The sequence below is a fragment of the Apium graveolens genome, chromosome 1 (genome assembly GCF_009905375.1).
Source record: "Apium graveolens cultivar Ventura chromosome 1, ASM990537v1, whole genome shotgun sequence".
Lineage (NCBI taxonomy): Eukaryota > Viridiplantae > Streptophyta > Magnoliopsida > Apiales > Apiaceae > Apium > Apium graveolens.
In genome coordinates, this window is record NC_133647.1 from 175,184,014 (window position 1) to 175,256,102 (window position 72,089).

At 37.0% G+C, this 72,089-nt stretch overlaps 3 protein-coding genes across 7 annotated transcripts; 2 read left to right on the forward strand and 1 right to left on the reverse strand.

Annotated features, from left to right (window-relative positions):
• Positions 1-24,980: 24,980 nt before the first annotated feature.
• LOC141711698 (uncharacterized) lies at positions 24,981-26,345 on the forward strand. The gene has a single exon (XM_074514344.1). It carries the CDS (start codon positions 24,981-24,983, stop codon positions 26,343-26,345), a length of 1,365 nt encoding a protein of 454 aa, XP_074370445.1.
• A 3,129-nt stretch (positions 26,346-29,474) lies between these two features.
• LOC141711715 (uncharacterized) lies at positions 29,475-29,951 on the forward strand. Its single transcript, XM_074514367.1, has 2 exons — positions 29,475-29,669; positions 29,757-29,951. The coding sequence occupies exons 1-2, from the start codon at positions 29,475-29,477 to the stop codon at positions 29,949-29,951; spliced, it is 390 nt and encodes a 129-aa protein (XP_074370468.1).
• Positions 29,952-38,325: 8,374 nt separating this feature from the next.
• On the reverse strand, positions 38,326-42,901 carry LOC141671640 (uncharacterized). Of its 5 annotated transcripts, none has more exons than XR_012555195.1 (6): positions 42,778-42,901; positions 41,898-42,131; positions 41,740-41,824; positions 40,494-40,520; positions 39,451-39,714; positions 38,326-38,779 (listed from the first exon to the last, which is right to left on the reverse strand). XR_012555195.1 is itself a non-coding variant. In XM_074477931.1 (4 exons), exons 1-3 carry the CDS (start codon positions 42,582-42,584, stop codon positions 41,757-41,759), a joined length of 327 nt encoding a protein of 108 aa, XP_074334032.1. In that variant the 5' UTR covers positions 42,585-42,771; the 3' UTR covers positions 38,326-38,779; positions 41,740-41,756. The 5 variants fall into 5 exon arrangements, 1 of the variants encoding a protein (XP_074334032.1); XR_012555191.1 differs by lacking the exon at positions 42,778-42,901 and adding an exon at positions 42,552-42,771 and having other exon boundaries at positions 41,740-41,816; XR_012555193.1 differs by lacking the exon at positions 42,778-42,901 and adding an exon at positions 42,214-42,771.
• Positions 42,902-72,089: the final 29,188 nt, after the last annotated feature.

The following is a 72,089-nucleotide window of genomic DNA, read 5'->3' on the forward strand; positions in this document are numbered from 1 at the left end:
ACCTTTTGTTGTAGCAGTTATACCTCTTCAAGCTATTCTATGCTATTCCACCACCTCTTGATATGAGACTACCTATTTAAGAACCTCCATTCGTTTATTCTTATTTTACGAGACATTCGGTTGTGAGTGTATCTCTTCAGTTTACCCTACACCCTATTCTATACCGTCAGTTTAAAACTTGTCCTATGAAGCAATTGTACCTATGAGGATGGATGTGGGAGTCGCAGTAAATGGTGAGTACTTGAGATATAAATAAAGGTGAGAAGAAGTCTAGAAAGAAGATTCAGGTGTTCCGAAGGATAATTGTTATCGGATTACCAGAAGCCATTAGTAATTAGGTCACCCATGACTAGCTTGTGGAATGGATTAGATAAGCATTGAAAAGAGAGAGTTAGAGGAGATTATGGATCTGGAGTTTTCTTGAAATTAGATAGTGGTGTTATGACAATGTGATATATTTATAGTAACAAGGTAATGTGACATCAGCCGATTTGTTGGCTATTGGATAGCCTGTTCTACTTGATTACTGCAACGATAATGTCGGGAGTATTATCAGTATGAAAACTTTGATGTGAAGCTACGAATAAGATAACATGCAACGACAATTGAAGTTTTCGTCGATTAAGGAAGGCAAATGGACACGATAAAGAAGAAAAGGTAGATTGAAGTAAACGGACTTTTAGGTGATTGTTTCTTTAATCTGGTACCTTGTTATAGGTAGGAAGGACAACAACCAACTCATATAGTAAGGACAACCAGATTTGTGGTTTTAAAAATTTTTAAACAAGTTTTCAAAAAAGACTTTTCCTTACAAAATTTCTAAAAGCCTTTTTGAATAAAATAAGTTTTAAACATTGGTTGTCAAGTTACTACTTGAGTTCCTGTTTGTTAAAAGACCCGGATTACCTGGAAGGATATTTATTTTAGACTTGGTATTGATCCAGAGAACAAAGTAACCTGCGATTAGGAAATAGTTGATTATCTCTAACTGAAAGGTACAAATATTATTTGATAAGATTAACAACAGAATCCGCGTACGGAGTAATTGTTCATCCAGTGGCAGAGACCATTAAAGTTTAAAGAATTCATTGATGTAAAAGGAGCCTGGGTGTGATCGAAGAAGATTGGGAAGATTTCCAGACCTCTCTAAAATAAGAATATTATTAATAAAAGGGATCGTTATGTTGAATGGTTCGTGGTTATTTTAAATTAAAAAGAGGAAACCCGAAGTTATCTGATGAGAATGCCATTATGATCAAATTGTTAAAGTATTATACGTGTAGGTGTGATGTTAAAGACGCAAGACGTGACAAGTAAGAATTTACCATAACGCCTAATTTGCGAAGGCATTTCAGCGTACTTTCTAAAGTTGTTATATGGAACAATGGGAATATGATCGAGCAAGCTCGAAAGATGAATACAAGTAAAACATGGATGGTGACCAATGGTATCATTCTTGTCTCCAATATTACACCGTATATTCCTTTTTGATTCCTAAACAAGTATAAACTTCTTTTCTTAATAAACTCCTTATGATGATATCAAAAAGGAGGATATTGCATTCCTTTCAAATTTAATTGTTCCCCTCAAGTTTTGCTTTCTGATTGGGACGAACAGTGTTATGATGAGACACTTTGTCGGAATGACAAAGAGACGGGTGGGACGCCACCTAATCATGTACTGTATGCCATATGGTATGAAAGACTGGCCATCTTAAGTACCAATGTGGTTGTCTCATTCATATCCAAATCCTTGTTTCTTCTTTCTTTTCAACTCTAATTTTTGTTGAATTGTGAATCCTTCTGGTTGTTTTGTTGTACTGTTGTTCTTTGAAAGAGCTTCTCTTACAGAAATCAACGTATTATGGACCAAGCGGGCAAAGTTCCATCTACCTTTCATGCATGGAAAGCAAACAAGGGCATATGACGAGAATTGCAAATCACTAGTCCCAGTCAGGGATGCACTAAGAGTCAAGGGAATCCACTCTAATTAGGAATACGTCTTCGAGAGCGAGAAATTGCGATTTTCCTGTGAAATATGTTATTCAGAATCCGGACGTGGTGATATAAATAATTATCGTGGATACTTTATGCGTTAAAGAATTAAAAGATGTGAGAGCCACTTGATTGTTAGCTCCCAAGGTTTTGTTGATAAGATTGTGACTAAAGGACTAGCAATCAAGAACGTGTAGTTGTTAAACAAGTGGGTACCAATGGTGGAATTGAGATTTCTGGCAATAAGTTGTGAAGAATTGATATCATGAAAGATAAGATGATTTGATATTATTTTAACAAATGGATTAACTATTAAAACGTGATGTCCAGACAGACCGTCGTGATGAAAAGATAATTCTGAGGACGCCAAATGAGAAGGTGATGAGGTTCAGAAAATGAAAGAAAGTAACGAATTTGTTAATGATGATTACGGTGATCAAGATATGAGCATTATGATGATTATGGAATACAGAAAAGTCGGAAGCAAACAAAGTTTGAAGATTTTATAGCAATTAAGGAGTTTCAAGATATGTTTCTAGATGAGTTATCAACATTTCCTTCGGATATAGAAATTGAGTTCGTGATTGATTTAGCACCTAAAATGAAGCCAGTGTCCAAGGCCCCGCACAGAATGGCGCCGGTTAAAGTGAAGGAGTTAGCAAAGTAAATGCAAGAAATGCTAGAAGAAGAAGCGATTAGACCTAGTGTATCCTATAAGGTGCACCAGTACTAATTGTTAATAAGAAAATGGAAGTATGAGATTATGTGTCGACTAGCGAAAGCTCAATAAGTTTACTATCAAAAGCATGTATCTGTTACCTTGACCCAATGATTTGTTTGATCAAACGAAGGAAGCAAAGTACTTTTATAAGACTGATTTAAGACTTGGTATTTCACCAACTGAAGATTAAACCTATGGATGTATCAAAGATAATTTTCAGAACTAAGTACCGTTCTCGTATTATCATTTAGATTAACATATATACCAGTAATATTTGAACCCGATGGACAGAATCTTTAAGGAATATCTGGATAAGCTATAGTTGTGTTACTTAAAGTCAACGGAGGACCATGCAAGGCATTTAATCATAGCCAGGAAGTCGAAGAAGAAAGATGTTGTATGAAGGGTTTACAAGGTGAAAGTTTTGATGGTAGGAAGCATAAATAGTCAGTGAGGAGAAGGCAAAAGGGAATCTAACAGGGATTAAAGTTACTATAAATGAAGAGAAACCAAAAACACCAACAAAAGTAAGAAGTTTTACTATGGGTTGGTTATTATCGAAAATTGGTGCAAGATTTCTTGAAATTTGCAATACCTTTGGCGAAGCTAACCAGGAAAAGCAAGAAGTTTATATGAAATGGAGAAGGGTGAAGAAAGTTTGCGGAGTTAAATGAAATAATGGTTTCAGCACCTGTTTTATCAATTTAAGAGTATCAAGGAGGTTTGGTAGTTTATAGTGCTGCTTCTCATTGGGGAATAGGATGTGTGTTGATGCAGCACAATAAAGTTATTCTATATGCATCCAGACAATCGAAACCTTATAAGCAGAAGTATCCTACTCATAATTGGGATTAACAGTAATAATATTCGCTTTGAAAGATTGGGAAACATGATATGTATGGAGAAAGGTGTAAGACCTATACAGACCATAAGAGGTTGAAGTATGTATTCACGAGGAAAAGCAAAGATAGAGGAAAGTAATAAAGAACATGGAAACTGTACCGGAAGAATTTTCTATGGAATTTTAGAAGTTGGAACTGGGAGTCGGAGTTTATAATCCAAACAGGAGCAAGGATGGATAGTATGACCTTTCATTCGAAGTTGTTAAGAGAAAGATAAGGAGATGTCAAAAGAAGATAATGGATCACGATGTTAGCAGTAGTGAGAGGAAATTTATGTGCCCAGGATATCCCCAGGTTCTCTTCCAACACTTGGAAGTTACAAGTAGAAGAATTAAGAAATGAGATGCCACAGGGAATTCACAGTATAAAGTATATACTCTATTGAAGAGATGCCAAAATATATGGAAATAAAAGAAAAACAGTGATAACCAGGTATAAGAAGGATATTTCAAAATGGATTAGAAAGTGTTGGACACGTCAAAGAATTAAGGTGAACTATTGGAGGCCTAATGGATAAGGCAGACCCAGGGAATGATTTTACAAGAAGTGAATCGTGAAAGGTACCAGTAATGTTCATGGAGAAAAGGAATGAAATTATAAGAGTATGTACTGATTATCAGGAGTTTAACAAAACAATGAATAAGAAGAAGTGAGACCCTATAAAGAATTGATTACTTATGAGACCTAATTTAAGAAGTGTGTTATGTATTGAGAATTAACTTAAGATCCAACCTGAGAAAATATCAAAGATTACGATTAAAGTGAGTTCAAAGCATTGCAAGCTCTGATGATATTATATGAAATGATAAGTGTATCAGGTGGCTATAAGGAATTAAGGAATATGGTGTATAAGGAGTATTTGGATAAGTAAACTGTATTTATTGATAACATCCTCAACTACTCAAGGAATAAGAGAGTCTGCGTGGGATGCCCAAGGATTTTTCTCTAAAGGTCAGAAGGAAATTAACTATACGTTGAGTCTTCAAGAATGAAATTTTGACTAGGGTTAACAAAAGATTCTGAATTAATCCAATAACAACTACCTAAGTAAAGCTGTATGGTAACAGATGCATTATGCCGACAGATAAGATTGGATGTAATTAAGACCACCGAAGAATTAATAAACGAATTGGAAAGATTAGAATCTGAAGTTCAAATACTAAAAGGTAATAATACGTGAATATATGAGATTACTTTTTAACCCTAACTGATGAAAAAAGTAAGAGATGTTTAAATGTTTGGAAACCAAGTTGAAAACGAGCACTGCCTATCATCCTTAAATGAAAAGTCAAAGTACGGAAGTGATTCAGGAAATGTAAGATATGTTGAGAGGTTGAGTTTTAAGGAAACACTGGAATGATCATTTGTCAGCGATGTTAGCTTTGGAATGCCACTTTACCAAGCTTCATGTGAACGCAAGTGTAGGTCCCCATTTCTATTAAAATAAAGTGGGAGAAAGAAAGTTGTCAAATTCTAAATTAAATCGGCACACCAAGAGCATAGTAATATTGATTGAAGCAGCTCGGAGTAGACAAAGAAAGAAGGCGAAATTGTATTGAGAGAAGGTATGGGTATAGAAATAGGACCAGTAGAGTTAGTAAAAGTGTCGTCTTGAAAAAAAAAGATTGGATAAGTATGAGTAGAAGGGACAAGCTAAGTCCTAAAATTAGTGAACCATTCGAGGTATTGATAAATATAGACAAAGTTGTTCATGAGTTGATGTTACCGTCCTAACAGTGTGTGCATATAGTGTGTTTGACCTGTTAAAATTTAAAAAAAATGATAATTATCTGATTTGAATTAAGTGATTAATCAGGAGCCAATGGGACTCTTGTCCAAGTTTGTTTTGCATATAGTGATCAATCCAAACTCTTGATCGTTAAAAGCGAATCATTGGAAATGAGTGTATATCTATAGTAAGTATATTTGAAATCCTCGAGTAGAAGAGTCTACTTGGAAATTAAGGTCAGATTTGCTTGAAAAATATCCTCACTCGTTTAGTTAGACCAGATTCTGAGGACAGAATCTTGTTAAGGGGGGAAAGATATAACGACTCGTATATTTTCGAATTATTTAATTATGTAATTCTGGAAATTATTAAATAAGTAAAATATGTGTGTTGGTTTTGACCGTTATGTGTTGTTTGATTATTATCCATATGTGATTTATGGTATACTGGGTTGTCCGCGTAATTAATTAAGGAATTGTATTGAATTGTTTCACTTTTAAAGTGGATTTAATGCAAATTTATTTGTATAAATATTTGAAGTGTCTCTAAAATTGTATTTATGATTTTATAATTACAATAATTATTTTTAGGATTTTATAAAATTGATAAATCAATATTTTATTAATTATTTATCTTCAAATGATATTCTGGTTACTTCCATTTGTAAAATCCCTAGTTAATTCTAGAATTCTTCAAAAAATTATGAAACTCATATTTATTTATGTTTGGAATATTTCGAGAATTTTAAAATTATTTTGGAAATTTTCGGGATTAGTTTCACTCGCGCGTTGTTTCGTTTAATTGTTAAAAAGCTGGTATAATTTGAGTTTCAAAAATTATTTTAAACTTTCGAAACTTATGTTTTAATTAATTTCGGGATATTCATAATATTTTAAGACTATTTTGAGGTCATTTCGATCAATATGCGTTCGCAAGTGGTACCGTTAATAAAATTAAAGACGATACAAATCGGGCATTCATTATAAAAAGAGACACGTTACAGCACCTTGTTGATTCAGGGGCACGTGTAGACTGTTGATTGAGCCTAAGGAAGAATAGTAACACAAGGATAATCACAATTCATCATAATCCTTATTTCTAATATTCTCAATCTCTTATTATCTCCCTTAATCTCTCAGCAAATTCTCAATTTCTCCTTTATATCTCCGCCTCTCCAATCTGTTTGTTCCCGGTTTCTCCTGCTACTTCCTGTTCGGTGGAATTATTTCCGCCGCCCGCCGTTTCTGGTCAGGTTGCGGTGGTTGCTCCGAATTACTTTTGTTGTTGGTGCGTGTATATACGTATGCTTGTATGTATATATGTGCTAGGTCTATATGGGTCTATGTTTCTGGGCTTGCCGATTGTTTAGTTCCGGCCGCCACTGTGATTTTTCCGGCGAGGTGGCCGGCCTGTGCGTACTACCTGTGCGCGTTTCAGCTGCGTTCCTGTTATGCATTATGTGTTTGCAAGTATAACATGTATACTTTGTAAATTCTGATTCTCGGTGATTATGTCGGATTATTGATGTTGGTTTATTCGATTATTTCCTGGAATACCGAGTTAATATTTAATATAGTTACTCGGATTGGTTTGGTAAATATTTCGGATAAATTCGTATGATTATTCGGTTTATAAAAAATTATTAGTTAATCGGTGAAAATTTGTATGGAAACCCGAAATTAATCGGGCACCGACAAATTTTTACCGCCGTCCGCGATGAATTCCGACGAGCGGACGGTGGACGATGATGATATAATTCTGAGTCCTAATATTTTGAAAATAAATAAATAAAAACAAAATACGAGTAGTAATTAATAATTGTGATTGAGTTGGAATTTGAAAATATAGGGATTTTGATTGGATAATTGTTGTGATTGTGTGTTTGAGATTTGACGTCGATTGATGTTTCGACGGGTAGTCCGATAAACAAAGGAAATGTTGTCCAATTTTTGGAAAATTGAATTACGCAAACACGGAAACGTATTCGATGAATATCGGGACGTCGAGAGACTATATATATATATATATATGTGTGTGTGTGTTTTATACGAAACTTGATTGTACGATATGATGAAATATTTTGCTAAATCGATAACCCTGATTTCGTAAAATAAAGAGTATAGGTATTTTCCAAAAACGAACACCGAACCGATTTTTCAGAACGTGAACCCTAAGTGATACGTGTATTATTATATGAAGTATGTTACGAGTCGGATTTTGTTAACGTTCGGGTAGATTGTTAGCGAGGATATTTCAAGCATAATCGAATGTCTAAGTTAGAATGTTTCGACCTTGTAGGTTCTAGTCGGAATGCCCGAGAATTGAAATTGGACGAAAGATAGTTGGTGGTGAGTCGAAAAGCTCAGTAAGGTCCCAATCAAAGGACTTAAGTGTTAAGGTCGAATCCCGAGTGATCTAGTGGTTGGACGTTAAAGCCTAAGCGGCAGAGTTGGCCCAGAATTGATCAGTGATAGTTGTAAAACCCTGTAAGGCAAGTATTTCTAAACTTTTCTCCAAAATACATCGCAAATATTTTTGAACTGTTTCATAACATGTCGTTATTATGCAAGATAACTCTTGTTTTAAATTGCAAGTGCTTTAGACTATTTACCCTTGAACCCTGATTTTTCTTGATCTTGAGCCGTAAGCCTTATTCTTTGTAAACCACCCTTTGTTGATCCTCAAGATACCAAATCACACAAGTATGATACTACTCCCCAAATGTATAACTACCAAACACCAAACACTGGAAGAAAATTGTTTGAAAACACAGAATCTTTTATACTCCAGCCATTCTTTATAACATCAAAGAACTATACCTCGAAAAATCATTATTTGTCTAATACCTGATTCTTTTACAGATTGAAAGCCGTTTCTTTTACATACCCTGATATACCCTTGTGATATCCACGAGTTTCCTTACGTTTTATTCAAATGTTTAATCATCATTGATTATGATCTTGTGTTATCGAATTATATTGTTTATTGTATTGAACTGCTTTAGGATTGGATAGTTTTTATATATGTGGACCAGATTCGTGGTCAGACCATACCAATGGTCAGGTTAGGCCAATGTGTGCCTTGGATCCAGTAATTAGAGCAGTGTTGTGTGCTTTACTCGGGGTTAGTGCGTGACTGATCAGCAGCCTAAACTTGGTTTTAAAACTTAAACTGAATATCCAATTCTAATGATTAGTTAAAAAGAAACTTGATTCCGCTGAATCATTTCATTTGATTATTGCTTAACCTCAGTTATCCTTATTAAGACTTGCTGAGCTAGTTAGCTCACCCTTGCGATTCTTTTATATATTTTACAGTTGAAAAGAATATGGATAATAGTGAAGTCCTCAGTCCAAAAGTACGGGCTAAGGTTCCAGTTGAGTTGGATCGAGCTCGCAGAAGCTTCATGCGGTAGAGAGATAGTCAGATTGTAAGAATGATTTTATTATCAGCTGTAAAGTTAAATTAGTTGGGATTTGGTACGATATAATAAATTAAGGTTGTGGCTTGTTTTCATGCTTTAACCTGTTGCGATCTGTGGTTTTGTGAAGCAGGGTCATTATAAATAATATTTCTTATACAGGTGTATGTATATTGTGTGTGGTGTGGACCCCAAACTTCTGACCCGAGTTTGGAGGGCGCCACAACTAGGTCAAGTAAAAATAGACATAAAGGTGTTATGGAAATTAAACCAATTGAAAGCATCAACAAGATTGTGATTAAGAAATGTTTGATTGAAAAAATCATCCCGGCTATCAAAGCTAAATGGCCTACTGATTTTAACAAGCATTTTATCATTCAACAAGACAATGCAAGGCTTCACATAAAGGATAATGATGAAGATTTTGTCAAAGTTGCTCAATTAGATGGATTTCATATTACTCTGGCAAATCAGCCCGCTAATAGCCCAGACTTAAACATTAATGATCTTGGGTTCTTCCGGATAATACAAGGATTGCAACACGAAAAGGCACCAAAAATGGTTTGTCAATTAGTCGATGCAGTGATTAAAGCTTACGAAGAGGTTACGCATATGACACTAAATTATGTTTGGTTATCATTGATGAATTGTATGACGGTTAAAGAAGGGTGGAAATAATAACTACAGATTGCCTCATATAGGAAAGAAAAAGCTCACAAATTTGGGTCAACTGCCTAGTCAGATTACCATCCCTAGAGATTTGGTGCTTAGGATCTTAAGTGGAACAGGTGAAGAAGCAATAGAAGAACAGGCTAGAATGTTTTAAGTGGTGACTACTCTTTTGTTAGCCTAATATTTTGTATAACTACGGTAAAGTTGTTTATATATATAATATTTTCCTAATATCTTTTGTTATGTTAATATTTTAATCTTTTGTATAATCTTAATCTTCTGGATAGCAGAGATATCAAAGAATCATGAAATGTTCCAAATGAAGGAATAGGCATGTCACTAAGGAATAGCAGAGAGATACCATGGCCTAATCTCTGTTTCAGACTTTCAATATGCAATCTCCATTTCTAGAATTAAAGAACAACCTAATCTTATTATTTACTTATGTTAGGTCACACAACACTGTAGAAGAGGGTTGAATACAGTGTAGAATACAATCAAATCAATTTAAACACAAGTAACGGTAAATAGATATATGCAATATAATAAGCTCTGTTACAATGAAACTGTTCTCTCTCAGTGATGAACAAATATCACGAGAGCTGCTAGGTTACAATGTATGATCTTCTCGATAATGATAACACATATAGTGTAAATCTATGTCTTTATTTATATAGTACACAGATACAAGATAACTTCTAATTGATATGGAATATAATTCTGTCTCCTAAAATATATCAATCAGATATCTTATGCAATTCTTTCAGTCCTCTAACTCTTTCCATGCATATCTTCTTTTGTATTAGTCTCGATCTTCTTTCTTGTAAATCAGATTCCTTCCTTAACTGTAAATCTTCCCGCACTTAAGTTCTGATATCTATCTTCTGATATTCATCTTCTGATAACCTAAATTCTGACTTCCAGTAAGTACTAATTCCAGTAAGTACTGATATTTCCTGTTTGTTAAGATCTGAAAACTAAACATGAAACATATTAGACATGACATCACAAATATATCTAACAATCTCCCCCAAGTTATAAATTATGCAAAAATATACAAGTTACTAGATTTGATGATGTTAAAAACATTTAAGTTCAAATGCAATAAGAGTTTAATGAGACTATTAACTACAACTTACAGTCCTTGTAGCTTTACCAATATCAATGGATTAATCAAAATCCATAATGATTCTTAACAAAATCTTTTACCAGCTTATCTTCAGCTTTTCTCAGAACTTCAACTAATTGTGCCTTGACCTGGATCAGTTCTTCATCTTTACTATCACCAATTTGATAAATGTGTGTTCTGAGAGCTTGAATTGATGTTCTTTCAAGTCCTTCACCAAGTCTGATAACTCTAGGATGTGAAGAGTTTTCATTATAACATAAGCATCTTCCTTTCAGAATAACTTCCACCTTAGCAGAGTTCTTCAGCATAGGAATTTCTCTTTCATCACCTTCAATAATTATTGGTATATACTAAGAAGTCTTTGTACCAGAGATTCTAAGTAGATCTCTTATAGCCTTCAAAATGTATTCTGACCATCTTCTTGTAACATCAGATTTTACTTTCAGAAGATAGTGAATATGTTGAAGCTCTCTGACAGGCTTCTTTAGCATATCAGTATCAGCTAGTTTGTAAGTTAGTCCATCATTGAGAAATAAAATCAATTTCTCTTTTAGATTTTCCTTATCATGAGCATCTATCACAATTTGAGCAGACAGCACTTTGTCAAGGTGCTTTTGTTGATTGTTCATATGGTTTATCTGTCAACATGAAAGGATCTCTTAGAGTAACTTCTACTCCTGTTTGTATCTTCTCTTCATCAGAACCTAATCCAGCTCTATCTCTAAGTTTCTTGGCTCTTAACCAAAACATTGTGAGTTGATTAATCATAAGATTGGATTTTGGTTCAATTGGAGTAGATTTCTTCCATAACAGCTTCTTCTTATCAGCAATTGTCATCTTTTTCAAATCAACTTGATCAAAATTTGTTATTTCTTATGTAACTTGGTGTTCTTCATTCTGAACAACTTGAGCAGTGTCAGAGGTTGTTTTAGATTCTTCAATTATCTTTCTTCTCTTCGGAATTTGAACAGTTTCATCTTCTATCAAATCATCATCATGCATTGTAGTTTGATAGACTGGAGCGAAAGAACTTATCTTTTTCTCAATCTTTAAAGGTTCACCAACCTTTTCTTTTCCCTTTGACTTAGGATCAATCTCAGTTTGTGATCTAGTCTTGGACTTCGAAGTCTCATAATTTGACTTTTCCCTGATCACAATGCCTTTTTCCTTAGGCCTTGGAGGTTTCTTTGCATCAGAAGCTTTAGACTTAAGATTTGTCTTCTCAGCTACAAATCTAGCTTCGTCCTCCTTGAGAGTTTCCAAATCCATTTCTATATTTTGTTTCAGAAATAATCTTCTAGCTATCTCTTCATCAAGTGTCTGGATTTTAGGATTTTTGTAATAAACAGTAGTCTGTTTCCCTTCTAGCTTCAGAGTTTGTAAAAACTTCTGAGAATCTTTAGATCCTGGCTAAATCAGAATATCAGAACTTGACATCAGACTTTGCTTATCAGAACTTGACATTTCCAATGTAGAAGATTTGCTAACATCAGAAACTGTTTTCTGTGAAGATTTTCCTTGAACTTTTCCTTGACATCTGCTCTTATCAGAGTTTCCCTAGTCATCACCTTTATCATCCTTCTTCTTCAGTATTTGAGTAGGTGAGCATTTGGACTTAACTACCTTCTCCCCCATTTTGGCATCATGAGGAAGTAAGAGAGAAAGAGAGAAGAAGTTCAACTGAAGATTGGATTTCATCCATTTGAGCTTTCTGAGAAGCTTGGTTATCCAAGACCTCATCAATTTAGGCCTGTTGCTTCTCTTGAATCTTCTCAATGGCTTCAATTTTCTCAAGAGTAGGTCTGATATATCTATTTTTGCCAAGCTTGAGCTGTAGATCTAGCTTATCAGCATGTTCCTTTAGTGTATCAACCTTTTCATTAGTAGAAGAATGTAGACCTTGAAAATGTTTGGTAGATAGAGCAGTGATCTTGAGTTGTGTCTTTAAATCAGCATTTGTGAGCAACTCATCAGCTTTAGCAATATGATATGTCGGAATGTTAGAGCTTGGAATGAAATCAGTGTCATTCCACTTCTTGGTCCACTCCACACCTCTGTGAGTATCCTCCCAAGGAATAGGTTCTTCCTTTTCAACAAATTTCTTCACCAATGCTTCCTTGCCAAGTATGGGAACTGGAGTCTCAACAGAAACACTGTCTTCAGAACTTGAGGAAGATTCATTATATTCTGACAGCATAACGGTGTGTGAAGCAACTGGAGATTCAGGAACAGCATTATCTAAATTCTGAGCATCAGAATTTATCTCTAGAGCTGGTGTCGTTGGTGTAGATAGTATCTCAACATTTAAAATTGTAGAATGAGTTGGATATTGCTGAGCTTCTGTAGATGGAGCTTCCAGATAAAATACATTTGGTATATTCAAATTGTGAATATCTATCTCAGAGTTTTCAGTTTGTTCTTTAGCATCATCTGTAGCTTTAATAGGAGAGACAGGAGGGGTTACAACTGTATCAGTAGCAGTGTCTTTGGCTTGAGCTGGAGGGGCTTCAATGATAATTGGTTCTTGTGAGATCAGAGATTCCTGATCCCCTTTCTCAGCTTCTTCAGTATCTTCTGATGGAGCCTTAGCCAAATACCTCTTAGCCTTCATTTTCTTCAATCTCCTTGCCAATGAAGGAGTTGCTTCAGCAGCAACAGAACTTTCAGATTTCTTTCTTTTCAAATTATCAGAACTTTGAGCTGTTGTTTCTGTCTGAGAAATAAAATTCTCAGCTTCAATTATCACCGGTTCTGATGCATGAACATGTTCTTCAATTATCACAGGTTCTGATGCATGAACATGTGCTTCAACTGTTTCTTCTTCATCACTATCAGATTCATCTCTGAGAATTATCTTCCTTCTCTTTTGCGGAGGTTAAGGAACAGACTTAGTCCTCTTTGTCCTGGAAGATGAAGATCTGATGGTATGTGCTGATGATTCAGGTTGAGATGATTGAGTTGATGGCTTAAAAGATGTCCTGATGGTAGATTTTGGTTGTGGTTGAGAAGTTTGAGGTGTTTGGGTAGTGGTAGTAGGTGATGATGGTTGAGCTTCTGATGGTTGGACATCAGGATATAGTGCAGTGTATGTAACTGGATCATAGGTAATTAAGGCTTGTTTGACAGATAAAGGAATTTGGAGGGGTCTTAACACAGCCTTCTTATTATCAGTAGATAATAAGTCATTAAAAGCTCTTTTAGCTAGTCTAAATGGTGAAAGTGATTCACTAGCTAATTGGGGCTTATCAGAACAACAAACACTTTAGATAAGCTGACAGAATCTAGCAGAATAGACAGTATTCCTATCTTATGTCATCCTATCCCCAATAAATCCTAAAACAGCACTTGCATAATCAAAACCAGTTTGATTAATGAGAGCATACCTGATTTGTTGACTGAGTATGGGGATTGCATCGAAATTAGAATATTTGTTGGCGAAGGTCTTTGTAATGCAGTCAAAGAAGAAACTCCATTCCCTCCTTATGTTGGATCTCTTCAATTGACCCATCTTGGACAATGTCTTTTCATACCCCGGACTAGCCATCATATTTTGAAGAACTGGCTCCTCAACAGTTGTATAAGCACAGTTTTCAGGCAACTGCAATGCTTGGCGAACTGTAGCCAAAGTCACAGCATGCTCATCCTCCCATGTTGTAAAGATAATACTTGGGGACCCTTGAGCACCACCATCATCATATATTCCACTTCTCCAAAACTCCAGCACTTGGGTTCCAGAGATTACTTCAGGTTGGGTCAAAGCATACCCAATATCAGAATTAGCAAGGAAATCATGAATAAAGTGAAGTTCCGATGGAGCTTCAGCCTTGCTAAGAATAGACGAGTAGTTGTTAGGAACAAACTTAGCTCCATTGAAAATCAAGTCTTTTGGTGCCATCTCTGTAAGAAATTAAGTGAGAAAGATAGTGTTTGCAAGGTGTTTGATAAAAGTCATGTAAGAAAACGCTTCAGAGAATATTAGAGAGAGAGAGAGAATAAAAGAGATTAAGAATAGAAAAGTAAGTAAAAGATTAGAAAATCTTTTAACTCCCATATATATACTCTCTCCACTCAACAGTTATATTTTTTAAGCATGGGATACACTTTACACCTGGCAATGTGTGAACAGTTAGTAAAAAGTTAAAGCAGGAGTTAATGGGCACGTAAAATAAGCAATAATTACCGTGCACATGTAGTTTTTCAGGACTTACACGTTTACCACCAACCCTTAATAAATATGACTGCTTTTATCTTACCTAAATATTCTGATTAAGTATGACTATTTCAGTTTTTACCACAAATAAGTCAAGTAAAGAATAATGCCACGTAAGCATCAAGGCTTTCATCAGGATTTAATATCAGAACTTAACTTATATCAGATTTTAATAGTCATCAGAATATGGCTTATCAACTCAAAAAGTGAATATCATTTTCTGTCATTCTTCATACAAATACTGACTTGATTCTTTAGAGTTTAATCATCAGAACTTATCCTCACAATTTATGCAAATGACACTTAACTGTTTGTCAAAAACAACTTAATCACCACTGTAATTTTTATCATTCATATGGAGTGAAAGTGTGTGCATTCAGCAGAATATCAGTTAAAGATTAAAGTCCGATAAACTTCAGTACATCTTAGAAATAAGGCATAACTAAGAAAAGTGTTTAAAATCTGTCATCAATCATGAAGTCTACTATAGAACAAATTTATGCAAGAGTCCACCTCAACTGTCTGTGCTCATTTTATGCATCTTTTGAAATTCCTTTTTACAGTGACTTCTCAGTGTAAGTGAGTCACGACTGCCTATCAGAATTTATGTTGTTGTCAGAGTATTTCTCCAGTAATCAGAGAATGTGAAAAGTCACCAAGAAAATTTATTTGCTTTTCTAATGCATATTACTTAATACCAGCAATACACTTGGGTCTTCCTTTCACATATTTACTCTAGATCTCAAAGGAGTACCTGTTTTTTCTTTTCTTTTGATAAGTGAGGCTCATCAACATTTAGTTCATCCTTAAGATTTACTGACATCAGAATCTAACAGATAAGAAGCAGGAATCTAGTTTGTGACTTAGTAATAAGATACACAAAGTAAATTTGACTAAGCTCAAAATCAGAATTTGCTTGTGTTAATAAGTTTCCACATAAACAACTAATTCAAACATGGGATTTCTAGTAAGTTAAAGACTACTAGGTCAGCATCTAGCACTGTTATCCTCATTGGATTGAATAGTCACAGAACATTCAAAACACTTATCAGAGTATATAGATCCACATCAGATAATAATCAGCATTTAATAAATTTTCAATTTAAGAACAGATTTCATGAAGATAAGACAATCTGTAAATACTGATCATAAAGTCTGATGCATGAGAACAGAAACTAAGCAGATTTAGAGAAAGAACCTGAAACCATTCCAAGTTCATTTACCAGTCTTGTAAAAGTAGCTTCACATAGTGGTTTTGTGAAGATATCTGCTAGTTGTTGATCTGTTGGAACAAAATGCAATTCTACTGTACCTTCCATCACATGCTCCCTTATGAAATGGTACCTAATGTTGATGTGCTTTATCATTGAGTGTTGAACTGGATTACCTGTCATAGCAATAGCACTTTGATTATCACAGTAAAGAGGGATTTTAAAAAATTCTAACCCATAATCCAGTAACTGATTCTTCATCCAAAGAATCTGTGCACAATAGCTTCCTGCAGCAATATATTCTGCTTCTGCAGTTGATGTGGAAATTGGCTTCTGTTTCTTGCTAAACCAAGAAACCAATCTGCCTCCAAGAAATTGGCAGCTTCCACTAGTGCTTTTCCTGTCTATTTTGCATCATGCAAAATCTGCATCTGAGTAACCTATTAGCTTGAAATCTGATTCTCTAGGATACCACAATCCCAGATCAGCTGTACCCTTAAGGTACTTGAAAATTCTTTTCACAACTATTAAGTGAGGTTCTCTTGGATCAGCCTGAAATCTTGCACAAAGACAGGTAGCATACATGATATCAGGTTTACTTGCAGTTAAATAGAGTAAAGAGCCAATCATACCTCTGTAGTTAGTAATATCTACTGATGAACCAGTATCTTTATCTAACTTGGTTGCAGTGGCCATGGGAGTGGATGATGTTGAACTGTCTTACATTCCAAACTTCTTCAGTAAATTTCTGGTGTACTTGGATTGACAGATAAAATTACCTTCTTCATTTTGCTTGACTTGAAGTCCCATAAAATAGCTGAGTTCTCCCATCATACTCATTTGATATCTTGATTGTATTAGCTTTGCAAACCTCTCACAGAGTTTGGCATTTGTAGAACCAAATATGATATCATCAACATATATTTGTACCAAAAGTAAGTCCTTTCCATGATTGAGGTAGAACATTGTTTTATCAATTGTACCTCTGTGAAATCCACTTTCCAGAAGGAATTGAGCTAAAGTCTCATACCATGCTCTAGGAGCTTGCTTAAGGCCATAAAGTGCTTTGTCAGGCCTGTAGACATGATTTGGAAATTTTGAATCTACAAAGCCTGGAGGTTGTTCAACATAGACCTCTTCTTCCAATTCTCCATTAATAAAAGAACTTTTCACATCCATTTGAAAGACTTTAAACTTTTTGTGAGCAGCATAAGCCAAAAAGATTCTTATGGCTTCTAATCTAGCAACTGGTGCAAATGTTTCATCATAATCAATACCCTCCTGTTGAGAGTAACCCTTAGCAACCAGCCTTGCTTTGTTTCTTGTAATTATGCCATCATTATCAGTTTTGTTTCTGAACATCCATTTTGTGCCAACAACTGATTTGTTCTTTGGTCTTGGCACTAGGGTCTAGATTTTATTTCTTTCAAATTCATTTAACTCTTCATGCATTGCTTGCACCCAATCAGCATCTTGAAGAGTTTCTTCCACTTTTTTTGGTTCAGTTTGAGATAGAAAAGAATGATAGAGACATTCATTTGATGTTGCAGTTCTAGTTCTGACACCTGCTTCAGGATCTCCAATAATTAAGTCAGGTGTATGTGACTTGGTCCACTTCCTTGCAGATTCAAGTTGACTTCTAGAACTGGATCCTCCCCCATGATCCATGATGTCTCTATCAACATTTTCTGATGCTCCCCCTGTAGTTATGCTCTCTGAGACTTCAGAATTTGACTTGGATCCTTCAGGATTTGAAGTATTAGAGTTTTCAGAATTATCAGAATTTGGCTCATCGTAACTAGATGAATCAAAACTTGAAGAGCCAGTGATAGGTACTGATGCTTCTTGAGAGTCTTGAGATGTGGTAGGATCTTCAGCTTGCTCCCCCTGGACAGGTGCATTTTCCTTTGGAGTTGTTACCACATATTCAATGACATCAGTACTTACAGGATCAGAGTTTAAGTCATCAGAATTTACAGAATCAGAATTTAAGTCTTCATTTCTAAATCTCAGCTGATCGTTATCATTGAAATCTTCAAGTCCAGTAATCTTCTTATCATCAAAAGATAAATTGATAGATTCCATGACAACCCTTATTCTTAAATTGTAGACTCTGAAGGCTTTTGTGGAAAGTGAATATCCAACAAAAATTCCTTCATCAGCTTTTAGATCAAATTTTGACAGCTGTTCAGGATGAGTCTTAAAAACAAAACACTTACATCCAAATACATGAAAGTATTTCAGATTTGGCTTCTTTTTATTCACCATCTCATATGGTGTTTTTACATGATTGTATATGAGTGTTGCTTTCTGTGTAAAACAAGCAGTCTGCACAGCTTCAGCCCAAAAATAGGTTGGCAGCTTTGCTTTATCAAGCATAGTTCGTGCAGCTTCAATGAGAGTCATGTTCTTTCTTTCTACAACTCCATTTTGCTGTGGAGTTCCAGGTGCAGAAAATTCATGTTTTATTCCATGCTCTTTGCAGAACTCTTCCATGATTGAATTCTTGAACTCAGTGCCATTATCACTTCTTATAATTTTAACAGAATCTTTGACCAACTTATTCAGCTGTCTGACATGATCAGTTAGAGTAGATGTAGTTTCATTCTTCTTGTGCAAGAAGTACACCCAAGTGTACCTTGTGAACTCATCCACTATAACCATGGCATATTTCTTTTTTACAATAGATATGATATTGACTGGACCAAATAGATCAACATGCAGTAGGTGATAAGGCTCAAGAATTGATGACTCGGTTTTGCTCTTGAAAGAAGATTTTCTTTGTTTTGCCTTTTGACATGAATCACAAAGGCCATCAGGAGCAAATACTGATTTTGGCAGACCTCTCACAAGATCTTTCTTTACAAGCTCAATTATGTTGTTGAAGTTTAAATGAGAGAGTCTTTTGCGTCAATTTCAGCTTTCTTCAATTGATGCTCTACTCATCAGACAGATTACAGAACCATCATAACTTGTTGAAAGTCTGGCTTCCTAAATGTTACCATGTCTGTAACCTTTCAGAACCACTTTTCCTGTAGAATTGTTTACAACTTCACAGTGTTCTTTAAAGAAATCAACATGATAACCTATGTCACAGATTTGACTCACACTCAGCATATTGTGTTTAAGTCCTGAGACAAGAGCTACTGTTTTAATGATGACATTCCCAAGATTAATATTTCCATATCCCAGAGTTTTTCCCATGTTGCCATCTCCATAAGAAACTACTAGGCCAGCTTTATCCACAAAGTCTGAGAGCAGGGCTTTATTTCCAGTCATATGTCCTGAACATCCACTATCCAGTACTAGGATGTTTCTTCTATTGCCCTGCAATCATAAAGACCACTGATGGTTAGTTTTAAGGACCCAGACTTGCTTGGATCCTTTGGTTTTTTTAAGTTTGTTAGCATTTACAGCGGATTTAATATTAGAGTTTATGCTAATATGTTGTTTATCAGAACTTATATCAGACTTTGCATCAGACTTTGCACTAGAAGGAATTAAAGTAACTTTCTTCAAAAAAGATTTTATTTGATAATAATCATAGTACAAACTATGATATTCCTTACAAGTATAGATGGAATGCCATAAACTACCACAATGAAAACAAGGTTTTTGTGGATTAAACCTAACAGACTGACTCTTAACTCCAGACTTTAGGAGGTAAAGAGTTTATATTCTTATTCTTCCTGCAAAAAGAAGCAAAATGGTTAGAGTTTCCACAGTTATAACATTTCTTTCTAGGATCATTAGGAATAGGCATATAATTATTGCTTTTATTCACAACTTCCTTTCCATTCCTATTTTTCCTAGCTGTCTTTACCTTGTTGACATTCCTTATTTCTTTCAGCTTATGTTTAAGCTGTTTCTTTGTCATTGAGCCTATGTTAACTTCAGCTGGTTTGTCCTGTTCTAATTTGTCAGAAGTTGACTTCTCCTTAACTTATGTCACAAACTCTTTCATCTTTTCAGAATCAGACTTTACAGTTTTAGCTACAAACTTAACAGGATTTACCTTTGGCTTAGCAGTTTGTTTAACAATAATTGGCTCGATTTGTTCAGTTCCTTTTTCACTTTTATCTTCTACATAACCTAAGCCCTCTTTCCAGGTTCCACTATTTAATAAATTTTGAGTTGTTCTGCCAGAGTTAGTCCAAGTCCTGATAATCTCTTTTTTCTTTTTCTAACTCAGTTTTGAGATATTTATTCAATTTTAGTAATTCATCTCTAACATAAAAAGCATCATCTCTCTCTTTTTGAGTTTGTTGGAACATAACTAACTCTTTTCTAAATAATCATTCCTTTTCTTATAAGCAAGATTTTCAGAAGTTAATCTTTCAAATGTTAAAGTTTGATCTTTGTAACTAATAAACATGATTTTAAGATATGATCTCAATTCAGTAATATTATCAGTATGAAAGGCATAAGTTGTTTGAGGTACCTTCAATTCAGCAGTTTCAGGGCTGCCATCAGCATTTGCCATCAAGGCATAGTTCACCTCATCTTCAGAATCTGAAGTGTCTGTCCAGCTTTTCTTCTTTGTGAAAAGTGCCTTGCCTTTGTCACTTTTTCCTTTCTGCAGTCAGGAGATATGTGGCCTCTTTCACCACAGTTGTAGCATTTGACATTTGAGTTATCTCCTTTATCAGACTTTGCACCTTTGCCTTCAGATTTTCTGAAACATTTCTTATCAGTACTTCCACCTTTCTTGGAAAACTTATTTCCCCTTCTGAATTTCCTGTAGGCTATCTTTGTGATACCCTTCACCATAAGAGCACACAATTTCATCACCTCTTCATCAGCATCTATTTCAGGTAAACTTTCAGTTTCTGAATCATCATCATCAGAACTTGATGATTCCGAATCAGACTTTATGATGAGAGCCTTTCCTTTGCCTTACTTTGAGACAGCCACTTTGAGGAATTCTTCCTCAGCCTTAAGAACAACTGTCCTTGACTTTCTCCCATATCTCTTGCTTCTTTGATCCATCTCAAGTTCATAAGTCTTGAGCATACCATAAATTTCATCAAGAGTAGTACCATCAAGAGCATAGTTGTCTCTTATAGTAGTAGACTTCAAATCCCAACTTTCAGGAAGAGCTAAAAGGAATTTTAGATTTGAATCTTCAAGATCATATTCCTTGTCCACCAGTGACAGATCATTCAAGAGTTTGACAAACCTGTCATATAAGTCAGTTAATGACTCATCACCTTTTGAGTGAAAGTGCTCATACCCTTGAGTGAGTATAGTCCTCATGTTCTTCTTGATTGCATCAGTTCCCTGGCATCTTGTCTCCAAAGCATCCCATATCTCCTTTGCAGTCTTGCAATTAATTACCCTATTTGACATGACATTATCAATGGCATTATGCAGTAAATGCTTTACTTTTGCATCCTTGGCAATGGATGAGATATCTTCAGCTGTATATTCACTTTTCTCCTTTGGTATAGTCTTTGCTGGCTGATCTGCAACTACAACAGAGAGCTTGGTTAGCTTATACGGTCCTTCATTAATTCTGTCAAGGTATTCAGGATCTGTAACTTCCAGAAACATAGCCATCTTCACTTTCCATATGGGGTACTCATAAGGTCTCAGTATGGGAACCCTAATAGTCTCATATCGACTGTGGATTTGAGTGTTTTTAGTTTCTTCAGTTTTGGTGGGCTTGGTTGGATTTTCTGCTTCTTCAGACATGATTGTTTAGATCTTTACTGTATGTGTGTTAACAGTTAAGATCTGATACCAATTGTTAGGTCACACAACACTGTAGAAGGGGGTTGAATACAGTGTAGAATACAATCAAATCGATTTTGAACACAAGTAACAGTAAACAGATATATTCAATATAATAAGCTTTGTTACAATGGAACTGTTCTCTCTCAGTGACGAATAAATATCACGAGAGCTGTTAGGTTACTGTTATGCCCACAAATTGGTATAAACAATATTCAGATTGAGATTGGTAAAATAGGCAGAATCGAAGGAGAAACGCCTAAATCTAGGAAAAGATAAGATTGACTTTCCATAAAAAAGAAGGCGCGCCCTAAGAACGTGCCTCATTGATTGAATAGCTGATTGACGGTTGTGGTTATCATGCCTTAAAGGCGCGCCTTCCAACAGGTGGAGGAGGCACGCCCAGTTTTCGAGGAGGAGAGAATGTTCTTAATTGAAACATGTAGTGTAGTGAGACTTAGGGCGCGCCTTGAGCAAGAAAGGCTCTTTGGACGGGTTGTTTGGACATGATTGCTTTGGTAGACTTGCTCGTTGGCTTGGACAGAATTGGAGCGAGTCCTAAAGATGAACAGTTTAGGGCGCGCTCTGTGATATAGAATGATATAAGAAGAGACTACAGGTTGGTGACACAGGGCGGCGCCAACAGGCAGAGATGTAAGGGCGCGCCCTCAACTTCTACTTGACATATAAATGCAACTTTTATGTGCTGCTTGGATGGATTCTCTGGAAGACTCAAGGAAGATGGAGAATGTTGTTACTAACCTATTTGATGCAGGTACTCTATTGAAGAACTCCTTCCTGTAGCATATCTACAGGAAAGGCGGTGTCCGTGGTCAGAGACCTCCAGGGGTATGTCTGGACTGAAGGCCTCCTCCTGTAGTCAATGGGTGTCCTCATTGGGGATGTGGGGTGAAATCTGGTGTGTGCTTTGGGAGCTCTGTCTCTGTAGTCAACGGGTGTCCTCGTTGGGAGACTTTGGAGTATCCTGCACATTGCACCCAAAAGCTTGGGATCACTTGTCCTGAAATCTGGTAGGGGCTCCTTATCGGGGGACAAGGATGCGTCTAACATTTGGGGTGAACCACGGCTATACCTGCGTCCACGGATTAGAGAAACAGCTGGTAGCGGAGGGTTATCCTTGGCCAGGGAGATGCCTCATCCGTGAAGTCTCGAAGCCACGGACGAGCCTTGGGCCTTTGTGGTTGGGCCTCATCGGCGGACATTCCTAAAGCTAGTAGAAGACGGTTTCCAGTGGGTTTCCCATTGGGCCTCGGGATAAGAAATCTAAGCCCATTAGGTTTCTTGTTCCCCAAGAACTATGTGGGCTTGATCCCCTATAAATAGGGGTACGTAGGCACATTGTAAGGGGTCAAAAGCGAGAGCGCAAAGGAGCCACCACTAATCCTAAGTAATCTCAGCCCCCAATAATCACCACTACCAAACACTGTTCATCTTTTCCGAAGAATACTGTTCATCGGATCCGCCAGTTACTGTTCACGTTTCCGACGAAGAACTGCCATCACAGATCTTGTTTCCGGCTACTAACCTCAAGTTTTGTTGTTTCCAAATTCCTCCATCAACAAATTGGCGCTAAAAGGAGGGGCCGAACAAGATCTACATCTGAGAGGAAGGATGTCTCAATATCACGATGGAAGTTTTTACGATGGAAGTTCTGAAGAAGATTCCGATTATGGCTATGAATATGAACCCCACGTTCCGCCAATGACTGACCGTCCCACACCGGACGTTGGAGGACAGCCACCTGTGCTCATCAGCAACGCCGACTTGTTGGAACAATTATATCGCATGGGCGATGCTTTGAATGGTTTCGATTCAAGGTTGAGCACCGTGGAACGGCGCAAGGGCAGGAGGGGTCTTCGCCATAACCGAGCGGCTCAGGCACCTGGAAAAGCACCCATGACAGATAGGGATATCTCGGCCGGCCATGGCCACACTGAAAGAGGGCGTGTGCCGAATCATTGAGCTAGTGGAAGAAGATGCTGATGGACGGGAAATTCTACGGACAGATACCCGGGGAGCCACCCATCCGCACCGCTCTGGACGTAGTCTCGAGGAACACCGACAGGAGGAGTCGATGTCGGAGAATCAGCAACGAAGTTTCGCAGCTCTGAAAGATCGCTTGAGGATTCGCTTGGGCGATGATGATTTGAGAATGGTGTTACTTGAATGGCAGAAAGAAGCTGATCGCGGAGATGTGACGCCCCATGATACAACGCATGTGCCCTTGAATTCCCAGGAAAATCGGGAGCGGCACCGCGATCCAACGCGTGTGCCCCTGAATTCCCAGGAAAATCGGGAGCGGCACCGCGATCCAACGCGTATGCCCCCGAATCCCCAGGAAAATCGGGAGCGGCACCGCGATCATGAGAGAGCTCCTCCCACAGATCGCAGGATCGATATGGACGTGGGTATGGAAACGATCGCTGGAGAAGGCCTCAATGGAGAGGAAGAGGTGGAGGCCGAGGTAGATATTTAGACGGATACCATCGTGGCAACTACCGCGGTCAAAATGATTCCCGCTGGAATAACCAAGCAGATGGCTATGATTACGTGGAACATGATGTAGAAAACTATAACCGCGGTACAGTCCGGGGCCGCGGCCAAGGTGGAGAAGGGAGTCAAGGGAGAAACCAAGAACGAAATCCTGAAATAACCATAATACCCGAAGACGCCCAGAATGCGAACCAGCAGCAAGCTCCTCCCGGGGGGAATCAAGTGGAAACACCTCCATTGCAACCCCAAGGTCCACAACCTCAAACGCAGACCATTCCTGGCGTGGGAACTTTCAATATAGGAGATCTAAAAAGGCTACTTAACCACCTCGAAGGCAGGATGACGGCTAGAGCCGAAATCCCTTCCCCATTCTCGGCAACGGTAAGAGAGGCACAATTGCCGACCGGGTATCGCAACACTACTAGCGATCTCCATTTCCACGGAAACTCAGATCCGGTGGAATTCCTGGGTCGTTTTAATATAGAGATGGATGTGTACCAAGTTCCGGACTTGGCTCGATGTCGTCTCTTGGCGGAAACCTTTAGAGAAAGTGCTCAGCAGTGGTTCCAAAAGCTCGGGCCAGGGGTGATCACCTCGTGGGATCAGATGAAGAATTTGTTCTAAACCAAGTTCCAAGCCGCGGTGAGATACGCGCCCTCTGTCACAACTTTTGCCAATATTGGGCAAAGGGAAAATGAAAGCTTGACATCATACTTCAAAAGGTTCAACGCTGAATCTACTAGCATGAGGGGACCATCGGACGAAGCCTTAAAAAGCTTCATGATCGCAGGATTAAGGGTTGGTTCAGATTTTTGGAAGCACTTGCAAGGGAAAGATCCGGCCATTCTCGCAGATGTCTTCCCTTTGGCGGAATCCTTTAAAGCCATAGAACAGTCTTTGGCAGATGTACAACCGACTTCACAGTCGAGTCAGAGAAACAAAGGAAGGAAGAGGGATAGGTCCCCAAGCCCGAGATACCGAAGGGATAGTCGAAGCCCAGACCGGGTAAATACAGCAAGTACAAGGAGGGGATGGAGCCCTCCCTCAAACTATGACTACAGGACAAGCCGGTACACACCTTTGGTCGCATCTATCGATCATATCTACGAGGTAAACAGAAATAAAGGGCTATTTAGAAAACCTGAAGCTTTATCATCGTGGCAAAGCAAAGAAAAGAAAAAATATTGTGAATATTATAAATCATGTGGACATAACACGCATGAGTGCCGACATTTAAAAGATGAAATTGAAGCGCTTATCAAGGAAGGATACCTCGGAGAATGGGTAGTCAAGGAAGTAAGGAAGCACAAGGATGACAGGATAAGGGAAGAGGAAAGGCGAGCTCCACGCGGGACAAATAATGGTACCCTGGAAGAAAATAAATTTGTCAGGGATGGCAGTATCCGAAAAATCTACGGGGGAGATCCTGGAATGGAATGCAGCAATCGAGCCTTGGAAAAATACGCTAGGGAAGCCCGGTTCAGGCCTCTCACAGATATTCATAGGGTGGAAACTCGGCCACCCAAGGTGTTTAAGGGTGAATCCATGGATATCACTTTTAGAGAAATAGATGCCCGATGGGTACATTATCCCCACAATGATACGCTGGTTATTTCCATACAAATCGGAACAAAGAATGTCCATAGAGCCTTCGTGGATAATGGAAGCTCAGCAAACATCCTCTATCACAGCACCTTCAAAAAGATGGGACTGCCTGAACAGGATATGTCGGGGGAAGACTCGTGGGTCTATGGTTTTTCAGGTGCAGGAGTTAGAGTCATGGGGTCGATCCGGCTTCCATGTACACTGGGAGAAAGCCCACTAACGGTAAAAAATATGCTTGAATTTAAGGTCCTGAATCAGGAATCGTCCCACAACGTGTTATTGGGACGACCTTTTCTGCGGGAGATGAGAGTCATCACTTCAATTCATCACCTAACTATCAAATTTCCAACGCCAAAGGGAGTGGGAAGTATAAAGGGTTCCCAGTATGACTCACGGGAGTGCTACAGGCAGGCAATGAAAGGTTTCAGAAGAGACTCCCACGCCGATGATACTCCAGATAGGGATAGGGAGAAAAGCATTGAGCAACCAACCGAGGAAATCTGAGTCCACTATTTTGTTGAGCAAGAAGAAGAATATTCCTCTGAGTTGCCCCAGACAATGTTACACTTGGAAGACATAATCAGAATTGAGATGTTGCAAGAAGAGGAGGCGATGGATACCATAGTCCAAGCAGATTTCCATGGGGAACGTTTAGAAGGGAGATTCGATGTTTTCTAAAGTCTCGAACAGGGTGATGCCTTTCCCCTTGTTGATGACTCCACTACGCAAGGCACACCCCCTAAAGGGGATGCACCCCCTCTACAAGACTAGGAGATCTATGATTCCCCTGACTTGGATCCCCGGATACCAATGCAGACGGAAAAGATGGGGCCAGCAGAAGATACAATCGAAATCCCTGTTGACAAAAAACACCCGAGTAAGGTTCTGAGAATAGGGTCCCAATTGGCACCAAAGTTAAAGGAAGGTCTTTCAATTTTTCTGTTGGCAAACCTTGATGTATTTGCATGGAGCCATTCTGATATGGTGGGGATTGATCCAGAAGTAATGTGCCATCAATTGAATATCGACCCCAAGCATAGGGGAGTTCGATAAAAGCGAAGGGCCGTAAGCGGAGAGAGAGCAATAGCCCTAGCAGAGGAAGTAGAGAGGCTCCTAGACGTCGGACTGATTCGAGAATCTTTCTACCCAGAATGGCTGGCAAACCCGGTGTTGGTAAAAAAGCCCAACGGCAAATGGAGAACATGCGTGGACTTCACCGACCTGAATAAAGCATGCCCAAAAGATAGTTTTCCCCTACCGAGAATTGATCAGTTGGTCGACGCCACGACAGGACATGCTCTGCTCAGCTTCATGGACGCATACTCCGGGTATAACCAGATCCCTATGTATGAGCCTGACCAGGAGCACACCTCTTTCATTACTGATAGAGGGCTCTACTGCTATATCGGAATGCCATTTGGTCTGATCAACGCCGGTGCCACTTATCAAAGGTTGGTAAACAAAATGTTCAAGAAGCAGATTGGGAAAACTATGGAAGTGTATGTGGATGACATGCTCGTGAAGTCGAAAAGGGCGGAAGATCACGTCACCGACTTAACCGAAATGTTCCATATTCTGAGAAAATATAGGATGAAACTAAACCCACAGAAGTGCGTGTTCGGCGTAGAGTCGGGGAAATTCTTGGGATTTATGGTCAACCACCGGGGGATTGAAGCTAACCCGGCGAAGATAAAAGCTCTGCTAGACATGAAATCTCCCACCAGCGTTAAACAGGTACAGAGTCTGACAGGAAGAATCGCGGCCCTAAATCGATTTGTGTCAAAGTCGTCGGATAGGTGCAAAGAATTCTTCAAAGCAATCAAAGGGAGAGGGAAGGACTTTCTGTGGACCCCGGACTGTGAAGAAGCTTTTCTGAAAATCAAAGAACAACTGGGAAATCCTCCGATGTTGGCCAAGCCAGAAGACGGAGAAACATTGATTCTGTACTTGGCAGTGTCTGAATATTCTGTCAGTGCCGTATTGGTAAAGGAAGAGGCAAGCCACCAGTGGCCTGTATACTATGTAAGCAAAAGGTTGTTGGACGCGGAAACCAGGTATACCAGCATGAAAAAACTAGTGTACGCTTTTATTCTTGCGGCACGAAAGCTAAGACCGTATTTTCAGGCTCACCGAATAGAAGTCCGCACCGCTTATCCGCTCCAGCATATTCTACATAAACCTGAATCATCAGGGAGAATGTTAAAATGGGCCGTGGAGCTAGGGCAATTCGATTTGGAATATTATCCTCGCGCGGCAATCAAAGGACAAGCGTTGGCTGATTTCGTACTTGAGTTTGATGAAGAAGTTGATGATAAGGCCATAGTGCTGGCAGAACCAACCTCACAAGAAAGTCATCAGGATGAAAAGAAGCAGGAACTCCCCCACCCTTGGTGGACATTACATGTGGACGGGGCCGTAAACAACAACGGGTCAGGTGTCGGGATAGTCTTGATCACTCCGGAGGGGCACTGCTTGATGAGTGCTATCCATTTCAAGTTTTATGCTACCAACAATGATGCTGAGTATGAAGCCTTGATCAACGGTCTGAAATTAGCTCTAGAGGTAGGGGCCGTGAATTTGATAGTTCGGAGTGATTCCGAATTAGTTGTGAACCAGGTCAACGGAGGATTCCAAGCCCGGGGACCGCGGATAGAGCTATATATGAGATGTGCAAAACGCCTACTAGAAAAATTTTCAAGTGCCAAACTAGAAAGTGTCCCGCGAGAAGAGAATAGTAATGCGGATGCTTTGGCCAAGATGGGTTCATAAATGGACAGCGTTCAACTTGGACAAATCCCTTTGGGAGTCCAGGAAATTCCAAGCATCCCGGAGGTGGAGGTATTTCAAATGCAAGAACTCCTACAAGAAAGCTGGATGACCCCCATCCATAACTATATTCAAACAGGGGTTGTACCAGAGGATAAACTGCAGGCTCGACGCCTTCGGTACCAAACTGCAAAGTATGTCGAATATGACGGGGTACTATACAAGAGAGGATTTAACCAGCCATTGTTACGTTGTGTGGATATGGAAGAAGGAAATTATATTCTCAGAGAGGTACACGAAGGGATTTGTGGCAATCACTCGGGGGGTGGTTCTTTGGCATTAAAAGTGCTCAGACAAGGGTACTACTGGCCGACTATGAGGGAAGATGCTTTCAATTTTGTCCGTGCTTGTGATCATTGCCAGCGGTTCGCCAACTATTCCAACACCCCGACATCCACCATTACCTCATTAACAAGTCCCTGGCCTTTTGCCATGTGGGGAATTGATCTCATTGGAGAGTTACCCAAAGTAAAGGGGGGTGTGAAATACGCCGTGGTGGCTGTGGACTACTTCACCAAATGGGCAGAGGCTATGCCACTAGCCACGATCATGGCAAAGAAGATAAGGGATTTTGTGTTTAATTCCATAGTATGCAGGTTTGGTATTCCCTACAAACTCATCTCAGACAATAGAAAGCAATTTGATAGTAAAGAGTTAAGGAAGCTTTGTGAAGACTTGAAGATAAAAAAAGACTTCGCCGCGGTTTATCATCCGCAAAGTAATGGTCAGACATAAGCCATAAACAAAATCATAAAACATACCTTGAAGGCAAAGTTAGAAGAGAAAAAAGGGGATTGGCCGGAAGAGATGCCTATGGTCCTTTGGTCTTACAACACGACACCTAGGTCGATCACAGGTGAAACCCCTTTTCTGCTGACCTATGGGTATGAGGCCATGGTTCCCGTGGAGGTAGGAGCAGGATCTCTACGGAGAGATGCGTTCATCGAGGAAGATGCGGAAGTTAACCAGAGGCTCCACTTGGATCTATTAGATGAAGCTCGGGCAAACGCTCAATTGAAACTCGATGCGTACCAACAGAGGTAGGTCGCAAGGTATTTTAATAAAAAAATAAAATTCGTACCGTTCAAGGTTGGAGATCTCGTGTTGCGAAAGGTTATGCCTAACACTAAGATAGCTCAGCACGGGGTGCTTGGAGCTAATTGGGAAGGACCGTACAAAGTTAAAGCTATACTCTGGAAAGGGACTTATCGCTTGGAAGATCTGGATGGTAAACTTATTCATCGAGCATGGAATGCAGAACATTTGCGGAAGTATTATCAGTAGGGTGTGGTTGTGTCCCCCTTATTTTCTTGTTTTGATTCTTATGTAATAGGCTAGTAGCAAATAAATTCCTCCTAGCTTAGGGGGGTAGTACATGTGACTGCGAACCTAGGAACTAGCGGAAGGAAGAAAAAATTTCAAATAATTTCCCCATAGAGCATTGTAGCCATGGGACTGATGTAATTTACACACTAGAGCGCATTATCAATAAAGGAAAAAAGTTACTTCAAAAATTACTATATTTGCTTGACATGGAAATTCTCATCTGAAAAACATCAATGGCGCGCTCTATGTAGAGGCGCGCCCTATCTGATAGTTCCTGCTTTATAATCAAGACAGACATAGTAAAAGAAGATGAAGGAAATAAATGCACATGGCCAGCAAAATAAGACTAAGGCAAAAGCCCCCCAAACTAAGGCGCGCCTTTGGACTAATAAGACAATTAAAATATTGCAAAGGTACTAATGGAAAGGAAAAAGTACATATTATCGGAAATATGGCGCGCCCTTATATCTGAACACTACGAAGAAAGAAACACAATGACAAACTTTGAGATCACACAAAAATTAATTACACTAAAAATATGTTAAAGGGCACGCCATATAGTAACATACTCCATGGAAACATATGATCGCCAAGGAAAAAATCAAAGTGCCTTAACAAATTTTTGAGTAAAAATGAAATTAACGACGAGTCATACATACAAGAATAAGAGAGTAGCAGAAAACTAAGTCATACAACTTTGCACAGCATCAAAAGAGGGGTGGCTCCTCATAAGTATTTGAAATTTAAAGCTGTAAATAATCAAGGCGCGCCTTGAGACTGGTCTGTTGAAGGAATGGTTTGAAGAGGAACAGTGGGATCAACTTCAGGTGCGTCCTTGGAGGCCTCCTCTTGTGGCGCGCCCTCATTTTCTTCCTCCTCCAGCCCAAGTTCTATCCTCCTTGCCTTGATTTCAGCAGCATGCTCTTTTTTGAATTCCACCATCTCAGAAATAGTCTTCTCCCCAAACTTCTCAAAGGAGTAGTCAGGATCATTGGCCACAAAGCCCACTCTGTAGAAGTGAAAACTATTGGCAAATGCCTCATCAGATATTTCCCTCTTCTCATCAGGCCAGCCTAGTTTCTGTTGCTCCTCTAAATACTCAATCCTCAAGTTGGCTGCACCCAGCTCAGTATGGAGAGAGGAAGCCTTTTTGTTGGCAATCTCTAGCTGAGAAGTAAGATTGGCCACCTCATCCTTGAGAAAAGAGATCTCAGAATCCTTAGCTTTAATGTCTTTGGCATGAAGAAAGTCCTTGTCTTTGAGGGTGTTCCTCAAAATATTGTTGTCGCCTTGAAGCCTCTCTAGGCGCGCCCCCTCTTCCAGTAGCTTGTCCACCACTCGAGTAGAATGGATGAATAGTTGGCAAGATGCCTTTATAGAAGCACAAGCAGCATCCCCTAAGTCCATGGCCTGCCACTGCTCCACTTCCTCATCCGAAACATAAAGAGAACCCATGGGGCCGAGAGCATTCAAGGCGACAGAAGAGCCAGAGGGCGCGTCCTCTGCTCTATGCCTCTTAGGCGCGCCCTGCTTTTCTGTAAGATCAATGATGGGCATCTTTTGAGCAGGTGCCGTTTGAGGAATGGAGGCAGAAGTTGGAACAGACGTCTGTGCTGCAGGAGCGTCCTTCTTTGCCTTGGGCCTAGGCTTGTCACCAGGGCGCGCCCCAAAAGACTTGGGGATTCTTGGAGGTGCCATTTCTGCACAAAACATAAGATATATTAGTTAAGCATGACAGTTAAGTATGTGGAATGGAGCACTAAATAAAAGCAGTTGATAAAGACAACATTGGTAAACATGTGTAAAATGTTACGCCTAGAGTAAAAGGGTGCGCCCTCTGAAGACGTGGAAAGATTGAATAAACAGAAGTTTTTATCGACAGAAAAGAGTTAACAAAAGAGAAGCAGGACGCACCAATAGTGAAAGGGCGCGCCTTTTGATTTTCATAGTGAATGAACCTGAAGGATCTTGGCCTTGTAAGGAGCCATCCTCTGTTTCTTCTTCTTCTTCTTCAGCTCCTTCTTCACTGTCTGAGTCAATAACACGAGAAACAGGGGCACCCTTCCTGAACTTTACATATTTGCACTTCACTCCTACTTGGTCAGAAAGGATTCCTACTCGCGTCAAGTTGGTTCGAGTGACTAAGGTTTTTAAGTTCCACCTGTCAGTAGCCACCCTAAGGAGGGCTTCAGCTCGTTTTTTGGGCTCACCTTTAAGGGGTTTTGATGCTGGTCTGTCTGAAAAAGTATAAGGATGAGAAAAGGAAAGAAAAAGCATAGAAATAACGCAAGGAAAGAAACGAAAGGGCGCGCCCTTACTTGGTGACTTGTTAAATATTATCCTTATTCTGGGAACGTCGTACAGGTAGAAGAAGTTTTCCTTCCAACCTTTTTCATGGCTAAGCTTGCCAGAGGAAAAACCCTTCTTGTTGTGCTGCTTGTCCACCACCAAATAGTAGTACCCATGGTCAGATTTTCTTAGATTGAAAAAATAAGCAACTTCTGCCATTGACGGTTGAGGGAAACCCAGGTCCATATAGAGGATGAACAGAGCCAGGATAAACTTGTAGCTGTTGGGAGAAAGTTGGAGTGGAGCCACGTCGTACAGTTCTATCACTTCCCTAAGGTAGGGATGTAAGGGCGCGCCTATACCCAAAGATACCAGCTTGGGGCTGGTCACCATTCTGGGAATTTTAAAGTTTCTCCCATAATTAAAGATATGGGGCCGCATCATGCTTAAAGGGCGCGCCCATATGCCCTCCATGTCATAAAATTCCATAAGCCATCCCAGTTGCTCATCTGAACAAGCTGAGGACAGGCCAACGCAGAAAAGCTTCCCATGCTCCTTCCTAAAACGCTTCTTCACAGCTTCAGTGCATGGTTCAAATTCATCCCAGTCAAAATCCAATTCACTATCAGAAACTTCCCAGTGGTGAAAAGGGATTGGAGAAGGTTCAGGAGAAGTGGAAAATTGGAAGGAGTCTTCATCAAAGAAATTTTCTTCATCACGAAGAGGGGACGCACTTGCTTCAGGCGCGCCCTCAGGAACGGGAGACGTAGGCGCGCCCTCTGTGTGTTGGGAGACGGACTTGGGGATACAGTCCTATAGGATACTTTAGAGGGTCCTGCTCCTACGTTGACGCCCCTCTCAATGCCCCTATATCTATCAGCGTTCAAACTCTCGAACCAATCATCATCGTCCAGCTCTGTCCTATCTGGGATTGGAGATCTATCCTTTTGGACCAGCTTCTGCTTGCCTTTCCTACGAGATAATAGAGTATTATCCGTGGATGAGTTATCTGAGGAATCTGCCATCAAGGTACCCTCTTTAGAATCCTGAAGAAGGCGCGCCACCCGGTTCAGAAATTCAGGAGTGTGGTGGGCGTTTGGAGGTTGAGGATCGAAGTAAGTGTTTGGGGGCGAATAAATCCCCAAATTGGTGAGAAAATTCTTGAAAGGGTGAAAAGGAGAGGACGCGCCCTCGCCTTCCAGCTGTCAAGAAAACCAAAAGAAATGTTGAGGGCGCGCTCAATACGAAAGAATGAGATACGAAAGAATGAAGGAAACAGAAAAGGTAGGGATAGACTTAAAAGAAGGGCAAGGCGAGCCATATACTAAGAAGGCGCGCCCTATTCTATTAAATAATAATAAGTAAAAAATATATATAAAGACTAGCAGATTAGATGACAATGGCATAGCTAAAAATAAAGGGGACGCGCCTCGTGTCAAGAAAGAGGCGCGCCTTATCATAGGGCGTATACTTCTAATTTTGAGAATAAACGTTTGGGATTCCCAGAAACATAAAATTGAGAAGGAGATCCAATGATTTTGGATCTAGAACAACTAATCATGCATATACAATATACATACACAGATATATACATCATTTTATGCATATCATCAAGAATAGTGAAGGAAGTTGAAAGGACAATGTAGCATGCAATGTGATCTATGCAATGAAATTCAAAAAAGGAAGAAGCTTTACGTACCTTTTCGAATGGAGAAGAGAATGATCGGAAAAAACTGGAGAAAAGGTGGCCGAGAGATAGGATTCCGAGCAGAAGAGTAGTGCCGCCAGTGGTGGAACTTTGAAAAGGAAAAGGGGGTGAAATAAGAGAGAAGGTAAAAGTAAAAATGAAAATGACTGACGGTGACTTGTATTTATAGGTGAAAAGGACAACTGTTAAAACTACCATGTCAGCCACGATTCCCGAAGAATAAGGAAAACCGTTTCAAATTATTTCAAATTTTAAGACGCGCCCTCTTGAAGGCGCGCCTTATAAGGCTGGCATCAATCTAGAATGCATGGAAAATAAGAATATTGAGTATATAAAAGCCCTCTGCTATGCAGGGCGCGCCCTGTAAAAAGTGTTGGAAGATTTATTTATACGGATTTTAATAAGGATGAGAAAAATTCCAATCCCATTTTCAATGACATATGGAATTTGGGGGGTAGTTGTTATGCCCAAAAATTGGTATAAACAATATTCAGATTGAGATTGGTAAAATAGGCAAAATCGAAGGAGAAACGCCTAAATCTAGGAAAAGATAAGATTGACTTTCCATAAAAAAGAAGGCGCGCCCTAAGAACGCGCCCCATTGATTGAATAGCTGATTGACGGTTGTGGTTATCATGCCTTAAAGGCGCGCCTTCCAACAGGTGGAGGAGGCGCGCCCAGTTTTCGAGAAGGAGGAGAGAATGTTCTTAATTGAAACCTGTAGTGTAGTGAGCCTTAGGGCGCGCCTTGAGCAAGAAAGGATCTTTGGACGGGTTGTTTGGACATGATTGCTTTGGTAGACTTGCTCGTTGGCTTGGACAGAATTGGAGCGAGTCCTAAAGATGAACAGTTTAGGGCGCGTCTGTGATATAGAATGATATAAAAAGAGACTACAGGCTGGTGACACAGGGCGGCGCCAACAGGCAGAGATGTAAGGGCGCGCCCTCAACTTCTACTTGACATATAAATGCAACTTTTATGTGCTGCTTGGATGGATTCTCTGGAAGACTCAAGGAAGATGGAGAATGTTGTTACTAACCTATTTGATGCAGGTACTCTATTGAAGAACTCCTTCCTGTAGCATATCTACAGGAAAGGCGGTGTCCGTGGTCAGAGACCTCCGGGGGTATGACTAGACTGAAGGCCTCCTCCTGTAGTCAATGGGTGTCCTCATTGGGGATGTGGGGTGAAATCTGGTGTGTGCTTTGGGAGCTCTGTCTCTGTAGTCAACGGGTGTCCTCGTTGGGAGACTTTGGAGTATGTAGCACTTTGCACCCAAAAGCTTGGGATCACTTGTCCTGAAATCTGGTAGGGGCTCCTTATCGGGGGACAAGGATGTGTCTAACATTTGGGGTGAACCACGGCTATACCTGCGTCCACGAATTAGAGAAACAGCTGGTAGCGGAGGGTTATCCTTGGCCAGGGAGATGCCTCATCCGTGAAGTCTCGAAGCCGCGGACGAGCCTTGGGCCTTTGTGGTTGGGCCTCATCGGCGGACATTCCTAAAGCTAGTAGAAGACGGTTTCCAGTGGGTTTCCCATTGGGCCTCGGGATAAGAAATCTAAGCCCATTAGGTTTCTTGTTCCCCAAGAACTACGTGGGCTTGATCCCCTATAAATAGGGGTACGTAGGCACATTGTAAGGGGTCAGAAGCGAGAGCGCAAAGGAGCCACCACTAACCCTAAGCAATCTCAGCCCCCAATAATCACCACTACCAAACATTGTTCATCTTTTCCGACAAATACTGTTCATCGGATCCGCCGGTTACTGTTCACGTTTCCGACGAAGAACTGCCATCACAGATCTTGTTTCCGGCTACTAACCTCAAATTTTGTTGTTCCCAAATTCCTCCGTCAACAGTTACAATGTATGATCTTCTCGATAATGATAACACATATAATGTAAACCTATGTCTGTGTTTATGTTAGATATATTTGATAATGTCATGTCTAATATGATTTGTGTTTAGTTTTCAGATCTTACTTAAACAGGACAAATCAGTACTTAACTGAAATCAGCACTTATACTGAAGTCAGAGCTTAAGTTATCAGTACTTAAGGTTCAGGAGATATTTATCATGAGATAATATCAGGACTTAAAGGAAACTTTCAGATAAGAAAGGCGGCTGATTGAAAGGAAAGAAGATCAAGACAAATGTAAGAAGAGATATGCATGAAGAAGGAATTTTGTGAAGAATGGAATACTTGGAAGAAAAGATAACTAATTGATATATTTTAGGAAGCAGAATTATATTCCATATCAATTAGTGATTATCTTGTAATTGTGTAGTATATAAACACAGACATAGGGTTTACACTATATGTGTTATCATTATCGAGAATATTATTCATTATAACCCTAGCAGCTCTCGTGATATTTGTTCATCACTGAGAGAGGACAGTTATACATTATAACAGAGTTTAATAAAGTTTGTTTTATATTACTTGTGTTCTTTGAATTCGATTTGATTGTGCTATACACTGTATTCAACCCCCTTCTACAGTGTGTGTGACCTAACAAGTGGTATCAGAGCCTATCTTTTAACACACAAACAGTTTAAGATCCAAAAACAATCATGTCTGAAGTAGAAACTCCAACCAAGCCCACCAAAACTGAAGAACCTCCAAAGACTCAAATCCATAGTCGATATGAGGCTATTAGAGTTCCTATACTGAAACCATCTGAATATCCCATATGGAAAGTGAGGATGACTATGTTTCTAGAAGCTACAGATCCAGAATATCTTGATAGAATCAATGAAGGACCTCACAAGCCAACAAAACTCGATGTTGTAGTTGCAGGTGAAGCAGCAAAGTCTGTACCAAAGGAGAAGAGTGATTACACTGCTGAAGATATCGCATCAATTGCTAAGGATGCTAAGGTACGACACTTGCTGCATAGTGTCATTGATAATGTAATGTCAAACAGGGTAATTAACTGCAAGACTGCAAAGGAGATATGGGATGCCTTGGAGACAAGATGCCAGGGAACTGATTCGATTAAGAAGAACAGGAAGACTATACTCACTCAAGAGTATGAACACTTTGACTCAAAGCCTAATGAGTCATTGACTGATTTATATGACAGATTTGTCAAACTCTTGAATGATTTGTCACTAGTTGATAAGGAGTATGATCTTGAAGATTCAAGTCTTAAATTTCAGTTAGCTCTTCCTGAAAGTTGGGATTTGAAGGCCACAATTATAAGAGACAGCTATAATCTTGAAGAAACAACTCTTGATGAAATTTATGGGATGCTCAAGACTCATGAACTTGAGATGGAACAAAGAAGTAAGAGGAAAGGAGGAAAGTCAAGGACAGTTGCTCTTAAGGCTAAGGAAGAATCCCCCAAGGTAGCTACCTCAAGGAAAGGCAAGGGAAAAGCGCTCGTCACAAAGTCTGATACTGAGTCATCAAGTTCTGAAATTGATGATGACTCAGAAACTGAAAGCTTGCCTGAGATGGATGCTGATGAAGAGATGATGAAGTTGTATGCTCTTATGGTGAAAGGAATCACAAGGATTGCATACAGAAAGTTTAGAAAGGGAAAGAAGTTTTCCAGGAAAAGTGCAAGTTCTGATAAGAAGAATTTCAGAAAATCTGAAGGCAAAGGAGGGAAGTCTGACAGAGGAGATTATACAAATGTCAAATGCTACAACTGTGGTGAGAAAGGCCACATATCTCCTGATTGCAAGAAAGTGAAGAGTGAAAAAGGCAAGGCTCTTGTCACAAAGAAGAAAAGTTGGACAGACACTTCAGATTCTGAAAGTGAGGTGAACTATGCCTTGATGGCAAATGTTGATAGTAGTTTTGAAGCTGCTGAGTTAAAGGTACCTCAAACTACTTATGCATTTCATACTGATGACATTAATGAGTTGAGAAGATATCTTAAAACCATGTTCATTAGTTATAGAGATCAAACTTTAACATGTGAAAGATTAACTTCTGAAAATCTTGCTTGTAAAAAGAGGAATGATTATTTAGAAAAAGAGTTAGTCATGTTCCATCAAACTCAGAAAGATAGAGATGATGCTTTCTATGTTAGGGATGAAGTACTTAAAATGAATGAATCTCTAAAAACTGAGTTAGAAAAGGAAAGAGAGATTATCAGGACTTGGACTAACTCTGGTAGAACAACTCAGAATTTGTTAAGTAGTGGAAACTGGAAAGAAGGCTTAGGTTATGGAGATGATAAGAATGATAACGGAACTGTAGAAATTAAGCCTATAGTTGTTAAACAAAAGTCAAAGTTAAAACCTGTTAAGTTTGTAGCTGTAAAGTCTGATACTGAGAAATCAGAAGTTAAAGAGGAATTAATTTCTGACAAACTAAAACAGGAAAAGATAACTGAAGTTAACGTAGGCTTAATGACAAAGAAGCAGCTTAAGCATAAGCTGAAAGATGTTAAGAATGTAAACAAGGTAAAGTCACCTAGGAAAAATAGGAATGGAAAGGAAGGTGTGACCTAACAGTTTATATAGTACACAGTTACAAGATAACTTCTAATTGATATGGAATATAATTTTGTCTCCTAAAATAGATCAATCAAATATCTTATGGAATTCTTTCAGTCCTCTAACTCTTTCCATACATATCTTCTTTTGTATTAGTCTCGATCTTCTTTCCTGTAAATCAGCTTCTTTCCTTAACTGTAAATCTTCCCGTACTTAAGTTCTGATATCTATCTTCCGATATTCATCTTATGATAACCTAAGTTCTGACTTCTAGTAAGTGCTGATTCCAGTAAGTACTGATTCCAGTAAATACTGATATTTCCTGTTTGTTAAGATCTGAAAAATAAACATGAAACATATTAGACATGACATCACAAATATATCTAACAACTTATTGTTTCTCCTTCTCCCTACTGTGTTTTTCCATCATATAGAAGTTATGTACTTTATTTAAGCCATTTAACATAGTTCCAAGTCCTAACTACTAGCTAAATTGCATAATTGGTAACTTTATTTTTAAACAGAAAGGTAAATTTTTTAAGCCTTTCCATCTTTTCCTCCTATTCTTCTCTATAATCCTTTTATTCCTTGATTTTCTTCTCCTTCTCCCTACAGTGTTTTCTTTTCCTTCTTCATTATATTGATAAATTAATCGATTCATTGGCTTAATTGTGTAAATACGCATCCGCACAATCAAATACATAAGCTCAATATTACTATCCACAAAGCAAAAACATAAATAAAAAACATAAGTGTTACCTAATCAACATACACAGAATAGCATACACATAATCAGAACAAAAACATGAGTTTTATCTAATCATGATTCGGAACACCAGAAGACATCAAAATCACATCGAAAAGCATATACATCAATTCAAAAATCCACACCAAAAGACACCCTTCTTCACTCTCTATTCAAGTTCTCAAAATCAAAAAAAAATACAGAAAGGCTAAAAAAAATTCAAACTTTACGAGCTACTAAAATAAGAAGAAATCTTACATACATTACTGGTAAAATCGAGAGAGAAAAATCTTTAATGGTCCAGTCGGATCATCGTACTTCTCGATTTCTGCGGCTTCAAAAACCTCGCCGGCTTTTTTGATTTCTGCGATTTCAACAACCTCATCCACTTTTTTTGTTTCTGCGGTTTCAACCACCTCATTGAAGCGTAGTTTTTGAGGTTTCAACCTCATCGCTTCCGATTTCATTACTTGAGCTTTCATTCTATCAGGAGTATCTTCAACAACCGCAAATTTGAAGGAAAGATCTGTAGTGGGAATCGAAGGAGGAGATAAAGAGAGAGTTATTTCAGAATCAAAAGATGGTGCTAAATCGTTGATAACTTGTGACTCCATTAAAGCTTGCATGCAAAAGGGGGGAGATTTGGTAGAGGAAGATGAGAGAGTTGAGATGAGAGAGAGTAAAGGTCTGCTGAATAACTGAATACGGGAGTGTTTAGAGGAGATAGAATAAAGCAGTATTAGTGGAGTAAGATTCATTAGTATTAGTAAAGTAAGTAAAATGAGGCGATGTATAAATATTAAAATAATAAGGTGCAGACTTTTTATAATATATAATTTTTACTATTTTGGGTAATGTAAACAATTGAGAAGGACACCCAAAAAAGAAAAGTGTAAAGAATTGGCGGGGACGGAGGGAGTATAATTTTCTCAAAGTACAACATACATCAAAGTTGGTGCTTAGATCAATGTGAAATCGCAGCTTAAAATACAAATTGGAGCCGAATTTCTCCTAGAATTTGGAGCTAGTATCAAAGTATCATAAAATCTTGTTTATATTAAAATAAAGAGGAAAATAATTAGGAAAAATCCAACTGCTAAGTAGAAAATAATAAGACCAGATTTAGGAAACATTATTAGTGTATCTAATAACATTATGAGTAATAATTAGTAATGCATTTAATGAGTGGCACGACAAATTGCTAAAGGGTATTATATTAAATTTTAGCAAATCTAAAAGTAAGAAGTGTATTATGGACAATAAAAAAAGTACAAATAAAGGGACTTGGTGGAGAAAAAAACATACCAATCGCAAATGCTTAGCCATGGCCAGCTGAGGGATCAAAATGCACACGTATTAAAATCATTCCAAAAAAATGACTCAACAAAGAGACTAAATAGCATCCAGAAACAAATCAGGTACCGTATTACTTTAGGTAAAAGTGATTCACCTTTAGTTTGTAGAAGCAAATTTCTGAGAACTTCGATCGGGTTTGGCCACACAAATCAGATAGTTACATAAGAGTAGAATGTTTCAATTTGTACTACACATATAAGCTCTAATGTTTGATTGTTTATATGAGTCAAAAAAGATACATTATTTCAATAGGGGGAAAATATATAAAGATTGAGTATAAACAGTTTTTTTGAGTTGACATACACACATATATGTATAAAATTAACATACCATAACATTTAAAGATAGCTAATATTCAAGAGTTTCTTAATGCTTTCATCTTCCACGCTTCCTTTCTTAAATTATTTCAGAAGATTTTTTTTCTCACATATCTATTTCAAATAGTTAGCCTACTTTGCAATGATCTCGTTACATGTTTGAGTCTAGAACTTCGGATCCTATTATATCATTCCAAAAAAAAAGCACAATATACTTGCCGGAAAAAGAAGAGAGATATGGGGGGCGGAAAATAGTACACCTTAAAATTCCAGTGAAATAACTACCCCTGCCCAACATTCTGCAATGTAATACATGTGGGTGCTTACATGATGAAGAATGAACGCATTTTTTAAGGTCTCTGTAACTAGAGCAAATGTTTCTATTCGCACCTGACGACATCAGATTAATTACCTTGTAGACAAGTGACTCGATTCTTTGCAAAGATATCAAAAAGGAGTATTAACAATATGCTCGAATTTGTAGTTTTTGTGTCCATAATCATATCTCATGACATGATTCGATACCCACCGAAATTTCTTGCATCAAATCTACAACCACAACAGTGTGCAATAAGTCATCCTCAAGTTTTGCTATTTTTTTGTCAACCTTGATTGCTTATCAACATAGATTTAGCATAAACATGTTCTTTCAGAGCTAAAGGGGAATATTTTTTTTTATATATATGAATGAATTTCTAATATTACTAATCTTTATATTCTTCTAAATGCACCTTGCCTACTGATACAATACTAATTAATTTAATCGTTACAAATACAAAATTCTATACATTTGTAGATTAGACGACTCGTACTACACTCACAAAGAGATACTGATATTAACACATCCAAGTGCATATGCAACAAGCTGCATGTCATACCTGGTAACTATCTCGTATTAAAGAATTCTTAATTTGTGTGGCTCTCCAACCATAACAATCCTAAGAATGACAAGAATCTGCAAAACTGATTTGGCGCAGTCGGTGAATAAAATTCACATTTTCTGACCACTATCAAGAACTACAAGCTCAAATCTTACCTTAATAAATGCAAAAGTCGCGCTTGCAGAAGTTATTCCAGCTAGATGACCTGTATTAAAATTCACTCTGCTTTCGTCAAAGACTTGACCAACTGACCAGGGTATCTCAGACAGCTTACCTTCTCCAAATTTTCCATCATTACTCCTTTGACCTCTGAAACTTGGGCCTTCACCTTTACAACTGATCTCGTCTGACCATCCACTCAATACTGCATTTGCTCGTTTAGCTTTGGCCTAATTCAAAAAGTAACGGAACATATTACAGGAATTACATCAAAACACACACACAGAGGCTTAGAATGCATGATCATATTACCCTAACTCTTTGTTTAAACTATTTGCAATAGCTGCTGTAACTTTAACCCCACCAGACCTCTCGGTACAATTATCCTTAATTCGTTCAAGAAAAGTCGTAGGCAGCTGTCAAACAGTAAATTCAACAGCAATAACACAGAATGCTGAAGCGTAGAAAGCATTGGTTCACCACAACTAATGAATAAATTAAATGATTAACCTAAAAATGCATTCACCACTCAGCGGCAGATAACCGTAGCAACAATTTTTGACTCTTCGCTTCGCAACATATTTAGAATTGTGCTCATATTGCATATTTTTAGAATTGAACACATGTTTTCTATCAATTCAAAGATTTACCGATTGGGAAAGGCTTTTCAGCAACCTTTCCATAATCCGAACTTTAAGTTCATATATTGTCTAAAGACAATGCCTGAATCCTTACATATCTCGATTCCTCTCATACTTTAATAGAGAACCAAAAGATATTTATAACAAAGAATTAGCATGGAACAATTAATTAAAATGACAAGGCTTTACAGGGAATTAGAAGGGAGAAGGTAGGGTTGAGAGGGAGAAGACTAACAGAAAATGAGTTTACTGCCGATTAAAAGTGATAACCCTTAATCTGCTCGTGACACTTCATAAAGGTGCAGAATTTATAGGGAATCTGATGAAAAAGTGCTCTTGGATACTTTTGAGTAATTGATTACCATTGTTATGCCCAAAATTTGGTATAAATTTTGTTCGGGTCAAAACCGGGTCAATTGGTTAGAATTGGGATTTTGATGCCTAAAATTAAGGAAAGATAAGGCATCTATTTTATCATAAAGGAAGAAGGCGCGCTCTACAGATATGGGGAGGCGCGCCCTTATGCATACGAGAAGAGTAATGCTGATGCCTTACATAATCAAGGCGCGCCCTCATTGGTGAAGAAGGCGCGCCCTATTGGTATATGAAGAAAGTAATTCAACTGATTCTTAGAGCTATCCCCTAAGATATTAGGGCGCGCCCTAAGTGAGAAATAGCTTGGATGTGACTTCAACATGGTTACTTGGACGGGTTCTTTGGATGATTCTCGGAAGAGGGAGATTATTATTACTAACCTATTTGATGCAGGTACTCTATTGAAGAACTCCTTCCTGTAGCATATCTACAGGAAAGGCGGTGTCCGTGGTCAGAGACCTCCAGGGGTATGCCTGGACTGAAGGCCTCCTCCTGTAGTCAATGGGTGTCCTCATTGGGGATGTGGGGTGAAATCTGGTGTGTGCTTTGGGAGCTCTGTCTTTGTAGTCAACGGGTGTCCTCGTTGGGAGACTTTGGAGTATCCTGCACTTTGCACCCAAAAGTTTGGGATCACTTGTCCTGCAATCTGGTAGGGGCTCCTTATCGGGGGACAAGGATGCGTCCAACATTTGGGGTGAACCACGGCTATACCTGCGTCCACGGACTAGAGAAACAGCTGGTAGCGGAGGGTTATCCTTGACCAGGGAGATGCCTCATCCGTGAAGTCTCGAAGCCGCGGACGAGCCTTGGGCCTTTGTGGTTGGGCCTCATCGGCGGACATTCCTAAAGCTAGTAGAAGACGGTTTCCAGTGGGTTTCCCATTGGGCCTCGGGATAAGAAATCTAAGCCCATTAGGTTTCTTGTTCCCCAAGAACTACGTGGGCTTGATTCCCTATAAATAGGGATACGTAGGCAAATTGCAAGGGGTCAGAAGCGAGAGCGCAAAGGAGCCACCACTAACCCTAAGCAATCTCAGCCCCCAATAATCACCACCACCAAACACTGTTCATACTTCCCGACGAACACTGTTCATCGGATCCATCGGGTACTGTTCATGTTTCCGACAAAGAACCGTCATCACAGATCTTGATTCCGGCTACGAACCTCAAATTTTGTTGTTACCAAATTCCTCCGTCAACAAATTGGCGCTAGAAGGAGGGGCTAATCAAGATAAAAATCTCAGGAGGAAGAGATGTCTCGTCACGATGAAGGTTCTTTGACGCAAGAATTGAAGGATAGCCACGGAGGAGTTGCATACAACGGCCACAAAGGAGATCCATGAATAACTCGAGATCCGTGAATAACTGTTTTCGGCAGGGGGGTCGAAGGAGATTTGGGTGTAGTATCCGCGACCATGAGGGAGATCCATGGATGATGATATCCAGCCGTGGAGGTTGAAGTTTGCAGCTATAGCCACGAAGGAGCGAAGTTGGATGGAAAATTCGGATTTGATGGATTAAGCGATTTGCTTACACTGTTTGGGCCGTATCTCGAGTTCCGTAAGTCAGATTTGAACGATCTTACAGTCTACGTGAATCTTGTTAAATTCTCTTTAATTCGGAGATAATATGATTACGAGAATAAAAGTTGAGCAGTCCGAAAACAGAGAAAAACAGTAGCTGCGAATTTTTCCAAAAAATCCTATTTGGTTTAGAAGATTGGGAGAACCCTATTTGGTTTAGAAGATTGGGAGAACCCTATTTGGTTTAGAAGATTGGGAGAAACCTATTTGGTATTGAAGATTGGAGTATCCTATTATAATTAGAAGATTGGAGTATCATATTCTAATTTGAAGATTGAAGAATCCTATTCGATATATAAAATTGGGGAATCCTATTCTAATCAGAAGATTGAAGAATCTTATTCCATTAAGGAGATTGGAGAATTTTATTCCAAAAAGAAGACTGAAGAATCCTATTTGATTTAGAATATTTGAGAACACTATTCAGTTTAGAGGACTTAACCCGGAGCAAATCTGAGGAGGATCGGGAGGAGAACACTTCAAGAAGAAGGCATTACTACCATGAGCTAGTCATCGCTGTTAAGATGATTCCTCGAGAGATTTAGCACGGCGGAGACCCCCACAAGCACTTCGAACCCGCCTTGATGAAGACATCTGAGGCCCATGAGACTTCCAACATATTTCAGGAGAGTTCGCTGATTGGACACGTCCGTCCCTCTAGGACGCGTCCTCCAGGTAACATTTAAAGTTCCATATTAATTATATTTTTTGCAGGTGGGAAATATTATCTGGGAAAAATCTCATAATTTGCGAAGCACAGTATCACAATCTATTAAGGCGCGCCCTCTGCATGTGAAACATTCAGTGGAGAATTGCCCTCCCAGGGCGCGCCCTCAGAAGAAAAATGGAAGTTTTCAATGAAGATGTCTTGATGATCAGATGAGTCATAGTCAGTACTTGAAGAATGGCTCGACTAGAACTAATTTCTTGTCTTTCAAGACGCGCCCTTTCTTTAAGGCGCGCCCTCAGAAAAATATTGAGAGTGAGATGTCCTTTATTGGATGACACTTCGTGAGCTGCCCAAGAGATGTTTCTACATGAGATGGTTTCGGCATCCCTTGAGCCTTGTAGAAGATAGAAGCCTTCTAAGAATATTGATATTTGATTTGGTTTGATTACATGAAGATTCTGTAGAAGACCCTTGTCGAGGTAGATGCTCCTGTTTCAGTGGACGCGACCTCGACAAGATGATTTCCCTTGTCGGGGTAGATGCTCCTGTTACAGTGGACGCGCCATCGACAAGATGATTTCCCTTGTCGAGGTAGATGCTCCTGTTACAGTGGACGCGCCCTCGAGAAGATGATTTCCCTTGTCGGGGTAGATGCTCCTGTTACAGTGGACGCGCCATCGATAAGATGATTTCCCTTGTCGAGGTAGATGATCCTGTTACAGTAGACGCGCCCTCGACAAGATGATTTCCCTTGTCAAGGTAGATGCTCTTGTTACAGTGGACGCGCCCTCAACAAGATGATTTCCCTTGTCGAGGTAGATGCTCCTGTTACAGTGGACGCGCCCTCGACAAGATAATTTTCCTTGTCGAGGTAGATGCTCCTGTTACAGTGGACGCGCCCTCGACAAGATGATTTCCCTTGTCAAGGTAGATGCGTCTCTGACAGTGGACGCGCCCTCCACGAATGAATAGCCTTGTCGAGGTAGATGCTCCTCTGATAGAGGACGCGCCCTTGACAAGATGATTTCCCTTGTCAAGGTAGATGCGTCTCTGACAGAGGACGCGCCCTCCACGAATGAATAGCCTTGTCGAGGTAGATACTCCTCTGATAGAGGACGCGCCCTTGACAAGATGATTTCCCTTGTCAAGGTAGATGCGTCTCTGACAGAGGACGCGCCCTCCACGAATGAATAGCCTTGTCGAGGTAGATGCTCCTCTGATAGAGGACGCGCCCTTGACAAGATGATTTCCCTTGTCAAGGTAGATGCGTCTCTGACAGAGGACGCGCCCTCCACGAATGAATAGCCTTGTCGAGGTAGATGCTCCTCTGATAGAGGACGCGCCCTTGACAAGATGATTTCCCTTGTCAAGGTAGATGCATCTCTGACAGAGGACGGGCCCTTCACGAATGAATAGCCTTGTCGAGGTAGATGCTCCTCTAACAGAGGACGCGCCCTCAACAAGATGATTTCCCTTGTCGAGGTAGATGCGTCTCTTCCAGAAGACGCGCCCTCCAAAAATGAATACCCTTATCGAGGTAGATACGCCTCTTACAGAGGAAGCTCCCTCCAAGGATGATTACTTTTATCAAGGTAGACGCGCCTTATATAAAGGACGCGCCCTCCAAGGATGAACACCTTTTTTTTTAGCAAAACGCTCCTCGTAAAGAGGACGCGCCCTCTAATTCACATATCATTTTATTTGAGGAAGACGCCGCCACTATAAAAGGCGTGCCCTCTAAAAGTATATGATTATAGAAGATCGTAAAGGTTTTGACTTTGAGTTAAAATGATACACACTATTTGTGGAAAAGACGAGATCAACGATTTAAAGTTATGATTTGACAAGGAGAAAGAAATCAAACATGGAATGGTATTGTGTTGTTCATGGAAGGATCACTTTCACCAACAAAACACGTCCTCCTTTCATCAAAGATTATTTATTATGTGAAGATCAGAGAATTGCTCTTTTATTCTGGTTATGCCTTCCCTTAGAGAACGCCCTCTAAGATCAGAGAACTGGTCTTTCTGTTTAAGGCGCGCCTATAGGAAACCAATATTAGGATGAAAAAGTTGGAAGAAACCCTCAAACCTTTGTTAAATGGATTATTATTTTCCAAGCTACGCGAGGTGCACTCTTTTGTATGATTTCTCTTGTTTCTTACGCCGAGTTAGCTCATGTAAGCTTAGAGATGTGGTGCATAAGTGGTAAACCTCCCTAGTCAAACCAAAGGTTAAAGTCACTAAGAAGAGAAGCGGTAGAGAGTGAAAGATGTTACGTTGTGTGGTGTGAAGCTGTTGTCTAGATTCATGAAGCGTGCCTTTATCTGGGGTGCGCCCTGTCATGTTCAAAAAAAGAAGAAGAAATAGAGCAGGATGAAGAAAGAGGAATGAATAAGTTCGTAAGGGCATACCCTCAATTTTGTAGATGCTCATACAAATTTTTCAAGTTTGCTAGGGGGGTTGAAAATTCCAATCCCATTTTCAATGACATATGGAATTTGGGGGGTAGTTGTTATGCCCAAAATTTGGTATAAACTTTGTTCGGGTCAAAACGGTGTCAATTGGTTAGAATTGGGATTTTGGTGCCTAAAATTAAGGAAAGATAAGGCATCTATTTTATCATAAAGGAAGAAGGCGCACCCTACAGATATGGGGAGGCGCGCCCTTATGCATACGAGAAGAGTAATGCTGACGCCTTACATAATCAAGGCGCGCCCTCATTGGTGAAGGAGGCGCGCCCTATTGGTATATGAAGAAAGTAATTCAACTGATTCTTAGAGTTATCCCCTAAGATATTAGGGCGCGCCCTAAGTGAGAAATAGCTTGGATGTGACTTCAACATGGTTACTTGGACGGGTTCTTTGGATGATTCTCGGAAGAGGAAGATTATTATTACTAACCTATTTGATGCAGGTACTCAATTGAAGAACTCCTTCCTGTAGCATATCTACAGGAAAGGCGGTGTCCGTGGTCAGAGACCTCCAGGGGTATGCCTGAACTGAAGGCCTCCTCCTGTAGTCAATGGGTGTCCTCATTGGGGATGTGGGGTGAAATCTGGTGTGTGCTTTGGGAGCTCTGTCTCTGTAGTCAACGGGTGTCCTCGTTGGGAGACTTTGGAGTATCCTGCACTTTGCACCCAAAAGTTTGGGATCACTTGTCCTGCAATCTGGTAGGGGCTCCTTATCGGGGGACAAGGATGCGTCCAATATTTGGGGTGAACCACGGCTATACCTGCGTCCACGAACTAGAGAAACAGCTGGTAGCGGAGGGTTATCCTTGACCAGGGAGATGCCTCATCCGTGAAGTCTCGAAGCCGCGGACGAGCCTTGGGCCTTTGTGGTTGGGCCTCATCGGCGGACATTCTAAAGCTAGTGGAAGACGGTTTCCAGTGGGTTTCCCATTGGGCCTCGGGATAAGAAATCTAAGCCCATTAGGTTTCTTGTTCCCCAAGAACTACGTGAGCTTGATTCCCTATAAATAGGGATACGTAGGCAAATTACAAGGGGTCAGAAGCGAGAGCGCAAAGGAGCCACCACTAACCTTAAGCAATCTCAGCCCCCAATAATCACCACCACCAAACACTGTTCATACTTCCCGACGAACACTGTTCATCGGATCCATCGGGTACTGTTCATGTTTCCGACAAAGAACCGCCATCACAGATCTTGATTCCGGCTACGAACCTCAAATTTTGTTATTACCAAATTCCTCCGTCAACAACCATGACATTCATGCTAAACAGTTTTCAAGAAATTCCAACACATATATAACAAAAATGTACATGAAACAACATCAGTACTAATGAGCGTTCCCATTAGTAGGTTTGGACTTATGGCTAGCGATTTATTTTTTTCTTCAAAGGCCAGATTTGGATATTAGTCTAATAACAATTCTGTTTGCAGCATCTGTAGAGTGTTTATAAGAAATGGGTTGAGACATACATATTCAGCAGAGTGTTGCCCAAACATGCGAGCAAGATGACCTTGGCATGTTCCGCAAGGTAGCTGAGATGAGTAAAGTTGAGAAGTAACAAAGTGCCAAAGTGATGCACAATAGAGAAAACAAACAAGCTTGTCAAATTTACATAAATCTAGAAAGGGGAATCAGCTACACGGAGTGTGCTTTGAGCAAGTATAATGCAATGCTATAAACGACGTCATTTCTATAATTTGAAATCAAATGTCAAAAATTTTAATCTCAAAGAGTTGCATACGAATACAAATATACATATATATATATATATTATTGGTTCTAAATTTGAAACCAAATATACATTTATGCATCTATCCACATCATCAAACTACTACAAATTAGATTGTTAGTGTATTTTAAATGAAACTTAGGGGAAGTGACAAAATTTAGGTAAATTAGGAAATATTTGGTTTTAGTATTGGAGTTGAAGTTTTATTTTAACATCAAAATACACTTTTTGGTATCAAATTATAGCAATAATTATAACTATTTTGCATCTTGCATTTGACTTGCTCTTAGCCAATGCAATGCTATCTTTGATGTTATTGCTATATTATAGTACAAAATGCAAAAATACTCAATTCAAGAGGGATGCCATAGTTAGATGCAAATATGCATATATACATCATTGGTTCTATATTTGAAACCAAGGATGTCACATCATCTATTACTACAAATGGAGGGGGGAAAGTTAAATAATTATTGTCATTTACATCTTAAAATATCAAAAAAATATTAAATTAAGTAGAAGTTATTGAAACCAACGATGCATATGCATCCTTGCCACATCATCTATTACAACAAATGGAGGGGAAAAGTTAAATAATTATTCTCATATACATCTTAAAGTATCAAACTAATATTAAATTAAGTAGAAGTTAAAAGATTTTTGAAAATTTGATATGAAACTAGCATTGGAGTGTAACTTTTATTTTAGCACCAAAAAATAATTTTTGGTATTAAATTATAATAATGACTATTGTCATTTTGCATCTAGCATTGAAATTGATCTAACACAAAGAGCCCAACAGGTATTCCCTTTTAAAAAATGTTTCCACACTAACTCTATATGAGCAAATAAGATAACGATATCAACTAAAATTTATTTTTAACATAAAGAAGGCAACAAGTTGTCAATATTATTGAAGAGTTCAGAGTATCATATTGTAACCGTAAGGAAGAGCCAATACCTTTTCTACTCAAAAAATTGATAGCACTGCCACATTAATATTAGTGTAGCGCTCCACAAGATCAATTTGAACTTGCAATTAAAGGAAATAAAAAGAGGCAGCTTCCACTTTTTTTTATATTGCCATAAAAAAACTATTCGACAAAATATAATTAATTAAAACGTACACATGGAATTGGCTTATTCAGATTTTTTTAATGTACAAACCTTGTCAGATGGAGAGATGGTGCTCATAAAAATACATAATACCTGGCACTTAATAGGACTGTTTTATGCAGAAGATGACCTTGATCATGTCATGATCAAATACACCTTTCTCTTTCTCTCCTGTCAATAAGCTTCACTTAATAGGCTTGTTAGTCAGACCTGCCAATAGCTTATTCAAGGGCTGCTGAACACACACAAATTAATAATGGGAGGATTGTAAAGAATTGTTAATCCACCGGTAGTGGTGGTGGGAGAAGAGAGTGACCATCCATATTTTTGTGAGCAGTTTTATTGGAGACTGCGGAAATTATTTATGTTCTACGATTAAAATCTTGACATATTATTCTGCGAATTATATTCTATAACGATTATTATTTTATTCAAAATCTTGAACATCACACATGTAAAACATGTAGAACACTATAAATATTTTATTTTATGAAACATATTTAGTTTGCAGAACATTTGTTCGAATTACAGAACATATACATTATATTTATTAAACTTAAATGATCTTTAAAAAATTAGTAATATTCGTAAAACATACTTCACAAACTAATATATTTCATAGTATTTTGATTGTAAAATATAAATATTTTTCAAGATATCTGGTAAAAATGTGATCTACATAGAATTTTCCTATTTCGAAAAATACAATCCACAATATATAGGGGTAAATATAACATTTTATGTACATGTTGTTGTATTAGATATATAATAGATAATAGATAATAGATAATAGATAGATAGATTGCTTTCAACTGAACATGATAATGTTAACCTGAATGATATAAAATGTACGCTCCTTGTACCGGTTTAAACGAATTAATTTAAAAGAAATTATTGAAAATGGTTATTATTTTATTTTTTGTTATTTTACTATATTCTGAAAATAGAGAAAAAATGCGGCACAATCAAAATCAAGTAGATATGTAACTAGTTGCATCGAGTTTCTTTGGTTGCATTTGAGGTTGTACGGGGTTATAAAAACTTTTCGAGTTTATATGCACTTGCATCGAGCATCGAGTTACAGAAAAATCATATTTTTTGTAAAAAAAAATTGAAATATATTATTTTTGGAAATAAAAATGTATATATGCATTTTTTTTGAAAAAATGACAGTATTTTCGCAAAAATATTTTTGAAATCGAATATTTTTCAAAAAATCCCATTAAGTTATTAATGAGTCAAGGGGTCTCCATTAGGTCTGAGCAAAAAACCGAAACTGAAACCGTTAAAAAGCGATAAAAACTGGACCGCTTAAATCCGAACCGAAACCGAAACCGGAAAATTAAAAACTGAAACCGAAACCAATTTGCAGTTTCGATTATACGTTGCAACCGAACTGAAAAAACCCGAAATTGATCCGAATTATTAAAATTCATAAATAAATAATATATTTATATAATATAAATTTCTAAAATTAATACATATATCCATATATATGATGTTTTGTACTTGAGCTGGTTTTTTAGTTCTAGAATCATTGTTGCATTCATGGTATATAGGTAGGATATTCTTTATGAGCTTTCAACATGTGTATTAGTTAAATATATTATTTATTGACTTAAATTAGTAAATACTAAATAATTTGCTTGTTATTCTTACTTATAAGTGCACTTGGAAAGAAACATGTAATATACGAGAAACTCTCTATTGAAATCTCTTCGTTATTTTATTAAAAATTTTGTAATTTATTACTTGATATCAAATGTACCTTGTAATTTTTTTACTTAAAAAATTTAGTAGTCATATTTGTATTGTTAATTTTGAGTGATGCGGTTTTAAAACCGAAACCAATCCGATTAAAATCGAACCGAGGTTTTTCAAACTGAACCGATAGTTTTGGTTGCGGTTTCGGATTTCAAATTTTAAAAACCAAGGGCATGCGGTTTCGGTTTCGGTTTCGGTTTTGGCCAAAAACCGCCCCGAACCGCGCTCCACCCTGGTCTCCATTTATAAAATATTAGCTCTATAGCCCGTGCGATGCACGGGAATCATCAACTATTATAAAATTTGTATGAATGCTTATAAAATAAAATATATTTCTTGTTACGAGAAGTTATTTTTGTCCGTGTACAATCTTTGTTGTAAGGATGAGTTTTTTTCGGCCTTTGTATTTTATAGCAAATATGAGATACAGGCATTTTCAAAACTCTATATTTAATAAAATGCGTACATGTTATATAATTGAAAAATATGGTATGGTGTGAGATGCATTTCTTTTTAATTTTATATTTTCGTAAAAGATGTACTTGAAAGTGTTTAAATTTTAAAATTCCACGATTGTTACCGCATGACATGGATATTCATTATTTGATAAGATCATGTTAATCGATTACGAACAAATAGAGTTCATTTGTGTTAGTTACTTTCATTTCTTATATATCTTATATATGTATGTATATGCATAGATGTATGTATGTATTTGAATGTTAAATGTGTGAAAATGAGTTAGACGATAATAAATTTAATACAAGAGTACATGTGTGTTATGAACTTATAGTCTAACTGTTACACGTGTCTAAATAAAAATACGGTATTTGTTTTTTCGTTATTGTTTCTTGAAATTTAATTAAAATAACTAAAACGTAACATACGACATATTAAATGCGAAAAATAATAGAAATATAAAATCAATATACTTTGTTAGATATATTTGATAATGTCATGGCTAATATGTTTTATGTTTAGCTTTCAGATCTTACTTGAACAGAACAAATCAGTACTTAACTGATCAGTACTTATACTGGACGTCAGAACTTAAGGGATATCAGTACTTATGTTATCAGGAGATAAGCATCAGGAGATAGATATCGGAACTTAAGTGCTGAAGGATGATCAGATAAGGACAGTAGCTGATTGAAGTTAAGAAGATCAAGATAAACATAAGAAGAGATATGCATGAAGAAGGAATTCCATAAAGAATGGAATACTTGGAATAGAAGATATCTGATTGATATATATTAGGAAGCAGAATTATATTCCATATCAATTAGCGATTATCTTGTAACTGTGTAGTATATAAACACAGACATAGGGTTTACACTATAAGTGTTATCATTATCGAGAATATTATTTACTGTAACCCTAGCAGCTCTCGTGATATTTTGTTCATCACTGAGAGATAACAGTTCCAGATTGTAACAGAGTTTATTGTTTCAATAAAGTTTGTTTTCTGTTACATAAGTTCTTGAAGTTTGATTTGATTGTAATAAACACTGTATTCACCCCCTCTACAGTGAAAGTGTGACCTAAAAAGTGGTATCAGAGCCTTCTGTTAACACACATTCAGTTAAAGATCCAAACACAATCATGTCTGACACAGAAACTCCAACTAAGCCTACCAAAACTGAGGAATCATCAAAGACATCAACTCAGAGTCGATATGAGACTATCAGAGTTCCCATATTGAGACCATCTGAATATCCCATATGGAAGGTAAGGATGACCATGTTTCTGGAAGCAACAGATCCAGAATACCTTGATAGAATCAAGGAAGGGCCTCACAAACCTACCAAGCTCGCTGTTGTAGTTGCAGGTGAAGCAGCAAAGACCGTACCAAAGGAAAAGAGTGATTACACTGCTGAAGATATAGCATCTATTGCTAAGGATGTCAAGGTACGACACTTATTGCATAGTGCCATTGATAATGTAATGTCAAACAGGGTAATCAACTGCAAGACTGCTAAGGAGATATGGGATGCACTGGAGACAAGGTGTCAAGGAACTGAAACAGTTAAGAAGAACAGGAAGACAATACTCACTCAAGAGTATGAACACTTTGACTCTAGGACTAATGAGTCATTGACTGATGTATATGATAGATTTGTCAAACTCTTGAATGACTTGTCATTAGTAAATAAGGAGTATGATCTTGAAGATACAAACCTTAAATTCCTGTTAGCTCTTCCTGAATGTTGGGATTTGAAGGCAACAACAATAAGAGACAACTACAATCTTGATGAAACAACTCTTGATGAAATCTATGGAATGCTCAAGACTCATGAACTTGAGATGGAACAAAGAAGCAAGAGGAAAGGAGGAAAGTCAAGGACAGTTGCTCTCAAGGCTGAAGAGGAATCCCCCAAACCACCTTCCTCAAAGAAAGACAAGGGTAAAGCTCTTATCATAAAGTCTGATACTGAGTCATCAAGTTCTGAGAGTGATGATGACTCAGATTCTGAAAGCTTGCCTGAAACTGATGCTGATGAGGAGATGATGAAGCTGTGTGCTCTTATGGTGAAAGGAATCACAAAGATTGCATACAGGAAGTTCAGGAAGGGAAAGAAGTTTTCCAGGAAAGGCATAAGTTCTGATAAGAAGAATTTCAGAAGATCTGAATGAAGAGGAGGAAAGTGTGACATAGGAGATTACGCTAATGTTAAATGTTATAATTGTGGTGAGAAAGGCCACATATCTCCTGATTGTAAGAAGACCAAGAGTGACAAAGGCAAAGCTCTTGTCACAAAGCAGAAAAGCTGGACAGACACCCCAGACTCTGAAAGTGAGGAGAACTATGCATTGATGGCAAATGCTGATAAATCAAGTTCTGAGAGCAGTTCTGAAGCTGCTGAAACAAAGGTACCTCAGACTACTTATGCTTTTCATACTGATGATATTAATGAGTTGAGAAGATATCTTAAAACCATGTTTGTTAGTTATAGAGATCAAACTTTAACATGTGAAAGATTAACTTCTGAAAATCTTGCTTTTAGGAAAAGAAATGATTTCTTAGAAAAAGAGTTAGTCATGTTCCATCAAACTCAGAAGGATAGAGATGATGCTTTTCATGTTAGGGATGAAGTGCTAAAAATGAATGAATCTCTAAAAACTGAGTTAGAACAGGAGAGAGAGATTATCAGAACTTGGACTAACTCTGGCAAAACAACTCAAAATTTGCTAAGCAGTGGAAACTGGAAAGAGGGCTTAGGTTATGGAGAAAATAAAAATGAAAAAGGAACTGTAGAAATTAAGCCTGTTGATAAGCAAAAGCTGAAGTTAAAACCTGTTAAGTTTGTAACTGAAAAATCTGAAAATGAGAAATCAGAAGTTAAAAAGGAATTAGCTTCTGACAAACTAAAACAGGAAAAGACAGCTGAAGTTAACATAGGCTTAATGACAAAGAAGCAGCTTAAGCATAAGCTGAAAGATGTTAAGAATGCAAACAAGGTAAAATCACCTAGGAAAAACAGGAATGGAAAGGAAGGTGTGAATAAAAGCAATAACTATAAATCTGTTCCTGATGCTCCTAGGAAAGCGTGTCATAACTGTGGAAGTTCTAACCATCTGGCTTCTTTTTGCAGGAAAAATAAGAATATTAACTCCTTATCTTCAAAATCAAGAGTTAAGAGTCAGTCTGTTAGATACAAACCATAAAATCCTTGTTTTCATTGTGGTAGTTTATGGCATTCCATTTATACTTGTAAGGAATATCATAGTTTGTACTATGATTATTATCAAATAAAACCTTCTTTAAAGAAAGTTTCTGTTGTTCCTTCTAGTGTAAGTTCTGATTCAAAGTCTGGTAGTATAAGTTCTGATGAGAAAACTGTTAACATAAAATTTGATGCTAAATCCGCTGCAAATGTTAACAAACCTAAAAAGGCTAAAGGATCCAAGCAAGTCTGGGTCCTTAAAACTAATAATTAGTGGTCTTTTTGATTGCAGGGCAACAGGAAAAATATTTTAGTTCTGGACAGTGGATGTTCAGGACATATGACTGGAAATAAGGCCCTGCTATCAGACTTTGTGGAGAAAGCTGGCCCAAGTGTTTCTTATGGAGATGGCAACATTGGAAAAGCTTTGGGATATGGCAATATCAATCTTGGGAATGTCATCATTAAAGATGTAGCTCTAGTCTCAGGACTTAAACACAACTTACTGAGTATAAGTCAAATCTGTGACATAGGTTATCATGTTGATTTCTTTGTAGAACATTGTGAAATAGTTAGTAAATCTAAAGGAAAAATTGTTCTGAAGGGATTCAGGCGTGGTAACATTTATGAAGCTAAGCTTTCAACAAGTTCTGATGGTTCTGCAATCTGTTTAGTAAGTAGAGCCTCAACTGAAGAAAGCTGGAATTGGCACAAGAAACTCTCTCATTTAAACTTCAACAAGATAAATGAACTGATCAAGAAAGATCTTGTGAGAGGACTGCCAAAATCAGTGTTTGTTCCTGATGGTCTTTGTGACTCATGTCAGAAGGCTAAACAAAGAAAATCTTCGTTCAAGAGCAAGACTGAATCATCAATTCTTGAGCCTTATTATCTACTTCATGTTGATCTATTTGGTCCAGTGAATGTCATGTCTATTGCAAAGAAGAAATATGCGTTGGTCATAGTAGATGAGTTCACCGGATACACATGGGTGTATTTCTTGCACACAAAAAGTGAAACTGCATCTATCCTGATTGATCATGTCAAACATCTGGATAAATTGATCAAAGATTCTGTGAAAATTTTGAGGAGTGATAATGGCACTGAATTCAAGAATCTGATAATGGAAGAGTTATGCAAAAATCATGGAATAAAGCAGGAATTTTCTGCTCCTGGAACTCCACAGCAAAATGGAGTTGTTGAAAGGAAGAATAGAACTCTCATTGAAGCTGCACGAACAATGCTTGAAGAAGCAAAGCTTCCAACCTATTTCTGGGCTGAAGCTGTGCAGACTGCTTATTTTACTCAAAATGCAACACTCATTAACAAGCATGGAAAAACACCATATGAGATGGTGAAGAACAAGAAGCCAAATCTCAAATACTTTCATATATTTGGATGTAAGTGTTTTGTTCTCAAGACTCATCCTGAACAGCTATCCAAGTTTGATCTAAAAGCTGATGAAGGAATCTTTGTTGGATATCCACTTTCTACAAAAGCCTTCAGAGTCTATAATTTGAGAACAAAAGTGGTCATGGAATCTATCAATGTCTCTTTTGATGACAAGAAGATCACTGGACTTGAAGATTGCATTGATCATGATCAGCTGAGATTTGAAAATGAAGATTCATATTCTGATACCTCAAGTCCTGACAGTCTAAGTCCTGATACTGTAAATTCTGATGGATTAAACTCTGATGTTATTGAAACTGTGGTGACTACGTCAAAGGAAGATGCACCAATGCAGGGGGAGCATACTCAAGATATTATCACATCTCAAGAAGCATCAGAACATACATCTGGCTCTTCAAATTCTGATTCGTCAAGTTCTGATAAGTCAAGTACTGACAATACTGAAAAGCTAAATATTGAAGGATCCAACTCAGAGAGCATAGTTTCAGGGGGAGCATCAGAAAGTGAAACCGAAGACAGCATGAATCATGGGGGAGCATCCAGTTCTAGAGAAAATCTTCCATCTGCAAGGAAGTGGACAAAATCACATACACCTGATTTGATAATTGGAAATCCTGAGGCAGGTGTCAGAACTAGAACAGGTACTTCGAATGAATGTCTTTACAATTCTTTTCTCTCTCAGTCTGAGCCAAAGAAAGTGGAAGAAGCTCTTCAAGATGCTGATTGGGTGCAAGCAATGCAGGAAGAGTTGAATGAATTTGAAAGAAACAAAGTCTGGACCTTAGTGCCAAGACCTAAGAATAGATCGGTTGTTGGTACAAAGTGGGTATTCAGAAACAAAACTGACAGTGATGGCATAATTGTAAGGAACAAAGCAAGGCTGGTTGCAAAAGGATATTCTCAACAGGAGGGAATTGACTATGATGAAACATTTGCGCCAGTTGCTAGGTTAGAAGCCATAAGGATATTCATGGCTTATGCTGCTCACAAAAAGTTTACTGTCTTTCAAATGGATGTGAAAAGTGCTTTTCTCAATGGAGAATTGGAAGAGGAAGTATATGTTGAACAACCTCCAGGCTTTGTAGATTCCAAACATCCAGATTATGTCTACAGGCTTGATAAAGCACTTTATGGACTTAAGCAAGCTCCTAGAGCATGGTATGAGACTTTAGCTCAGTTTCTTCTGGAAAGTGGATTCAATAGAGGAACTATTGACAAAACATTGTTCTATCTCAACCATGGCAAGGATTTACTTTTGATCCAGATTTATGTTGATGATATTATTTTTGGGTCTCCAAATGACAAACTTTGTAAAAAGTTTGCCAAACTAATGCAGTCAAGATATCAGATGAGTATGATGGGAGAACTCAGTTATTTTCTGGGCCTTCAAGTCAAACAGAGTGAAAAAGGAACTTTTATTTGTCAATCTAAGTACACCAGAAACTTGCTGAAGAAATTTGGAATGCAAGACTGTTCAAGTGCATCCACCCCCATGGCCACTGCAACAAAACTGGATAAGGATACTGGTAATTCAGTAGATATTACTGATTACAGAGGTATGATTGGCTCACTTCTCTATCTAACTGCTAGTAGACCAGATATCATGTTTGCTACCTGTCTTTGTGCAAGATTTCAAGCAGATCCAAGAGAACCTCACTTAACAGCTGTAAAAAGAATCTTTAAGTATCTTAAAGGAACAGCTGATCTAGGATTATGGTATCCTAGAGAATCAGATTTTAAATTAATAGGTTACTCAGATGCAGATTTTGCAGGTTGCAAAATTGACAGGAAAAGCACAAGTGGTAGCTGCCAATTTCTTGGAGGCAGGTTGGTTTCTTGGTATAGCAAGAAACAAAAGTCAATTTCCACATCAACTGCAGAAGCAGAGTATATTGCTGCAGGAAGCTGCTGTGCACAGATTCTCTGGATGAAGAATCAGTTACTGGATTATGGGTTAACATATTTCAAAATCCCTATTTACTGTGATAATCAAAGTGTTATTGCTATGACAGGTAATCCAGTTCAACACTCTATGACAAAGCACATCAGCATCAGGTACCATTTCATCAGGGAACATGTGGATGAAGGTACAGTGGAATTGCATTTTGTTCCCACAGATCAACAAGTAGCAGATATCTTCACAAAACCACTGTGTGAAGCTACCTTTTCAAAATTGGTAAATGAACTTGGAATGATTTCAGGTTCTTTCTCTAAATCTACTTAAACTTGTTCTATGTTATCAGACTTTATGATCAGTATTTACAGAATTAATCTCTTTGTATATTCTGTGCATTAATTGATAAATGTCTTTAAGTACTGACTGTTGTCTGATATATGTTTCTAAACTCTGATAAGTGATATGTCTGTTTCAGTAACTATTCAATCCTATGAGGATAACTGTGCTAGATACTGATCTAGTAATCTTCAATAAACAAATGATTCCATGGAAGAAGTAATTATTTCAGTGGAAATCTTATGACACTAGCAAATTCTGATAACTGAGCTTAGTTAAGTTTACTTTGTATATCTTATTACTAAGTCACAAATTAGAATAATGCTACTCATCTGTTAAGTTCTGATACTAGTAAAACTGCTGAATGTACTAAGTGCTGATAGACCTCTCTTATTAAAAAAAAAAATCAAAGAATAAAATCAGGTACTCCTTTGAGATCTAGAGTAAAAATGTGAAAGGGACGACCCAAGTGCATTGCTGGTATTAAGTAAATATGCATTAGAAAAGCAAAATATTTTCTTGGTGACTGTTCACACTCTATGATTACTGGAGAAATACTCTGATAATAGCATAAATTCTGATAAGCAGTCGTGACTCACTTACACTGAGAAGCCACTGTAAAAGAGAATTTTAAAGATGCATAAAATTAGCACAAAAACAGTAGAGGTGGACTCATGCATGAACTCATTTATCAGTAGGTTTCAGGATAATGACAGCTCTTTAGCAAAATTTTAATTATGACTTATTTCTAAGATGTACTGAAGTAGATCAAACTTTACTCTTTGTCTGTTATTTAGCTTAATGCACACACTAATCACTCCATCTGAATGATGAAAATTTCTGTGGTGGTCTATGTTATTTTAGATAAATAGTCATTGTGTCATTTTTGCACAAATTCTGAGGACAAGTTCTAGTTACACGTTCTGATGATTAAGTTCTGACGTTCATAACTAAGAACTTGTATGAGTATTTACTAAGATGAGCATTCCTTTTTCGAGTTAAGAAATTATGTTCTGATGACTGTTAAGTTCTGGTATAGGTCTAAGTTCTGATTTCTCAGTCTAATCCTTTACTTGGCTTATCTTTGAATGAAATTTAATAACAGTCTCAGTTTGTACTCGCATATGTTGAAGTGGAAGATTAATAGTCACTATGATTAGGATTAATGGTTTTGTACTTGAACAGTCCACTGTTTCTTGTGTCTTGTGCGGTCTAGACCATGATTCCTCTTTCCAATGACTGTTATTCTTTTTCAAAGTCTAGGGAGACGAGGTAGACTTAACTCTATCTGTCAGCATTAAATATCTTTGCGTCTCTTGGCATTCTCTTGCCTATATACACAGCCACTTCACATTAGTCTTCTCATCACACTTGTATCACAAATTCAGTCTTGTTTTTCATTTACTATCACAAATGGCTGAATTTGGCTGGTTCTACAATTACGGTGATGAGACTGTGCATGTCTTTTTGAATGGAATTCCAACTCCCTACCCTATCACCAACATCCCTCACAATCTCTGGATTCAATTTCCAGAGGTTATCAAACGTGATCTGGTGGCCATTCGAAGAGACCTTCACCTTCGTCGTATCCGTCAGCAAGAGCGAATTATACGACTCGCCATCTTGTTCGTCGAAGATAGGAAGAGGAAGATGACTTAATCTCGTCTTCTTCCTGTTCTTCTTCATCCTCAGCATTGTCAGGCTTCTTAGCTAGGACTAAGGCTGTTGATGTTAGATTTAGAAGCTTAGGACAAGAATGTAAAAGTTCTAATGTAATTTCAATTTCATCAATGTATTATTTTGATATATTAATGGAATTTGTTTTAAGTCTTATGATCTTGTCTCTGAGAAATTTTGATATGCATTGATAAATCCTGATAAATATTCTGATGATCGTATAAATTGTGTCTGATTTTAAGTTCTGATAATGTTTTATCAGTACTTACTTAACTGATTGATTTTACTCTTTCTCACACACAGTTTTTTTTCTCAGAATATTAATATTGCAGAGTAAAATATTTGAATTAGTGGGCACAGTTTCAATTTTCAATTAAAACTGTTTCTCACACACCTCATAAGAAGAGAAACATTACTTTGAGAGATGAATCAGATTCTGAGGATCATATTCCCTCTTCAGAACCTGTGGTAAATGAAGCTGAGAAGGCAACTTCTCAGAAGGATTCTACAATTGGGGGTTCTAGGCTTCTCAAGAGGCTTAGACGTATGACGGTTCCTGAAACTCCCAAGGAATCCAAATCAACAAGGAAGTACAAGAAACAGAGGGCACAAAGGCCAGTTTTAGATGATGAGGAGGAAGCAGCTAAGGAAGGGGATCAGGAATCTCTGATCTCACAAGACAAGGAATTTGCTCCAGTCACTTCTTCTCCATCAACTCCATCTCAGGAACCTGTATCTGACAAGGCTAATTCACCTTCTATGTCTCTTGTTGATCCAGGCACAAGTGCTGAAATTGATATTCAGAACCTGGTTGTGCCTGAAATACTTTTCTTAGAAGCTCCAACAGCAAATAATCCTTCCACAACACCTGTTACTGATGCTGTTCAAACTCCTGAGTTATCACTAACACCTTCTCTGCATCAAGATGCTGATGATCAGATTTTAGGTGAGCATCAGGATATGGCTGTTGATCAGAACTTAGTATCAGATCAGCAATTAGAGGATGTTGAAGCCTCCATTGCTACTCACACAGTTGTCTTATCAGAAGATACTGATTCTCTAAGTTCTGATGCTGCAAATGTTGGAGATACTGGTGAGGCTACTACTACTGTAGATGCTGATGAAGCAGGTCCTTCAGGACATACTCCTCCACTGACTTTTCCTAAGTCTGAACTGGTAAAGGAGTTTGTTATCAGGGATGCACCAGTACCTTGGAGTGAAACTCCTGCAGGTCAGGAGTGGACTAAGGAATGGAACTCAGTTTCATGTGTTCCAAATGCTTTACATCTTGCTGAGCACTTGACTAAAGCTGATGAAATGTTACATTCTGATGATTTTAAAACCCAGCTTAGAGTCACTGCATTGAGTACTAAACATCTACAAGGTCTTCATTCCAACACTCATGCAGAGCTACACAAGATTCAGGAGAACTTTATCAAACAGGAACAAGTTTGGAAAATTGATAAGAAAAAGTTCTTCCAACCTACCATTGACAGGGTTGCTTATATTGAGAAAACTCAAGAGAAGCAACAAGCTCAGATTTATCAAATTCTGACAAATCAAGCTTCTCAGCAATCGCAACTTACTGAAATCCAGACCTCAGTGGAACTACTTATCTCTCTTTTATTACCTGCTGATGCCAAAAAGGGGGAGAAGGTAATTAAGTCCAAATGCAAAACCAACAAGTCACTGCAAGGAAAGGATGATGGAAAAGATGACCAAGGAAACTCTGGAATGGGTAGTGGTCATAGTCAAGGTAGAAGGTTTACATCAAGACAAGCTAGTCATAGAACAAGTTCTGATACTGGGAAAAGAATAAGTTCTGCTGCTGGTAAAAGGATAAGTTCTGATGAACTTCTAGATCTTGATGAGGAAATGTCAAGACAGTTATTTCTTCAAGAAAATCCAGGGATGGACTTGGAAAGTTTAAAGGAAGAAGAAGTCAGACTTAAATCAGAGAAAGTCACATCTAAATATGAAGCTTCTGGTAAAAAGTTACTTCCAAAACCTAAAGGCATTGTGATCAAAGAAAGGATACATACTGAAGAAACTTTGGCTAGATCACAACCACAGATAGATCCAAGATCCAAGGGTAAAGAAAAGGTTGGTGAACCTATCAAGCCTTATGTACCTCCTGAGGAAGAAGAAATTACTGATGGAAAAGATGATCTTGCTCTGACTTCAAGAAAAGTTCTTAAAACAACCTCTGACATGGCTCAAGTTGTTCAGAGTCAAGAAATTGTAAGTTCTGATATTCAGAAGAAGCAAGTAACCTCTGACAGTGCTCAAGTTAACTTGATATCAGAAAATAAATCTAAAACACTCCTACCAGGATTCACTAAAGCAGAACAGACTCAATCTTTGAAGACTATTCCAAGTGGTTTTGAAGCAAGAGTAGTTACTGGAAAGGAAGCTAGAGATAAAACTGGATTGGGAAGTGCTGATGAAAGAAGAGTACACAACACTATCGATGATCTAACTTCCTTGAGTGAACCAGGTATTGGAGCAACTCCTGAGAGATTGAATCAACTAGAATCTGTACAGATGGTTTACCATACCTACTTGAAAGAATACATCATGTTGTATTTCATGACAGATGGTAGGGTTTATCATATAAGACAAAATGCCATTCCTTTGAAGTATTTTGAAGAATTGGAGCATGTACTTTTCTTACTTCAAGTGGATAACAGAATAACAGAGACTGCTGCAAACTACTTAAAAGAACAGATTCAGAGACATAAAAGGCTTTATTCTGTTAAGTCTGACAACAGATATGTTCCAAAGTACAGAAATCACAATGGTGATATTGTTGATATGAAGCCTAATACTGCACAGATCAGAACATATCTTGGTATTAAGGGGCTTGAATTCAATCTAGAGTCTAACAAAGCTTATGTCATAAGACTAGATCGGGAGTTGAGAAAAGCAAAGAGTAATGATCTCAGAGCTGCAATATTTCAAACTGGTGAAGATACTGCAGAGCTTAAAGATGTCAAACGGAGAATGATTGATGAACTCAGATATGCTGAGAAATGTTTGTTGAAGAATTATCTCAGAATAACTCCTGACATCAGAGAGATCAGAAAATGATGAAGCCAAGTCAAAGATCTACAACTACTTAAATTCTGATGTGTATACAGACCAAAGTTGTTATCAGAAGTTGAATTGGTAAAAGCTTTAAGGACTGTAAGTTGTAGTTATTTTGTCTATTTCTCATGCATTTGTACTTAATGTTTTTGACATCATCAAATATCTGTTAAACTTGTATATTTTGCTAATTTACAAGTTGGGGGAGATTGTTAGATATATTTGATAATGTCATGGCTAATATGTTTTATGTTTAGCTTTCAGATCTTACTTGAACAGAACAAATCAGTACTTAACTGATCAGTACTTATACTGGACGTCAGAACTTAAGGGATATCAGTACTTATGTTATCAGGAGATAAGCATCAGGAGATAGATATCGGAACTTAAGTGCTGAAGGACGATCAGATAAGGACAGTAGCTGATTGAAGTTAAGAAGATCAAGATAAACATAAGAAGAGATATGCATGAAGAAGGAATTCCATAAAGAATGGAATACTTGGAATAGAAGATATCTGATTGATATATATTAGGAAGCAGAATTATATTCCATATCAATTAGCGATTATCTTGTAACTGTGTAGTATATAAACACAGACATAGGGTTTACACTATAAGTGTTATCATTATCGAGAATATTATTTACTGTAACCCTAGCAGCTCTCGTGATATTTTGTTCATCACTGAGAGATAACAGTTCCAGATTGTAACAGAGTTTATTGTTTCAATAAAGTTTGTTTTCTGTTACATAAGTTCTTGAAGTTTGATTTGATTGTAATAAACACTGTATTCACCCCCTCTACAGTGAAAGTGTGACCTAACATACTTATATAAAGGAGAAAACGAGAGCGTTTATGTGGCGTTTTTCAAATCGTCTCATTTTATTTTTCTAATTTTCTCTATTTTTTTAGTTAATAAATATCAAAAACTATAATTACTTTATATTATCCTAAATATATTATCATCGTTCGTAATATTTTCATAAAATTTCTATAAAATCTTTCATTAAATTTTTTGAAATCAACTTATCATTATATTCTCCTAAAATTTATGCTTTAATTTAAATCAACTTACCATCTTGATATTCTCATAAATTTCGGTTTTACTACAATTTCTCAATTTCTCCTAAAATAACTAACTATATTCTATTTTTTTAGCCTATGAAATATTACGAAGACGAATAGTTATAAATATTTATCATCGTTCATAATATTACCCAAAAATTTATACAAGATCTTCCATTAAAAATTTTAAAATCAACTTTGTCATCATAATATTCTCCTAAAACTTCTACTTTCTATTTAAATCAACTTACCATCTTCATATTTTTCTAAATTTCTTTTTTAATATCATTTCTCATCTTTTTATTAAAATCAACTTACTATATTATATTTTCCTGAAAATTTTCTTTTAATTTTTAGCCTATGAAATATTACAAAGAGTATAAATATGTTTTCACAATATTTTTTAAGATCGTTATATAATTATATTATATATTATATATGTTGTACTAAAAGAGAAGACAGGTGTGGTGAGGCGGCGTCTCTCATATATTTTTTGTAATTTTCTCAAAAAAAAATTATTAAATAGATAAAATATTACATTGATTTTTGACTAATAAATAATATAATTTTAGATATTATATTTATGAATAATGAGAGAGCGACTCATTGAAGGAAACATGTTTAACGAGAAAATAATTTTTTAAACTTTTTGAATTATTATATTTATTTATTATTCATAATTTTATTATGACAAAGATCATATAAGAAATATAAGAAAGAAAGAAATCGAAACATTATTTTAGAAGGCCGCTGCGAAACGCAACTTAGTAAACTAGTTATAATAATATTAGAATTTTAGTATATACTTGTAAAAATACATATGTAATTATAAGTATAAGTTCTTAATATACAATAATGAAGTAATATTAAATATATAATTATTAGTAATTAATGAGGTAGACGTAATTAATATATGTTATTAAATTCAATATTTATTAATACATATTTATGAGAGTTACTTACGTGATTTCAAATGATTAAATTGTCTCAATAAATTCCGTAATTGTTTTATTATATATATAATAGATTTGAATTAAGTTATGAATGACTTATTTTTCTTAAAAAAAAATTAGAAATTTATATATTTTTTCAAAAAAAAAATATTTTTCTAAATATTTTTTCGAATTTTTACCACTACGGCCGAGTTTTGACCTATTAACCCGATTTTTGACCAATTAATCTGATTTTCCCATATTATTTTTAACGATTTTCATTAAAAATGAATTTTGACTCGATTTTCGTTTTATCAACTCGATTTTTTATCAAACAACGATTAATCCCAATTAATCGCCGACTTTTAGAACATTGATTTAGAGTGAATGAGTGATTGGTAATCACTAGGCACATATAATCACTTATATTTATTATAATTTTAAGCATTAACATATTACCAATAACATTTAATTATGAAGTGACAAAAAATGTAGACTAATATAATTTATTATTTCCTGTGAATGCCTCATATACATAAATAAATAAATTATTTATCAATTAGGTAACGACATAAATATATCGTCAACAATTACAGCGAAAACAGTTTCAATTAGCATAATTTAGAGTATGCCCGTGTATTTCACGGGTTATGAGCTAGATTTGGTATAACATGAAAAGAAATGACACCAATAATTAATGTTCGAATGCGAGTATTTGTTATAAGAATATGAAAGTACATGAACAGAAAAAGTTATGTGTTTAAATTCTCGATATAAATACACGATACAAAAAATACACGGAATAAATAAATAGATAAATAATAAAATTTTAAAATATATAACGTTTATAATATTATTTTTATACTAGATACCAAATATGAATAACTTATTCAATATAACTTGCATAATATAAAATATATTATATTTGAGTAAGTCATGGATACTTGTAATTAATGTATTTAATTTCATTTTGATGTTAAACAATTTAAATTTTATTATACTTGTAAGAACATTTTCATTTATTAAATATATTTCTATTCGGGACTTGATTGTTTGTTATCTAGATTATTTAATTACCTGGTGCTTTTTATAATAACTGATATTTATTTATTTTTCGTAAATAAATTTTTGTACTTTATTGTATTAAACGGGTAAATACAAATGGATATATATATGTATATATATATATATATTAAAAAAATGATAAATATATTAGTTTTAGGTTAAGTTGGTATTGGGGATGAGCATCCAGATATTTGAAATCTGAACCGAAATTACTTTGGATATCCAGTGTGATTCACGGATTTCTTTTAACACTCAAATAATTTTTAATAATATATTTTATCATAAATTATTAATATATCAATAAAGATTTTCAATCGTTAAAAAATAAATTGAAGAACATAATAAGTTATAACAATATATGTATAATGATAATTTGAGAGTCGACTGAAAATAAATAATATATAATATATAATATGTTGTACACGGGACTCGAATCTTGAATCTGTAGAAACTGTTAAAAATACTGAACATAAAAATTTAAATATAATACATTATTGACGAGATTCGAACCTTGAACCTAAGAGAGGAGTGTAAATATTAATATAATATTATTTTATTATTACATCCAACTGTTCTCATCGATCTGTCTTTAGATCTGACGGTTGTTATTTACCGTATCACCAAACAACTCTATCAACCAACTACCAAATAGAAGGTGCTCTACTTATAATAGTATACTTATAATAGTATGTATGTATAGATAGATAATATAATATATAATATGTTGTTCCGGAACTCGAACCTTGAACCTATAAAGATTGTTAAAAATAAAAAAACATAAAAATTTAAATATAATACGCTTTTGACAGCATTCGAACTCTGAACCTATGATAGCAGTTTAAATATTAATATAATATAATTTAAAAATTACATCTAACAGTTCTCATCTATTTGTCTTTTAGATCTGACGGTTGTTATTTATTGTACCGAACAATCAACCAACTACCAAATAGAGAGTGTTCTGCTTATAATAGTATAGTATATAATCGCCCGTGCGAGGCACAAACTATTTTATAACAATATCGGAATTCCGCGTAAAAAGTTTAAGAATTTTGTGAGGATGGTGAGCATTCTGAAATTTTATAATATTGAAAAATTTAGAATTTTGGGAGAACGAGAAGCTGAGATTTGAATAACTTCGACCACATTTGAAGCAAAAACAACCGTATTCCCTCGAATTGAATTCTTGTAATTCAGATTTATGGTGATTGTCAGTTTTTTTCTGTGACTTTCTCATTTTTTTTTAAAAAATGGTCAAATTTTGATTTTTTTTGAATCGAGTAGATTATGTTTTAAGTTCAAAAATAAACCTAAATATGTTGGTCTAAATAAAGAAATGAATAAATTTATGAATTATGTGTACATCTAACACTATTTTACTTATCCCATAATTGTTGACTTATTTAATTTTTCGCTGTCAATTTGGTCAAATTACTAAAATATAGCATTTTATTTTCTTAAAATTATATTATATATATGTTATAACAATATATTTTTTATTGAATAAACACGCAATATAAACTTTATTTGTTTTTTTTTCGTAATATTGTGAACTTGATTATTTGACATTGTTAATTAGTTCTTATATATAATATCATAGATTTTAACAAGACGCGTACTTGGAAACATATTATATTATTTACTAAATACATATTTTGTCTGAATTTATTTATATGTTTCGTATAATGGTTATCTTTATATATTGAATATTGATCAAAACTATTATCTAAATTGTAATTTTAATTATTTAAAAATATATAGCTAACTAAATCTATATATATAAACTAGAAAACATGACTAAAAAGTTGTTTCATGAACTACAATAGAAAGCTGAAATACTACTCTTTAGCGACACACATATTAAGTGTTTAATTAAAAATATTAAAAATATATTGTCATAGTGGTATTGTAATGTGAGATGAGTTGATTGTGGTTCGATTCACACCAACATCAATTTTTCAATTATCATGGATACATGAGCAAATCCGTCATTTCACTAAGATTAAAAAATCTGAATAATTTTTTTGGGTTATTATATATAGAAGAGATGACTTATTTGATCTCAATTCTAAAAGAATATAAATCAACCTAACTATTTATCAAGACAAATTATAATAGACTAAAATGTAGTTTTTATGACCGCTAGTTTAATTTATTTCACGTTAATAGATATTAATAAATAACGAACAAAAGTGACGGTTAAACGTAATTTTTTTTTTCTTCATTCACGTACATTATAGGAGCTTCACGAAATACTCTCGAGTCTCGAGTCAGCAACGTCGACCAGTAGAAGGGTCAAAACATAATCTTTTTACTTTTTTGTCGGAAAATAAACTCTTTTATAAACAGATGCACTGTACACCTAAGAAATTTCGTTGAAATAACTATTCGTTTATCCACTTCATATCGATAACTTTGTGAGTTTATTTAGTTACGGAGATCTGAATACTAATATGACATTATTATGCATTCACATTTGTTGGGCCTTCCTCGTTTTCAACAACAAACCTCTTCTTCTACGTCTCGATTCTTCTCGACTATACTTTAAGTTCAAAGGTGGCTAAATTATATAGCTGTTTCTTTCCTAAAAGTCACATACTTACAAACAAAAAATATTAGGGGAGAGCGCGGTGCGGTTTTTTCCTCAAACCGCAAACCAAACCATACATGCGGTTTGGTCAAATTTCCAAACCGCAACCGCACCGCGTACCCTTAAAAACCGCATAAACCACACCACAAAAATGCGGTGCGGTGTGGTGCGGTTCACTGCGGTTTATACATTACAAGTTCGAAAATTTTAAATAAATACAAAACTTAAAATAATTAAATTTTCGAATAATATAACAAAGTCGCCAATATTTTTCAATAATATAATTTAGAACACACTATAAAGTTTAACGTAGAAGCTTGACTCGACAATTAAATGAGTTCACTATTAAATAGGTGGTTTTGTACCATGTGTCTCATTATTTTTGAAGAAACATAAATAGAATGATCACCACGCAATAATTGATCTTGCAGAATCAAGATGATCACTAAATAAACACTCCTAGTATGTTAAATGGAATCAAACTTAATAAATGGAATCATGAAATATAACTATTATATATATATATATATATATATTAAATATTGTGTTGCGGTGCGGTTTGAACCGTATTTCAGATTTATAAAACCACAACCCGCACCACGCGGTTTATTAAAAATTCTAACCGCAACCGCGCTACTAAAATTAAAAACCGTGTTTTACGGTGCGGATTGGTGCGGTGCGATGCGGCCGATTTTTACGGTTTTCTGCTCATTCCTAACAAACTAATAAATATATAGTTCGTCTTCTCCACACATACATACATAATAGGTGATGTTTTCGTTCTAGAAATATTTACCCCACCTAATATATTTATATGGGTGGATTGTAATTTCAGTCTAGTCAAATCGTTAGTTACTAAACGACTTCGAACCATTTAATAAAGAAGTCCTCGTGCTATACAAGAACTCGACATGTTCAATGAGTCGAGTTTACGAGTCTGAATTGAATATTAATTTGGCTCGTCACAAATTCAAAGTCGAATATTAATTGAGCTCATCAGATATTCGGGGTTTGTTTATTTAGTTAAATGAGTTTTCGGCCTGTAATGATTGTCGTACTTGGTTATAAAGTGGGATAATTATTCTCTTATTCGAATTCCAAGACAGAGCCCCGCAGGGTTTACCCGCACTCCCGAAAGGTAGCGGTTGCGGATTCCATATAAAAAAAAGGGTGAGTGACCAAAATACCCACCATTTGGGGAGATTTGCCCAAAATACCCACCGGCGGGAAAAGTGCCCAAAATATCGACGAAATATGCATTATCATCTTGCGTATTCTGATTTTCAAAAAGTTTACAAAGAATACGCATGTCTGACATGCGTATTCACTGTTGTAAACTTTTTTAAAATCAGAATGTCGGTATTTTGGGAACTTTTCCCGCCGGTGAGTATTTTGGGCAGTTGAAACTGGAAAGTGGTGTATTTTGGACATTCTTTCTAAAAAAATTATGTTAAACTTTTATAAATAATTTTTGCAAGCAGCCCAAGTCAAATTATAATTGAATGTATACGCGGTGGCGGATTTAGGATCTGACTTCTATGACACGTCATGTATTTAGATGAGTATATTACGTGTAGGCGTAGCTGATTTAAATTCAATTTTTTTATCACTTTTACTAGATTTTTGGATTTATTTTATATTTAATCGTTAAATACTAGTATTTTGACCATTAACCTCCATATGATCATATAAATATAAATAAAATTAATTATAAATCAAATTATGAAAGATTTAAAAGTATCAGAGGGACACTTTATAAAATATACATATTTATTATTTACTAGTTTGGAACTCGTGCAAATCATAAATTATTTTAATATAATTTTATTTCAAAATTTTAAGAAATGAAATTTGTACATATCTTATTATTTTATTCTAAACCAGATAAAAGTATATATATTCACTTGTTTTAGTTGTTTAATATGGAGTAATTCGAATTATAACATACTTTAAATTAAGTAAAGGCAATCAAGGTACGTATTTTATTTAAAAAGGTAATTGATTTATTACTAATTAACTAAAAATGATAAAATAATTAAGCAAAGACATTAAAGTAAATCCAACAAGTAACCGATTACCAAATTTTTTATGTTTCACCTATATTAGCATAA

Bases quoted from the DNA above. Each gene is read 5' to 3' on its own strand.
- LOC141711698 (XM_074514344.1), top strand. From the start codon at position 24,981: ATGAGGGGACCATCGGACGAAGCCTTAAAAAGCTTCATGATCGCAGGA.
- LOC141671640 (XM_074477931.1), bottom strand. From the start codon at position 42,584: ATGGAAAGGTTGCTGAAAAGCCTTTCCCAATCG. The intron at 42,132-42,551 runs GTAAATCTTTGA...TTTTTGAATTAG, and splicing joins TGAAAAGCCTTTCCCAATCG to GCCAAAGCTAAACGAGCAAA. The intron at 41,817-41,897 runs GTAAGATTTGAG...TCAGTTTTGCAG, and splicing joins CGACTTTTGCATTTATTAAG to ATTCTTGTCATTCTTAGGAT.
- LOC141711715 (XM_074514367.1), top strand. From the start codon at position 29,475: ATGCCTATGGTCCTTTGGTCTTACAACACGACACCTAGGTCGATCACA. The intron at 29,670-29,756 runs GCAAACGCTCAA...GTACCGTTCAAG, and splicing joins ATCTATTAGATGAAGCTCGG to GTTGGAGATCTCGTGTTGCG.